Source organism: Emydura macquarii, unplaced genomic scaffold (assembly GCF_026122565.2).
Source record: "Emydura macquarii macquarii isolate MOO-44397 ecotype Brisbane River unplaced genomic scaffold, CSIRO-AGI_Emac_v2 contig_2680, whole genome shotgun sequence".
Lineage (NCBI taxonomy): Eukaryota > Metazoa > Chordata > Testudines > Chelidae > Emydura > Emydura macquarii.
The window spans coordinates 324582-385413 of NW_027132817.1; the positions used below are offsets into that span (position 1 = coordinate 324582).

General features: G+C 41.0%; 1 protein-coding gene across 1 annotated transcript; it reads right to left on the reverse strand.

The window, feature by feature from the left end:
- Positions 1-1439: 1439 nt before the first annotated feature.
- On the reverse strand, positions 1440-60144 carry GCLC (glutamate-cysteine ligase catalytic subunit). The gene is made up of 16 exons (XM_067565466.1): positions 59559-60144; positions 39788-39900; positions 35400-35582; positions 32504-32617; positions 31680-31738; positions 31460-31596; positions 20848-20922; positions 19667-19783; positions 18429-18567; positions 17783-17895; positions 16622-16714; positions 15767-15871; positions 12182-12263; positions 11984-12087; positions 11769-11889; positions 1440-3184 (listed from the first exon to the last, which is right to left on the reverse strand). The coding sequence occupies exons 1-16, from the start codon at positions 59706-59708 to the stop codon at positions 2979-2981; spliced, it is 1911 nt and encodes a 636-aa protein (XP_067421567.1). The 5' UTR covers positions 59709-60144; the 3' UTR covers positions 1440-2978.
- Positions 60145-60832: the final 688 nt, after the last annotated feature.

Consider the following 60832-nt stretch of genomic DNA (forward strand, 5'->3'; position numbering starts at 1 on the left):
TAAAGCAGGCAGGGGATATTAGCCAAAAAGTAAGTGGTAGACCAAGAGGCCACTACTGCCTGCTTGGATCCTCCATATCGGTGCTGCGCTCCTTCTTATTCCTCCAGTGCTGGCTGCATGGGGAAAGAGCAAGAAAGCACTGGACTAGAGCATAATCAACTTGTGACGTGAGCAGGGCCCCATGAGCCCAACAGACTGGACGCAGCTGACCCATGGCACCAGCAAGGTCCCGTTAGTCTAGCAACCTTTCTATTTCTGTGGTTGCCTGTGAGGCTTTCTGCCAGAGGCCAGCCCAGGCATGCTGCAACAGAAGTTGTGATAGCTAGCTATCTCAGTATTAAAAGGTTTCCAGCAATGGTGCTCCAGCGACCCACCCAAGGCTAAATTACAGCCCAGTAACACTTTGAATCCAATAATCCAAATAGTAAGAATAAAAAGGGTTGTGGTTTTTTGTTGTTGCTTTAGCAGGCAGTCTAGTAAAGCCTCCTAGTAGCTGTTAAAGGCAGTTCAAAATTGGCTGGCTTGGTCTGCAGACACTCCCAGCCTAGAACAGGTCCGGTTTCTGCCTCCAAGGAGCCACAAGCCCCAGTAAGACCAATTGTGATGAATCTGCAGACATCCCCTGCAAAGAGATGGCATGCTGGATAGCTCTTTGAGGTGGGATCTGGCAGCATCAATGGACAGGGATGGAAAGGTTCTCTTGGCTTATTATACAGCCTCTACATAGACTTGGAGGAATTAGTTAGGTATCTATCAGCCTCCCTCAATCTACAGTGTTGTATATAGTTCTTGATAAAGAATCAAAGTCGCATTTCCTTAATATGTCCAGAAATATTTGTTTTCAACACACTCCATCTCTCCCAAGGCAGTCTCAGCTGAAAAAAGCTTTCACGTAAGTTAACATTCTAGCAGTGACAGCCTTGCTCTTCCCTAAGGCAACCGTTCACGTGACTTATGTAGGCATCCTTGTCTGGTGCAGGTTAGACACAGTCAGTACATACCATAGTCTGTCATATCTTGACTGTAAGGTGTCGATACCAGGATGACAAATGCCTTGGGTTGTACGCCAGTAACAGCTTTGGGATTTCTTGCTTTAATATACATTAAGCATGTACCATGGAATCTTTAACACAGGTTTGGTCTTAAACCTTGAAAGATTATTTCCAACAGCACTGTGGCCTAGAATCAGGATGGAGTATTTCTTCAGTGTCAACTCAAGAGAGAAGTGCCACCTAACAAACCAACACGCTTCTTTCTACCGTATTCTGGCTTTCCTTAGAAGTCTTCCATCCAAGTACTCATGACTCCCACTGTTTAATTTGCTAGAAACAACAATCACAGTGAAGGGGAATTTTCTAGAACAAAGTTATTTGTTGCACTGGTGGCAAGAAAATGTTTCCACTAAGATATGGATAGTCTTTATATACAAACAACCACTGTATTTGGCAAATTTCATTTTTTTATTTTCTTATTTCACAAACCAATGAGCATATAGCTGCCATCTACATCCTGATTAATATAATTCACCGAAAGCAGAAACAGGCCCTTTTTAATTCTCTAAAGCACACCTATGAACACAGCACAAGTTCTAATATTCATAAAGCTTTTATGTTTCTGGTGCAGCTTCATTACAATTTCTCCATTAGTTCTTTTTTAAAATTATTACACCTTACATATTTATAAATGCTTGTATTAAACTTTGCATAATCTACCATACAGTAAATCACTTTTAGAAGCCATTTAGTAAACTAAATTAAAAAGTCCCCATAAATTTAGGTTATATACAGCTGTAATGGTCAAGTTCTAATTTATTTACATTCTCTCAACTTCAGATTCCTAATTCACAGAAGGATTAGTGCATTCCATGATTTCTCTTTAGACTGATTTTATGCAGGGATTAAGCTGAATTTATAATACTCAGTAACAGTTTATAGAAAATTAGCATGTTAACATGGGAAACATTTAGGATAATCAGGGGTGGAGGAGAGCCTTATCCTAAAAGAGGAATGACTATATATTCTCACCTTGATTTTGTGTGGCACTCTAATTTGACTTTATTTTTTCCAATTGCTGCTGTTCCTAACGTTAGAGCAGCACAAAATACAGCAGTCTTCTGAGCCATTTCACCTCGCTTTCACATAAGCATTCCTTTTACATTTCAGTTCTCACTCCCTCTCCTCTTCCCCATGTTTAAATTGTAAGACTTTCACCCAGGGTAAAATCTTTGTCCAGTAAAAGATGCATTTATTTCTGAATCTTTTGTGCAAGTGGTGTGTGGTTGTCCAAAACAGTCTTGTGGTATGCAAGTCAGGCCATTCCTTAGGGCTCTGGCCATCAGGAAACGCGTAGATTTTGCATATTTGAGTGAAGAATTTGAGCAGATTCTACTGGTCTGTGGTTGATGAGTACATGCAGGTGTTGTGGTTGGCAAGGGACTGGTGCAAAGATGAACAAATAGGGAACATGCCAATTTATTCTTTTATATAGTCATCACAGGATGGAAAGGGAAGTTCTGTGAAACAGGTCCCAAGATTTTCTTTAAAATTAGGTAGACTTAGTACATTCCAGGTAACAAAAAAATTACAGTAAACATTCAATATCTGGAATGCATATAATATACAAGTTCTATTATATTACATTTACAAAGTTGTTTAGGACAGTAAATTTTTTTTCCCCAGAATAAGCATAAAAAAGTTACAAGCTGGTTCACAATAACCTTAGGTACATTGTTATTAAAATACACTGACGTTGTTAGTCATAAAAATATTTTACTATTTACATGTACACTGTATAAACCTTAACAATAAGAATATGCCCATTTTAGGAAGTCTTAAAGGAGTATTTAGGCAGATTAGCCCATTTTATGGTCCAGTACTATCTGTTTTGGTCTTCACACCATGAAACTACTGGATACACAGTACTGTAACTCATTCTTCACTAGAATGTTTACACTTTATACTATATATTAAAGCATTTCATTAAGAACTAGTTTTATTTCCACTGTATTTTATTTTGTTAAATCCACCTCCAAGTAATTCAGGACACTCTGCTTGTTCTTGTGCAATTTGGTTGCATTTCCAAATAAGGCTGTAATTCATTTCATCAGTGATCACACTATCTTGCTTGTAGTCCGGATGGTTTGCAATAAACTCCCTCATCCATCGAGCAACTGTCATTAATTCTCCTGAAAGGGGAAAAAAGTAAATAAAATCACACTTTAGACATTAACACACCACATTTAGCATCTACTTTATTTGGTATATTACGTGCTTGCAAGTATTTCTAGTTACATACACTTCATATTCATGAGCACCTCATACGCTTCACAGTAAAGTCTAGCCACATAAAAAAATTATGACCTCACTATAAATGCATCTTGAATGACATACACCAGCACCACCCTCAAACACAGACACTAGAAGCCCCACTGGATCTGGAACAATCTGTAGCCTTGAAGTTTTACTTTCAAAGTTCCAGAAGTAAAATGCCAGGATGCAATTATGAGCCTGCATAATAGAAACCATACCAGAACCTAAAAAATCAGAACACATTAATGGGAAAGGCAGACAATTTACAGCAGCAATTCTCAAACTTTTTACATACAGTACACTTTCACAGAGAAATTGTCTCCGAACAAGTGCAATGCTATCTGCAATTATGTATATTAAAAAAAATCAAGATGACTAATATTTTTAATCTGTCTTAATACAATTTACCTGCTAGAAATGAAGAGACCCCTCCAGTATGGTTCTATTTATATTTCCTTACCTTTTCCATCTGTACAGTCCCATTAGTGGGAGTTCTACAGTAGACAAGCTGTTAGCACTACAAATATTGTTGTTTAACTATACTAGAGCAGGGCTAGATGACAGTGGTGCCAATTTTTAATCTATACTAGTGCTCGTGATGTTGCTACCTCTGGTGGAACTGCACCAGTAGCAGCAACAGTAGGCGATTTAAGGAAGACTGTTGGGGTAGACGACATTAGTGACCAGACAGCTGTCCATGGACCACAGCTCAAGAACTTCTAACCCAAAAGACCCTATGGAGATACTGGGAACAACTAGGAAATTACAGAGTTTGTGGCCTAAAATACTGACAAAACATATTAAAATACGTCTAATGCTTTTTCTGCTATAAATTCTAATTTTTGGACATGGTGTAATATTAAACATTCAGTGTCATTTCAGTATCAAAAATACCCAAACTGAAAGTCACAGAAGAGAATCTTACTCACCTTGTGCAGTAACTGATGTTCTCCAAGAGGTGTGTCCCTGTGGGTGCTCCACTCTAGGTGTTGGCGTGTCCTCGGAGATTTTTTGTTTACATTAGTGGGTCACACGTGTGGGTCCCTGTCTTGCGGCATCATTGGCACCCTTGTGACCCAACAGCCTCTGGTCTTTCTCTACCGTTGAGTCCCTTGCTTTGAACTCTGAAGTAGAGGGGAGGAGGGTAGATTGTGGAGCACCCACACGGACACACATTTTGAAGAACCTCACTTACTGCACAAGGCAAGTAACCTTCTCCTTCTTCGAATGGTGTTCCTGTGCATGCTCCACTCTAGGTGACTCTAGAGCAGTGTCCCTCATTTGATGGAAGGGACTTCGGAGTCAATCCGTTGAAGGGAGGAGAGTACTGTTAGGCCTATTGATGCATCCAATCTGGATGCCTGATCAATGGCATAATGTTTTGTATGCATTGAGGCCCAAGTAGTTGTTCTACATATATCTATGATTGGTACATTATTGAGGAATGCTGTAGATGTGGACATTGCTCTTGTGGAGTGTGTTCTGATTCCATGGGGGACTTGTATATTTTTCTGTTTGTAGCATGAATGGATGCAACCTGATATCCACTTTGACAATCTCCAAGTAGAGATGGTGGTATCTTTAGCTTGTTCTGCAACACATATGAAGAGTTTAGAGGATTTCCTAAAAGGTTTTGTCGTATCTAGGTAGAAAGCTATTGCACGTCTGACAACCAGTGTGTATAGTATGGCATCTTGTGTGTTATCATGGGGTTTTGGGCAGAACATAGGTAAGTGAATTGGTTGATTTATATGAAAAGCTTTTAGTAGAAACTTTGGATGGGGTCAGAGTGACTTTGTCCTTGTGGAAAACTGCATAGGGTGGATCAGCCAGGAGTGCCCCAATTTCTCCCACATGACGAGCCGATTTGATGACCACTAGGAATGCCACCTTCATAGACATGTGCATAAGGGAGCATGCTGCTAAGGGCTCGAATTGAGGCTTGGTAATGGTCCACCAGACTGGTTTAGGTCCCATGGTATTGTGGGATTGCGTGTCTCTGGGTATACACTTTGGATGACCATGATGAAGTGTTTCACTGTTGGATATGCGAACAGTGTCTTATCGTCTATCTTATGGTGGAAGGTAGTAATGGCTGCTAGATAGAGTTTGATCGAGCTAATCAACAAACTTGATTTTTTTAAATTCTAGGATGTTGTCCAGGACGATTGGGACGGTTGCAGATATGGCAGCGATGTGTTTATCTTTGAACCACGAACTGAATCTACACCATTTCTGAAGGTTAAGTTTTTTGTGTTGTGGGTTGCCTGCTATTTAATAATAGGTGTTTAACTTGTTCCGAGCAGTCTAACTCTTCTTGACGGAACTAGTTAGGAACCAGTTGTTAGGTGAAGTTTCTGCAGATCTGGATGGAGAATCCGACTGTTGTTCTGGAATAGAAAGTCATTGCAGTGGGAGAGTGATTAGTGTGCATACCGACATCTGAAGTAGGTAAGGATACCAGGTCTGTCTGGACCACGTGGGCGCTATCATTACCCATTATTACTACTCTGGTTATCATTGGGATGGGTAGGAACGCATAAAGGAGTTCTATGCTCCAATCGAGGAGAAAAGCATTCCTCGATGATCCTGCTTCCAGCCCTGCTCTCAAGCAGAAGTGGGGGCATTTGTGATTCTATGATGTGACAAAGAGGTCGATGATTGGGTGACCCCAATGTCGGAAAATGTTTTGCAGGGTTGCATCATCCAACTCCCACTCATGATTTCTACTGAACTGTCTGCTAGTGTCTGTCAGGTTTTCTAGCTGCTGATACATTGAAATTGGGTTGTATGCACCAATTCCAGAGTTTCATAGCTTCAGTGCGTAGGGGATGGGACCTTGCTCCTCCCTGCTGTTTTATATAAAACATGCATGTGATATTGTCTGTCGTTATCTTTATTGTCTTGTTTTGTATAAGTGGGAGGAAGTGGGAACACGTATGGCGGACTGCTCGGACCCCTAATGGGTTTATATGTAACTCCGTTTTGGTTTGTGACCACAGGCCCTGGATGGTGTGGTTCTGTAGGTGTGTTCCCCCCACCCCAGAAGTGATGCATCTGTGGTAACCATAACTGAGGGTGATTCCTATGAGAATGGGATCCCTGTCATCACATTGGTGGGTTGATTCCACCATAGTAGGGATTCTTTGACCCTGTTTTACATCACGGGTATTTTGTTTAGTTCTTGCTTGTGTGGCTTGTAGATGGTTGATAGCCACCCCTGTAGGCAGCACATGCGTAGATGTGACTGCCATGTGTCCTAGCAATTGTAGGCATGTGCGTGCAGTTAGGATTGGGTTGTTTCTTATGAATGTTAGGTTTATTATGGTACATAACCTGATTTCCAGTAATGATACCCTGACTGTTATTGAGTCCAGGTGTGCTCCAATGAATTCCAATTGTTGTACGGGAATCAAAATGGACTTCTGTCTGTTTATCATGAGTCCTAAGTTTTGAAACAATGATCTTGTTTGTGGGGTAACTTGCATGGTTAGCGCTTGGCTGTGTGCCTTTATTAGGCAGTTGTCTAGGTAGGAGAATATTATAATCCATTTCCTGTGCAAATGTGCTGCCACTGAGATGAGCATCTTGGGAAAAAACTCTTGGTGCTGTAGAAAGGCCAAAGGGTAATATCTTGTATTGGTAATGGTTGTCTTCCAGTGTGAATCTGAGAAACCGTCTGTGTGCTGAGTTGATAGTCACATGAAAATAAGCATTTTGGAGGTTGAGGGCTGAAAACCAGTCCCCCTGTTCCAGTGCCGGTATTATAGTGGACAGCATAATCATTCTGAATCTTTGTAGTTTTACAAACTTGTTTAGTCTTCTGAGATCCAAGATGGGGCTTCATCCTCCATGTTTCTTTTGGGTCAAAAAGTAGTGGGAGAGAAACCCTTCCCTCTGTGTTGTTGGGGACTGTGTTCTTTTGCCCCTAAAAGTAGCAGATGGTTTACTTCTTGTTGTAATAAGTGCACATGAGATGGGTACCTGAAGAGGGATGGGGAAGAGGGTTAGGTAGAAAGGATAGAAATAAAGGGGATGGTATATCCTGACTGTATGATCTTGAAAACCTTTTTGTCTGTTGTAATATCTGCCAATTGTGATGGAAGGGCCATAGTCGATGTTCAAAATATATGGTCACTGTTATTGGCACTGGGTGGTGAGGCAGGTTGTTCAGACCCTCAACCAAGACTTCAAAATTGCTGTTTGGAAGACAAAGCTTCAGATATCGATGGTTGTTGATGTATGTGTCATCATCTTTGCGATCTCTACTTGTTTCTATGTGAGCTGTAGCATATTTGGTGTAAATATTGTTGGTATCTATGTGGGTCTGGTTGGTACCTGTACTGTTTTCTCTTCATTGCAAGTGCATAGTTGCTGAGGGCGTGCAGAGTGGCTCATGAGCACTTCATAGTATAAAGTACCTCATCTGTTTTTTCTGCAAAGAGTTTGACCTTGTTGAAGGGAAGATCCTCCATTTTGGAGTGTAACTCTTTGGGTAGACCTGAGGAGTGAAGCCACAATGCCCTACACATGACCACCACCATAGCTGTTGTCTTTGTGGCTGTATCAGCGACAGAGAGGGAAGCCTGTAGAATGGTTCTCATGACTAGCTGGCCTTCATTAATGAGCAATCTAAATTGCTCTCTTTTGCAGTCCAAAATGTCATTAATAAATTCCAGAATTTTGGTGTAATTGTTGTAATCATAATTTGATAACGCTGCATAGTTGGCTACCCTTAGTTGTAACGTGGCAGATGAGTATACTTTTCTGCCGAATAAATCTTAAGTGTTTCCATTCCTTGTCCTCGGGCATAGACTTCTATGCTGCCTCTATAACAAGAGTTGGGAGGAGGATGTGTAAAAAGAAATTCCATCCCTTTGGCGGGAATGTAATATTTCTTATCCGCCTTCTTGCAATTTGGTGGGAAGGTAGCTGATGTTGTTAACCAGCTCCATTAACGATTTGTTGACTGGTAGTGCAATTTTTTACAAGGATGCATAACAATTTGTGATGGTTCTCCGTAACTTCCTTGAGTGGGATTTCTAAATTATCAGCCACTCTCTTGAACAGTTGCTGAAACTGCATGATATCAATGGCAATAGTGGGCAGAGGAGGTATTATCGCCTCATCAGGTGAGGAAGATGAATCATGTGCTGGAGAGAACGTATCTTGTTGGATGCTCTCTTCACTTTCTTCAAGGGTTTCTGGTGTTGGTTCAGAAACTGTTGGAACAGATCGTGTGGAAGATCTGTGTCTGTTGTTGTAGGGGCTAGAGGGTCTACTGTGACCCCTAGTATAATTTGACCATGTATCCTAATTGGGCCATTCCATAGGATAAGGTATGGGTGGTCCGAACCATGGCTGTGTGTGGCGTCTGGTGTGTGATCTCTGTTTTGACACGTCAGGGATTGGTCTAGTAGGAGAGGAATGCTGTGAGGAGAATATACCTTCCTCTTCCTCGTTGGTGCTTGAGAATTGAATTGGTGACAAGGTCTTGTCATATGCAAAGTACACTGGAAAGTTATCTGTGCCAAGAATCGGGTACTGAGGTGAGGATGTTATGGTCATGTCTCTATTGGTAGTGGTTTCATTTTTTGGTGTGTTTGTGAATTGGTGCCGATGGTGCTGTAAGCAGGATTGGTGCCGAGGTCAAGGCAAGTTCCGCCATCAGCATTGGTGCTGCAGCCACCTTTGGTGCCACAACTCGGGTCAGTGACGTAATTGGTGCTGTAACCACCATTGGTGCCATAACTGGGGTTGGTGCTGTAGTTGTTAAGTCAGTTGATAACAGTTTGACCTGGGAGATAGGTCTCTGCACTGTTTCTTTTTGCAGTGCCATAGCGGAGGACGTTGTTTTGGTTTTACCCCTCAACACCGCACCAGGACGTTGGGAGTCCATCGGTGCCTTGGCACAAACGTTACCAGAGGAACCTGGTGCCTCATAGGCTTTTGTCAGTGTGCTCTTCGCCAGATCTCTCATAGGCAATGTTGAGGCTCTTTTACATGAGATTTTTTCAGTAGTTTTATCTGAAGAATTGTCTAGCCCGGGGTCAGAGGAGGGTCTCAACGACTTTTCCATCAGAATGAGTTTAAGTCGGAGATCCCTGTCTCTGGCTTTGAGGTTTTTTCAGTGGGCATATTTTTGGGCTGCGCGCCCCTCACCCAGACATCGGACACATTGGGAGTGTTAGTCTGATGCTGGGATGGCATCTCTACAAGACATGCATCTTTTGAATCCTGGCAAGCCAGGCATAATGCGAGGTTCCCTGAAGAGAACAGAAACCTATTCTACTCTATGAGGGAAGGAAGGATTTTTTTAATAGCAGGGAAGGTAAGTGATACTAGCTACTGACTAAAACAACTATTATGTTTACAGACTATTAGGACAAGCTAAAATAAGCACTCCGTCTCAGACTGTAGATGGTTGAGAAGGAACTAAGGGAGTCTGGTCATGCACATGTGCCAAAAGAGGTGCCAACAGCGCCACGAGATGGGGATCACGCATGCATGACCTAGATGAACATTGCTGTAAAAAAAAAAAAAAAAAAAAATCTCTGATTGAGGATGCACCAACATCTAGAGTGGTGCACCCACAGGGACACCACTTGAAGAATCACAGAAAAGTAGGACTGGAAGGGGATCAGTCATTTACTCCAGTCCCCTGCATTGAGGCAGAACTAAGTATTCTCTAGATCATGCCTGACGTGTATTTCTTAAAAACCTCCAATGATGGAGATTCCACAACCTCCCTAGCTAATTTGTTTCATAGCTTAACTATACTGACAGTTCGGAAGTTTTTCCTACTGTCTAACCTAAATCTCCTTTAGCAATTTAAGCCCATTGCTTCCTGTCCCATTCTTAGAGGATAAGGAGAACAATTTATTACCTCCTCTTTATAACAAACTTTTACGTACTTGACGACAGTCTTAAGAGTTTACTCACAAGCTGATGTTAGTAGCACTTGGGACTTAGAGACCAGAAGAGTGAAATGAAAGGAGATCAGTCTAATAAGAAATTGACCACAGTAGAAGTCAGATGCTGAATGACCGATGGACGAGCAACAGCGCTACAGCCAAAAAAATTTATCTGAGCAAGTTATTCTTCCAAGTTTACCAAAGCAAGTATAACAACCATCCACACACAATGTTAAATTTATAGTGCAGCATTTCCAGCTCCACTAAGCCCTTATTTTCACCTTGTTAATTTTTAAAATGCCATTTAGCTGCAAGTGTTTCTATAGTGTTTTCAGAAATGTGACATTGAGGTCACGAGTCAAGAGATCCATCTTTTATAAGACAGAAAACTAGTCCCTAATTTCACTACTTAGGGTGGTTTAGACAGTCAGGCACACACATCATGGTATTGGCACAGACTCTTGTAGGTAAATGTGTGTGTGGGTACTTTAAACATTTTATTCAGTTAACTTCTACCTTTTCTCAATGTACATGATGCACTGTAACAAACAATCAATGGGCATAAAAACACATTAGACTGCATGTAGGCCTGGCTTGATATGAGCGAGGCCTCATTTCTTGGGAGACAGGATTAGGGAGGTGAATGGATCAGCAGGTTGGAAACAATGTCTGTCCTAGCCAAAAAAGGGGGGAACACCCAAGGCACCATTAACGATGGACAAGATAACTATGGTTAAGATAAATAGGGAAAGTAAAGATGAGGTAAAGAGTACACTGCACATGCACACTGCGTGGATAGAGCATGCTGTATAGCGATTAGGTCACACAAAGTAACCAACCCAAGCCCAAAACAAGTGAAGTAAAGTAAATGCAATGTAATGTGTAAATGTATATGAAAGAAGAGGTTTGCTGCATAACTTTGGATGTGGGGTACATCTTATAGCCACCCTCTACAATTGAGTGTGATCAACTCAGTGTAGCTTTGCTGTATGCCAAATAAAGGAACCTGAGTGATGAGACTGGAGTTGAACTGATTTCTTGGAGGAACCAAGTTGAAGAAGTGTTGGGGGAACACCAACACTGCATATCTGAAAAAATATTTTTAGAGCTATTTTGAGGTAAAAACAGGAGCCGAATGGACTTCTTTAAATAATGTCCCATAAGTAGCTTACAAGACCAAAGGACACAGGACCCCTTGGTTGTTTTATAAAACAGCCAAATACAAGGTCCCATGCTCTGCTGTGCCATATTAATGCTAAATTATGCTGCCAGCATGATGAGCAAAATTGGCATGATGCTAAAACTATGCAGCATTACCCCCACAGACCCAAGTGTTGGTAAGGATTTTCAACAGCTACAGAAAGATAACAGATTAACAATATTCAGAGTAGCTACAACAGATTAAGTGCCTCCTTTACATTAAAAAAAACATCTAGAAGATTTGTTTAAATGTCATATAGTGGGGAGGGGGCGGGGGGGGAGGGGAAGAAGTCAGGAATTTCACAACCTAGTTTCTCTGCACCCAACATATAAACATTAGTCATACCAGATGCTCTCTTTTTTATTAACTTCAGGTAATTTAGAATGGTGCATCTTGTGTCCACATCCACTTCCATGTTTTCAAGGTACGAGTTTAGAATTGGGATTAAACCAGGAAAAACCCCATCCTGCAAGAAACACATGGCTAGTATAAACTCACTTGATTTAATTTGTGAATAAGGAAAACTTGTTCAATGTTCCAAATATAAACTAGCACCACACCTTCCCATTGATGATTGTATCTATGCTCATCAAGGTGTACTCTTCTGCATCTGTCTCTTTCCCATTCTGCGCTGGGCCACATCCATCTACAACAGCACTTCCACCTTAACAAAAGAAGGTGAAAAAACAAAACAATTAATTCTGTGCATCTCTTCAACTGGTCCTTAGTAAATAGTCTGAAAGCAGCAAGTGCAGTACCTTTACAAATATCTTTTCTGAAATAAAACATTCCCTGTCGGACAGCATCTCGTTTCTGGGCTACCTTCATGTTTTCATCAACCTAGTAAGGGAAAAATCCCAAAAGGTTATTTAATTAGATGCTAGAAAATGGGGACTTTACCTACCACAGTGTTCTGGTCTTGGAAGTTAGGATTTCTAGATATATTTCTTGTTAATTTCACTGCACTAGAATCAGCTAAGTTCCACCCAGACAGCAAGTTTTGTTTTATTTCATTTCTCAAAGGTTAGCATTCTGCATAGACCCACAGAGCTCCTCACCCATGAAAGTATAGTTAACTGGTCATTAAGTGGCACCAGTAGAATACCAGTTCATGCCAGTGCCAATTTTAGACTCAAGGTTTGCTAATCTGCTCACTATAAACTGGACCATGTGTATTGTCAGGCAAGCGTCTTTTGATATTTAGGTGTAATTAAATCAGTACAGTTGGAATAAGAGGTTATGAATTCTTTCTACGAAAATTGACAGTTGCTGTTTCATACTCTTCAGAAAGAAATGTAATACTTCTTTGCACATGCGATTTAACTGGAAGAAGTCAATCACTAGAGCCAAAGCCATTAACAGAGTCATTCAAGCTGATAGAAAAATCACTGTCTCACCAACATCTCCCCTCAAAAAAGGGAATTTAAAAATCTAATCCTATCTAGTCAACCCAAGGATCAAAATGTATGTTATACGTGTAAGTAAGGACACGATTTTGTCACAGAGGTCATGGATTCTATGACTTTAAGGGACCTCTGTTACTACTTTGGCTTCAGTCCCCACCAGAGCAGCATCGCTGGAGCAGTTGTCTGCACCTGCTGCAGCAGCAGTAGCAGGAGGGCTGGAGCAGTGGCTGAGGCTGGAACAGCAACAGTCAGTGCTTCGACTGTTAATTTCCCCCGCTCTCCCCAGTTATTTTTAGTACAAGTCAGGGACAGATCACGGGCTTTTGTGAATTTTTGTTTATTGCCTGTGACCTATCATCCATGCATGACTTTTAATAAAAATAACGGTGACAAAATCTTAATCTTATGTATAAGACAATTAAAATTTTGGGTGAAATATTTTAAATCTGAGCCTCTGAATAGCTTCTGGGCAAATTATGTCTAAATTCTTCAATCAGTATGTTTATTGGGGAGTTAGCAGTAGTTCAGTTTCAAGCAGTTATATTATTGTAGCCTCTGAAAAAAGGAAGAGGATTTGCTCCATTTTTCTCTCTCCTCTCTCATTCAATGTGGTGCAAAAAGCTTTCAGCAAAACTAAAAGTGATATTTTTTAAAAAATAGTTTGGACATTAAGGGAAAAATCTTGTGTCCTCTTACTCATTTTAGAATACATTTTATTAATTCATTTGCATATGTTCTGATATGTGTCTCAAGGCTGTTTTGAAAGATTAAAAGCATTCTAGGTGGCTGAAGCACAATCCCACATGACCCAATAGTAGAGATCAGTGCAAGATTAGCCCCATAAAGTCTTGTTCTTATAAGTGACAAAGACAAATGACTAAGGTCCTATAATTCTCTATTGCCATGTCTGCCAAACTGCTTGACAGATTTGTTTGACTAGGCCTAGGTTCACTCGGTGTATGATCTGTTTTGTAGTCATAACTGGCTTTCATTAACTAATGTTCTTGCCCAGGATTTATTAGGCACTTCATGTGTTGGGTGCTTTATACGTTGCTGGCTTGCATAGTATTTGTTCATTCGTGTTTATCCAACAAAACACCTGAAAAACACTGGAAATAGTTACTTGTATCTGAGGGCTTGTCTACACGCAACAGTAGTGCAGACTATGGAGGTGTGATTTCTAAAGTGCATTAATCTGTTGCTCATTAATTGGTAGACTCTGCTGTTGCACTAAAGGTTCCCTCGTGTTCTTTAATGAAACAGTACTATGTGAAAGCGTTCTAGGGAACTCTACAAAGAGATTACTCGTTACAGTATAGTTAAGGTTATGATTCTGTCACGGGTGTTTTTAGCAAACGTCAGGGACAGGTCGTAAGCAATGAACAAAAATTAACGGAAACCACAAGCTGTCACTGATTGTTACTAAAAACACCCTGGAGAAGGGGGAAAACTTGCAGCTGCTGCAGCCCTGCTGCTTCACAGCAGGCTGTTTGGGCAGCAGCCCCGGGGCTGGTGGCCAATCAGCTGTTTGGGCAGCAGCCCGGCCCCAGAAGTCATGGAGGTCCCAGAAAGTCACGGAATCCATGCCTTCCGTGACCCAATCATATTCTTAAGTATAGCATATACAAAGAGATAGCCCCGCCCCCAATTTTTGACATCTGCATAAAACTCAAAAAATGCTAAAAAATAAACCCTGAAAACGATATTCATCAACTCGCCAAAACAGAAGCCTTGTATATACCATAATAAGGGATCAAGGATAAATTATCTATATTACACACACAAATCCTTAAAAACAGTAAAATTCAGGGTCAAGCAGTCAAAAGTGCTGAATCAAAAAAAAAAAAATCATCTGGAGGCAGACACCAGCATGGAAAATTTCAGCTCAAACAGTTTGCTAAAATTATAAGCAACTAAAAATAGTGGGTCTTATAATAGAAAGTGTTGGGCAACTTTAACAATAGGCAGAGCTACCAGCCGTGCCTAATATATATTAGCATATTATTGCTTGTATATTAGTATTTTACCACTTCAATTTTTTTAAATGCTAAGTGTTAGGTTTTTTTAGAAGTCTTCACTCCAGACTTGAAAGGAGAAACTCTCTCTATGGAGTCAGGGGGCTTCAGTTTTCACAAATAAGGAGCAGATAGAAATCTTGCATCAAATATTGGAATTTAAAATTGCCCAACAGCATGAGTATGCAGTTTTCTGCAGATAAAAATTTCTTTTACAATTGGAGATGTTTTACCAATGTTTATTGGTTAAAGATGAAAAGAAGCATCCCTAGTTATACATAAATGAACCAGAGGGGCTAGCAGAAGGGAGTTTTCCCGTGAGGGGCTTCAGCTCTCGGACATGCTTTTTCTTTAGTCCTAATTAGTTCAAAGTCTATTGACTGTTGGAGCACACTGCAAGATGCAAGTATATATTTGGGCTGCTGCAGAGTTTGGCCTTTGAGAGAAATCAGCTCTGCAGGGGAGTCTGGCACCCTGTGGACAATCTAATTTTGTTTTTGTAATTTACAGCAGGGGTTCCTAACGCCTTGGATAGGCCTTATTTTTTGTATAATATGAAGAGTAATATTAAAATGATGCATATCCATGTTAATATTGTACAGGGTATTAATGGTGCATGTAATCTTAGGAAAGATCACCACATTTTCATAGGAAAAATAATTTGTATTTATATATGCAAACAACTCACTTGAACATATTTTTGTTTGGATTGGATTGTTCACCTAATCCATCTATAGCATGTGGAGTTAAACTCTATTAATCTATATTTCATCGTCAGTCCTCACCTCCATACACACAGAGATAGATTTGGGCTAGATGAAGAGGGATTTAGTGATGTAAAAATATTATCCTTACAGTTAGCTAGTTAGAAAGCCTATCAGTGTAACAGAAGTAAAAATTAAATGTACAGTGTCACTCTTACCTTGGACAAAGGAATGAGAAAATCCAGTTTATATGACAGAATCACTCTGGTTAGCAATACCACAAACACAACATATGCAGAGTTTTCAAAATCTGTTAACTGAACCTAGACATTAAAAAGGATCAAAGTTAAAGTGACTTTAGTGGAATAGGATTGACAAACAAATAGCTGCATAGCAAGTTTACGCAGTTGGGGTCAATTTTTCGAACAGGTGCTTGCAAAAGGGCATGCACACTTCTGCATGCCCAGAGTTGGGATTTACATGCTCAAATTCTTAATTGAGAGTCCAAGTCGGGTGTACGCCAAAATATAGATGCACATCTGCAAATTCAGCCATATAATGCAAAACCAAAATCACAATCTTGCACTTAAAAGGATGGCTAATCATGCAAAGAGTCTGAACCCCCAAATTATTAAAAACTTTAAGATGTTTTATTGTAAAGTGTTATTCTAGAGAACTAAGTGACAGACACCTATAAAATACAAGCACACGTGAAACAGAAGTGAAGTGAATGTATCAAGACTTGTTTAGTACTGACAAAAGCACAAGAGAAGCAAGGCCACCAGAAAAACAATATGACATTAAAGCCTTCTTTAGAATTGCTTTAATATATAGGTCTGACTTTTTCTATCCCGCTTACTCTCATTAGTGTTCTTTACTTTGCTAATGCAAATTCCCCTGCTAGTTTCAGTCCAATAGCTTAAATGCTGTTCAGAAGCATTTCAATTCAGAAAACTAGCAATTCACAGGGGACAAATCACACCATAAATAATAAAGTTTTGATGCTAGATAACAGAATACCTAGAACTTTCCATTTGTAATGGGATATACTATTGAGCATGTTTACTCCTTACCTCCATAGGCCTGAATTCTACTCTCCATCCAATGTCTGAATTCGGAGGAGGTGGTTTAAATCTCATTGTCTGCCAGTTTGTGGACTGAATATTCTGCAAGTTACAAGTAATATATTCTGTTACAGACAAGACAAGCACATTTCCCTAATGCACATACGTAAAAACAAAACCGGATTCTCTTCTGTCCTTCCACAAACAGAGGTGCAAATTACAGAGAAACACTTAAAGTGGCTTGACCTATCACTCTAATGACACTATACCGCACTGCCCATTAAATTCAGTTTTGGACTACATTTGAGACCCTGTCCACACTTACCTCTGAGATTCAGTGGCAGTCGACAGGAGTTATGCAAGCTACGCAAAAATCTTGTGTAACTCCCGTCAACTTCTCTGCTCCTCTTCTGCACGCCGTCTTCACTGCACTGCGCCACTTGTGAAGGTGGTCTTAGTACGTCGATTTCTGGATCGACTGAGTGGGTCTTCACTGACCGCTCAGTCGATCCAGAGAAATTGATCTGACGGCAGCAACTTTGCCGCCATCAGTGTAGCCGTAGCCTGAGACTTTGTGTGTACAGATTTAGGAGGCCTTTTATAACCAGTTAATACATGAACTAAAGATCTACACTGACATCATTAAAGTACATTACGACTCTAATGCTTAACTATTTATAAAAGGATTCAATATAATGTTATTGAATGTACTATACAACATATAGATGCTTTAAATAGCATAATTAAATGAGAGAACACTTGATATAAAGCTATTTTATGAAAGGGAGCATATGGCTTTGACAATTTTCCTTATCTAGTTAACTACTGTTTGTACCTTTATATTCTCTAATTTTTTCCCTTGCTTATTTTCACTACAGTTTCTACAGCTGTCTGTGTTTTGTTTAAAATTTGTCTTGAATGAGGAAAGAAACATTTTATCAGATCACAGAAATAGGTGTGATTATCAATGCAATATCACAAATTGCAAGCTGTAAAGAACTATTTGGAACATTTGAAACTAGCTGCTTTTGTTTCTAGCTCCTGTCTATGCCACTGAATTTTGCCAATATTCTTAGCTACCTAGTACTCAGTACTACATGATTAAGCAGTAAAAGTGAGAAAGCAGTTATAACTGTACATTCATTAAATTGGTAGGAAACAAGATACAACCTCAAAATGGTCAGATTCATTAGCATCATCTAGATGTATTTTCTCTTCAAACAAAGTCAACGGGTCTCGAATAAATAAGTGTGCAATATGTTGTGCCAAAAGATGATCAATGCCTATAAACAAAGAAGTTCAAAGATCAAATTCACCAACAGACACCAGAGATAGTAAAGTAGGCCTTATCAAATGCCAAGATGACTCAAGAGCCAGGAAACGCCATACTGCTCGAGGTTATCTCAACCAAGCACATCCTAAGGTGAAGTAAAAGTGATAACCGCAAAAATACATAAGATGATTACAAAGAATAGGAAGTACTATCTTCTGGTTGGAGGCATCAGCTGATGATCAGTATAGCTGCCATCCTTCTTTCTCTCTTCCACCTCTGTCTCCTGTTGACTTCGAGAGTTTTGCTCTATCCAGAAGGATAAAGGTATTAATGCCTCTTAAGAAGTCAGCTGCTCAACTTGGAAGTAGAGCTACACTTCCCACTGCAGACCAATGGCATTACTTGCAGGCCAGACTACCGCAAGCTTAATGAGTTGGCATCTCCACTAAGAATGCTGGTCAATACAAAAATATGTTATTAAAAAAAGCTGAAGAAAACTACAAGCATAAGACTAAACTGACTCACAATGAGTCAAACACTTACCTTCCTTTACTAGGTGCTCGTAGATTTCTTTATCTATTGTCAAATCAATGTCATTGTATTTTTCACCACATTCAGATAGATAACTGTCTATGGAATCATATCTGGATTTACTGATTCTATATTGGTTGTTCTTCAGTGGCTATATAATTTAAAAATAGAATATTTTAAGAGCTTGTAAACAATGTTGCCTTACTAATTATACTATTCTTGGAGAACCGTTATTCCATGTAAAAAATAAACAGAAGTTGCTTTTAAACAATCTATATTCAAATTATTAAAATAAATTCATAGGTCTTCAAAAATAAGGAAAGGCATAGTAGGCACGTACATCGAGAGGTTCCATTAAACAAGAATCTTATGGCGTTTAAGTACATTTAACATTTTAAAGGGTATATAACAAACTTAATGGAAAGTGACTGTCAGTAAAAACCCAACTTTGTTTCTGCAGTTATGATACTTCTATTAAAGTAAGTCCTTCACTATATATTGACTACCCTATTCTAACAGCATAAAAGGATAACATGGGACATTTCAAAATGGGTAGTTTACTAAAAAAGTCTACTGTGACATCATGGTTATAACAGCATTGATATCAACAAATATATTTGTTAGAATACAGAAGAGAATTTTGTACTGGAATATTTTTATAGGTTTAGATTTTATTTTATTTTATTTTTTTACAGTTTCGTAATTCTCTAGATGGTCTCTGCTGTCCATTCTCTGTAAAAGAAGTTCAGATTGGTCCTGCCTCAGTGCAAGGGGCTGGACTTGACCTCTGGAGGTCCCTTCCAGTCCTACATTTCTATGATTCTAAGTTCTGGTGACCAGATGCTTTAGCATTGCTGTCATGGTTTACAGTATTATCAGAGACCATCTACAGAAGTAAACTTGATGTAATACAGGGTTACAATATATACTCTGTTTTTTAAATAAATATCTTTTGGGTTGAGGCAGAGAAAGGGAAGTTGCAGCACCAAATGAAGATTTTCTCAGGAAATTGTGAATAAGTGGAAGTGGAGTTTAAGTGGAATCCTATACTCAACAATAACATTTGCTAGCGTGGATGCTGTAACAATAATTTAGAGTGAAAGTTATACCTCTAGAATCATTTACCATAAAGACTACAATCTCTCTCCTCTGTGTACTCAGGCTGTGGTATTCAAAGAATATTTGAACTTGTATAACTAAAATAACCAGAAAATTGTTTAACTTTTAATTTTAAATTAATATTCACTTGCCTCCAATCCTCTCTCCTCTCGCGTTCGGTCATCTACTGATGCAGATATAACTCCCCAGCGACAATCAATATCCGACACGTAGCCTCTGTAGAATGGAGCTGCAGCACTTAATGCCATCTAAAATAAAACCAAGTCACATATGAGAATACAGGACAAAAGAAATGAACAACATCTCAACACAATGTTAACTCCACAGAAAGTTTTCTTTTGGACCAACAAGACTCCTGTGTACACACTCCTATAAAAAGTTTATTATATACTCAGAATCCAAACAGTTATTGGGTCAGAAATTATTTTTTGGTTTACCCAAAGCTGCTGCTACATAACCATTTCACTGAGAAGGTCTAGTGCTTCCTTGCTTTGAAGTGGGGACTTGAAATTTGGCAGGTGGGTTACCCTAATGTCAGAAATGTGCTTTTTGCCAACCTGAGAAAAATGGTTTAAATTTGTCCGAGTTAAGACTTTGGGGGAAAAAAACCCAAAAATCATTTTGCCTAACTAAGGCTTTGAAAACAGGTTGCCTGATTTGCTTTTGAAAATGGAACTAAAGCACCTAACATTTTGAAAATGTTACTCACAAACTTCGCTCTTCCTCACTCCCCCATTTGCCTTTACTGTTATTTTCTCACCATGTCATGACTAAATTGAGACTATGCTTTTTGAGAAGGAGCCTTGCCTTTTGTTTGTTCCGGAAAGCCCCAGAACACATTTTTGATGCTATAAAATACAGGTGGATTATTTTATTTTACTTTTTAAAAAAGTATATCTTATGCACATTACAAGATTATATGAGAGCACAGACATTTATAGTTTGCTGAAAGTTACTAAAATTATTCCAACAAAAAATTTCACTGATGTGACTACTGCAGTCAAACTGTTTTGTTAATTTCTGCCTACTAGCAGATTAGTAAGGCACACATGTAATATGGCAAACAGCACATTAGCTATAGTATATTTTTTCCCCCAGATATACTACTGTTACTGGACAACCACCTACTGTAGTACCTTCCTTCTTTGCTGAAGACCACGTCTTCAAAACACTAGTAGAAAAGATAATTTGACATGATGCACTGATTTATTTAGGTTTATAACTAGAAGATTGAAAGGTCTTTTTACAGGACACTTTAAGCTACATTTTTTATATGTAAATAGCATTTTGATGATAAAGTTCCATTACTCACCACAATAGGACAGATTGTGGCTAGCTGATCATAAAGGTATCTTGCTTCAGAAATGCTGCAAGCCTGGAATGTTACCTGTTAGAAGATGTAAATTATTACACAAAAACAAGTCCGCAGGTTCTCTGTTCCTAGCATTAGACAACTTACTGGAACCAACAGTATTCTTAAAGTCACTTCCACTATGTGTTTTAGTTTGTCCATGGCCTGAGGAAAACTGATCTTTGCTATCAGTGTATCCAGAAGCAACCATGTCACAAACTTCAGCATGTCAATGTTCATTGAAGATTTTAGGTTGCATTACAAGGGCACTCAGATGCTAGGGCTATACCTCAAACATTAACCAGGACCAAGAGAAACTGAGGACTAACATCTCTAACGAACAAGAATTGATAATGTACCCTTCAAGCAGCATTCCAAGAGCCAATTCCCTCATAAAAAATGCACTCAGAAAGGATTACAAGCATTTATTTGACATTAGAGTTAAATCTGTTTTTAAAGAAACCTTTAATCCAAGATCCTTTTGTGATCTCCAGCCTCCCTATAGGCTATTTTAAAACCAAAGGCAAATATAAATGTTTTGATGCACTCTAAAATTTTTGTAAAAATATAGGTTTGCTTGTATTAGAGAATGGCCAAAACACAATGGTAAGATGAAAAGTGCACTACAGAACTGTTAGTGCATGGTAGCAGGGTCGACACGCCAGTTAGTGCACAGCAGGCTAGTGTGCTACAGATTCCCAGCCCTGCTTGCCGTACACTACATCTCTGTGTAGATAAGCCCTGAGTTAATTAACAGGCTTTTCCCCTCCCGTTTCTCCATTTTAAACTTTGTGACGTTATGAAACAGGAACCAGCCCCACATTAACTGTACTCTCCTTGTCAGCACTTGAACTCCAGGAGCAGAGACTGCTGCGCTGGGGAAAAGAGGATAAAACGGGATCCAGCTGAGGTGACCACTCCCCCAGCACTTCACTAGACCCAGAACTATGCAGAGGAGACCACTCCCACTCTCGGGACACTAGGACCTTAGGTTGTGCTTCCCCATGTGGGTTTGGGAGAAAACTGCAGAGAGGCAGGCATCAGAAATTCCAGCAGGCAGGGGCAGAAGCAGCCAAAGCCCTTTGAGCACTGGGAGAACTTTGTACTGAACTGCTTCTGCCCTGCATTGATTGGCTGTTTGCTTCAACTCTCCCGCTCCCCCTTCTTCATAGTCTCTTAGAATCATAGAAGATTAGGGTTGGAAGGGACCTCAGGAGGTCATCAAGTCCAACCCCCTGCCCAAAGCAGGGCCAACCCCAACTAAGTCATCCCAGCCAGGGCTTTGTCAAGCTGCACCTTAAAAACCTCTACGGATAGAGATTCCACACCGCCCTAGGTAACCCATTCCAGTGTTTCCCCACCCTCTTCATGTCAGCTTCACTCTACTGCCCCCTTTCTCCTCTTCTCTTCTGCACTGTTCCCCATCCCCCTCTAACCTTCCCATTTAGCTTATCCCCTTCCCTAAATAATTCCAATGCTTCAAAATAAATTGTGAAACCAACTTGACATTTGCTGCCATCACATTGTTCACTCTGCTTGTGTGTTATGCCCTTTCCCCTACCCCAATGGTTCCCAATCTGGGGGGACAGGACCCCTTTGGGGGGCACCAAAGATTCCAGGGGGTCCATGAGACTTCAGTAATATTGAGGTCATTTAGCCCCCCGAGCTCCGCGCCAGGCACAGCAGCCTTGAGCTCCACACCAGCCAGAGCGTTGGAGCAGCCCCGCCCAGCACTGCACCAGCCAGACGCCCGGACAGAGCAGCCCCGTGCTGGTGGGGACCAGGAGAAGACCTGACCAACCTGCCAGCACCCGCTGCCTGCATTACACTCCGTCCAGGAGGGATGGGAAGAGGTGGGGCCACACGGGCTGTGCAGTGGCAGCTGCGCCAGGGAAGGCTCAGCTTCTTACTCAGGTAAGAGTAATTTATTATTATGTAATTGAGTGTTATCGTCATGTGTGTTTGTAGAAGTTATGTGTTTATGGCCGTGAGGGGGCAGGGCAGGGCGGGGGGAGGGTATTTTACCTAGTGTTAACTAGTGAGGCTTTCACTCAAAAAGGTTGGGAACCACTGAAAACCCTATGTCTACCTTGTCTATTTAGATTGTAGACTCTCCAGAGCAGTCTACTACTCTGTTTGTACAATGCCTAACACAACTGGGCCCCACTCTTCGCTGGTCCTCAGGCACTACCATAACATTATTAACAGCAGCATTATTTGAGAGTACAAGGTTGCCAGTTTTCCTCCTGAAGAAATTACAATTGCAACTGCGTAAAACATAGATACCACCCTCTTCAGTCCCCTGATCTGTACTACTGAATCCCACACATTTCCATTCATGGAACTATAAAATAAACTTTGAAAGATTTGATAATCTCTTTCAAAAAGATTGTTTTGCATTGGAACAAGACATTGCAATTAGTTTTACTCCTGCCTCTTAAACTTTAACTGGACTCTTCCCTAGTTTAGTTTTGCTTGCAATGAGTTTAACATACATGGAAGTAGGGTGAATTGAATTAAAGTGATTTAAATAATCAATTTAAAATCAGTTTTAATCATGATTTAAATCAGGAAGCAGGCAATCTTGATTTATATGATGTTTTAATCTTGTTTTGCATTTGTACTTTTTAGTTACTTTCCTAAAGCGAAGTTGATTCTCATTGATTAACGGCCCTTAAAACACGTTGATTTGGAGCTACATGTAAATCAGTTACACTAAATGGGTGCTTCTTTTTACTAACCAGGAAGATCCATTATAACAGTATACATTTAACTAATTTTATAGTTAACATACATTTATTCCGATTTTTACATTTATTATTTACTAGATGATTAATGTTTTACTTGTGATTTGGTGTCTAGCTCTATCTGGATGGAAATTCCAATTAAATTAAAAATGCACAAAAACAGCATTTTAAAATTTAATTAAATAAAGATATCTTGAATGTGCTGGATAAACAAGAAAGTATCAAAAAGTTTATCAAAGCGTATTTTGAATTTAAAACTAACTCATTTATTAAACAAAGAAGTATCATCTATAGTTAGTGAATAGAACAGATTATTTCTGGTTACGTTCTTCACGATATTAGAATTAGTAGATCTCATCCTCTCACACCTAGTTTTTATTCATAGATGGAAAGAGAAAAACAACTTTCCTGCATTTTCAACTCCCAGTTGGTTTCTTAACTTTAAACGAACTCATCACTGACCTAACCTAGTGTCATCATACCCTTCAACATCAAAGAAAAACCCATGGCTGGCCCATGCCAGCCAGCTTGAGCTGCGAGGATGTTTTGTTGCTGTGTAGACTTCCAGAAGTCTACAGAGCAATGAAGCATCCCTGCAGCCCGAGCCCTGTGAGCCCAAGTCAGCTGTCCCGGGCCAGCCACAGGTTTTTCTTTGCTGTACCAGATTTTTCTTTCCTTAGCCAGTGACTTCAGTGGGTTCAGTGATCTGACTTTCTTTAAAACTTCAGCAGCAGATATATACTGCTTGATTTTATTTATTTTAATAGATTATAGTAAATTCAGGATTTAACAGATTGTCAATTTCAAATTTACTTTTAAATAAATTTATTTAAAAAAAATAAACGCATACTTAAATTAAGAAATCCGATTTAAATTATAAATAGCCCCATTTTTTTCCTAATCACTGATTTTTATCCACCCTCAATGGAAGAGGAATTTTACATTTAGAGAAAGTGTTTACATGTTTCTTCTGTGTAGTCTGATGATTAAGTGAATGAGGGCAAGAGACCCACTTTCAGTAAGCCTAAGTGACAGACATGGTTTCAATCACTAAGTCTGTTGCAGAGGTATTTATTCCGGACTTCCAAACCTGAAGATATGAATAAGTTATTTTGGTTTATAACTTCACCCCTCTCTCTGGTCTAGAGCAAATCAAATTCAATTTGGGATTTGACTCAGCCCTGGATTACCCTGGTTTCTGGAAGAAGATTGCAGTAGTAGTGCAAGACTGCTTGCAAGTTCTGTAGACAATTAACAGCCCTATAGTGGATGGAGATGACCAGGGGTGCCCAAGGAATGTATTGATAAGGAGACAGCAAATAAGACTCAGTGAAGGGTGGGATGCAAAGACTACCTTTTATTCCATGTGGAGTGGACTCTCATCCTACTCACAATTTGCATCTCCTGAGCCCAAGGTGAGATCCAAGTACCAGTCTTCAAGCATGGAGATAAACGCATACCCTAGTTCCCATACACCAGTATATACCTCGTCTCTTTCTCTTTCTCTTTAACCATCAATATTAAGATGTTAATTCTTGATGAGTTGCTTACATCACCCACAGTAATTTTATCTTCATTTACTCTGTTTGAGTGTTGCAGTACATAGTATTTGCTAATTAGGATTATAATCTGGGAGCATGTGTAATTCCATAGGCAAATTTATGAGAGAAAGTTATGATAAAAAGGTAAAAATTGATTTGTAAAAAGCTACAGAATCGTAATTTCCAAGCTATCACCCTCTGCAGCACTGTAGGCAGGGACTCATTCCCGCCAGCTCCCAACTGCAGGTCCTCTGGTTGGTGGATATTTTGATAATATGTCACTGGAAATGGGTCAAATTGGATATCATTCAAAAGCTTTTTCTCCTACAAATATAATACGATACCCAACATGATAAAACTAGAACAATTATGTAGCTATATATTTGAGAAAATATTTTTAAAAAAATGTATTACACTTTAACACAGGCATATCAAACGTGCAGCCCTCACGAAGTTAAATTGTGGCTCCTGACTTTGTTATCTGTAATCTATAATGCTCAGAACAGGATACCTGATTAATTTCATGTTACAGATTACTATAAATGGAACAAGTGCTTCAAATTGATTTGGAATCAGCAGCACCAAAAAAGAAGCAGCTCAGTGATTCCGATTATCATCTTTATTTACTAGGCCAAGAACTGTATTGGAGGCACTTGTTAAGAGGTCAGCATTAAGCCAGAAATCACAGGAATTCACTCACAAATGATATACACATAGTTTCATTACATTTTATGACAATTACAACCCTAAAGTAATTTATTACAAAATCCTTTGGTCTTGATCATTTTTAGGCATAAACAGGGAGATGAAGAGGACCGATTGGTTGCTGAATCTTTAAGTAATACCACTGCAGAGGACCTAGTTAACACCATGTTCGGTGGCACCTTATATGCTGTAAGAAGTGCACCCATAAACAGAATTTGGCAAGGCTGGAGAGAAAGTACATCAAGCATCAGGAAAGTGTTGAAGATGTTGGGACAAATGCCAGCTTTGGGAAACATTCACCTTATTATAGGTCCCATTATGCTGATCAAGAAAGCACTTGCTTCCTCTGCAGTAATCTATAAATTTGAAGGCATCCGTTAACCACAGTTTCAATACGTGAGACGTGAGAAACTGAACGAAGCACTCACTCAGTGAAAATGGTGCATGCAAACGTAATGTTAAGTGGGCACATTGACCCAAATGAAACCCACACATATGACATTGCATATCACATTGAGTGCTACAACAAGGATGTAGGTCATGTGTTGCATCAAAAGGTAAAAGCAACGGAATCAAATACTGTGCAAACTCTGACTCAGCTGGAATTCATAAATTGCCTTGCAGAGGCTCTAATGGATGGGAAAGTAGTGGAGATGGCCAATGAAGAGGCTAAGTACAGAGAAATATGTGCTTTGAATGAGACTGAGGAGGAACACACGCTTAGCAGAAAGGCTCTTAAAGCACTTACTAAAGAAACTGTGGGATATGGATGTAGTTTATATGGACTTCCCAGAAGTAACTAAGTACCTTCTAGACTTAATAGGTGCTGTTAAATGTCATGAGGGGGTAATTTTAAAGCTACACGATAAGTTATTCACACTGGCAACACATTTGCATGACAAACCAGAGCTCATTAATATCATGACAAAAATCAGTCTTCAGTGATGAAATAGCCAAAAGTGTCAGCTGAAGGGATACTCTGGACCATGACTTGTACAAAGCCTCTAAAGAATTATCCAGGGCTCCATCAATCTATGAGCTCTAAACAAGAAATACAGATTAAGGCTGTGCTCTAATGCAAAGAAGAAAGTCAGATGAAGGTGGTAGGGAGGGAGTATTACAGAACTAACAGTAGATGGGTCGTTTGCTTGCCTCCTGGTGGTGTCCAGATCTCAGCGTGTTGATCTATATGAGACTGGGAAAGTATGAATTCTTTGTGGTACCAGGAGTGATGTTTGAATGTGACAGAACAATGCATGTGTGTTAGGCAAAAAGCAAACTAATGTACATCTTTGTATGGTCTTCCTAAGCTAGCACATGCTGACGTGATCGGTACCATACACCTGCAGAAGCCTTTCAGCAGTGCAATCACAGATATGATCAAGGTACAGCTCTTTACAAACCAGAAACTTAACACCCGGCAAGGTTTGGCTGAAGACTTCATTATGAATCTACAAAGAAAACACTGGACCTTTGATGAAGTCCATCTCTGTCTGACATATACGCAGAGGAATCAATGAAACACATTATCAAAAAGAAGAGACTCCATGGTATCACTCCTATTCAATTCAAATCACTGACTCCCACAAACACCTTCACTGTCACACTGAAGAAGCTACTGTCTTATACTCGCACAAAGGATGAGTTAACCGCATGCCTTATGGGAAAAACACTCCAGCATGCAAAGAATTGCTCAAAAATTTCAATGTCACTGGCATAATAAAGCTGCTGCCTCACACTACTCAGTGGAATTTCTTTGTAGTTAGAAGCTAACACTAAAATTATCTTGAATGTCATTAATGCCACAGAGAGAAGTGCTACTAAAGTCTAGATTTGCACAAGACACAAGGTTCTAGTACTCATTATGAAACGCTACCCAAGACTTCTGCAAGATTTTGTTTTTGTGCCTCTTGCTAGAAAACAGAATTGCTGCATAACCCTCAGACGTGTGTTCCTATTACTTAGACCATTAAAAGTCACCACACTGCCAGGTTTCCACTCTCTTTCAGTGTGTGACATTACTGGAAGATTGGCTGGAGAAATCAAATTATCTTACTAGGAGGCATTTGATTCATCTTCCAAAGACTCTCTCCTCACTCTGAAGGTGCTTGGAATGGCTGAGAGAGTCACTGAGGAGGTCATAAATGCACTGGAGGTGCTCATATACTGAGGCCTGGTCTATACTTACCTTAAAATTCAGGAGCTCTGCATAGCTTGCATAACTCCCATTGACTTCTTAACTTCCGTTGTGTGCAGCATCTTCACTGCGCTGTGCCACTTGGTTTTAACAGGTCAACTTCCGATCTATCGAGCGGGTCTTAACTGACCGCTCAATCGATCCGAATAGATCAATCTGACGGTGGTGAATTTGCCACCGTCAGTGAAGACGTAGCCTATATTTACCATTTGGGGACCAATATAGTGCCCATCTTTAAGAAAGGGAGGAAAGAGGAGCCGGGGAACTACAGACCGGTCAGCCTTAACTCAATCCCTGGAAAAATCATGGAGCAGGTCCTCAAGAAATCCTTTTTAAGGCATTTGGAAGAGAGGAAGGTGATCAGGAACAGTCAACATGGATTCACAAAGGGAAAGTCATGCCTGACCAACCTGATTGCTTTCTATGAAGAGGTGACTGGCTCTGTGGATGTGGGGAAAGCGGTGGACGTGATATACCTTGACTTTAGCAAAGCTTTTGATACGGTCTCTCACAGTATTCTTATCAGCAAGTTAAAGAAGTATGGGTTGGATGAATGGACTATAAAATGGATAGAGAACTGGCTAGAGCATAGGGCTCAACGAGTAGTGATCAATGGCTCCATGTCTAGCTGGCAGCCGGTCACAAGTGGAGTGCCCCAGGGGTCGGTCCTGGGGCCAGTTTTGTTCAACATCTTCATTAATGATCTGGAAGATGGGGTAGATTGCACCCTCAGCAAGTTTGCAGATGACACTAAGATGGGGAGAGTGGTAGATACCCTGGAAGGTAGGGATATGATACAGAAGGACCTAAACAAACTGGAGGATTGGGCCAAAAGAAATCTGATGAAGTTCAACAAGGACAAGTGCAGAGTCCTGCACTTAGGACGGAAGAATCCCATGCACAGCTACAGACTGGGGACCGACGAGCTAGGCAGCAGTTCTGCAGAAAAGGACCTGGGGGTAACAGTGGATAAAAAGCTGGATATGAGCCAGCAGTGCGCCCTGGTTGCCAAGAAGGCTAATAGCATATTGGGCTGCATTAGGAGGGGCATTGCCAGCAGGTCACGGGAAGTGATTATTCCCCTCTATTCGGCATTGGTGAGGCCGCATTTGGAGTACTGTGTCCCGTTTTGGGCCCCCCACTACAAAAAGGATGTAGACAAGTTGGAGAGAGTCCAGCAGAGGGCAACAAAAATGATTAGGGGGCTGGAGAACAAGACATATGAGGAGAGGCTGAGGGAACTAGGCTTGGTTAGCCTGCAGAAGAGAAGAATGACGGGGGGGATTTGATAGCAGCCTTTAACTACCTGAAAGGGGGTTCCAGGGAGCATGGAGCTAGGCTGTTCTCAGTGGTGGCAGACGACAGAACAAGGAGCAACGGTCTCAAGTTGCAGGGGGGGAGGTCTAGGTTGGACATTAGGAAAAAGTTTTTCACTAGGAGGGTGGTGAAGCACTGGAATGGGTTACCTAGGGAGGTGGTGGAATCTCCATCTTTAGGGGTTTTTAAGCTGCGGCTTGACAAAACCCTCGCTGGGATTATTTAGCTGAGGTTAGTCCTGCTTTGAGCAGGGGGTTGGACTAGATGACCTCCTGAGGTCCCTTCCAACTCTATGATTCTATATTATGACAATTGCAGAGCTACACTGATGGATGTTTTTCTAAGAAGCAGACAAATGGAAAAACATCACCATTGATAAAAAGTACTTTATACCTGCTACCAAGAGGGCAAATTATCAAGCAATGGAATGGCTCCGGGATGGTCAAGCGCATCAAATGACATCTCCTTTACCTTTTGATCGTTAACTTGCCCACAGAATGAAATTTTACTATATTCTGTTCCCAAACTATTATAGAGACACTAAATTCTACACAACTCTCCATAACTAGGATTTTATATAATTTTATATCTTCATATGTGACTACAAGAAGTTAATGTTATTGCATGTTTGATAATTACAAAACATACATAAAGATGGTAGAAAATATGAACAAATTTAAAGAACTAATGCTGAATATAAATGTTTAATTCCAGCAAAAGGAGTCTGGATGTACTATTGCATGTATCCCTCCATAGCTGCGTTTGTAGTGAGCTTTCATCCCTCACTGACATGTATCTTGCTGTCAGTGAGGTTTTATTGGTTTGTTCGTTCTTTGTTCGTTCGTTAATCTGGAACAAAGGTGTTTTGAAATTGATTATTATTACAAGTGCAGCATACAGAATGCTGGGAAACAAGCAGCATTTAGAAGATTCTACTTAATTCCCTGGAGGCATAACATGATGATCTCTTCTTCCTGGTTACCAAGAAAGCAGCAACAACAAAGAAAGAAGCTATCATCACAAAAGTCAAATGCACATGAACTACCCCAGCCATCAGCACTTTGTGCAAAATTGCTACAGTAGAGTAACACTCAGAATAACCAATTTTAAAATGTACTGAAGCATTCCAGAATGCCCAACTGTTACTGTACTTTAAGTAAAATCAAATTAGTAACTAGGGTGGAGAGATGGAAAGGTACAGAGGGGCAGATTTGCTTGTGCAAGGATTGTGTGCCTGTTAGTAAATAATGGCAGAAAAATACCTGTGTGGATTAATTAGGAGTTTCATAGCATGGTTAAAAAGAAGAACACACCTAAAAATATCTGAGAGGAAAGTAGTTTATACACTGGTCAGAGTTGGTGTAAAATTTAAAAAGATGGTAATGACAGTGATTTATTTATTTATTTATTTAAAGGTGATCTGCAATTTAACATGTTCCAGAGAGCTTTCCCTAGCCCTATAACTTCAGTTCTCAGTTTTTTGGCACCTTTCTCAAAAGTCCACCCACATGCTAGGGAAAGTGACCTGCACCTATTTCCACAAAACGTGGCCAGATACTGACTGAAATGAGATTCTGCTTAAGATTTTTCCAAATCTAAAAACATACTTCAGTGCTGATCTGCACATCTTCCATATCTTAACATGGTGGAGCTCCAAGACAAGGTGCTTGGCCAAATAAAGAGGCCTATTTAGCACAATTCTCAAGACATGCAAACCCAGTTCTCCAAGACTTGCTCTCTCTCTCAATGAAGACCAAAAGTGCGCCATACCAACAATATAAATTTAATATAGCTTATTGTAAAGAAGTTAAATATTGGAAAATTATCAAGTTACAATATAAAATTAGACAACGGTGAACTGTGGACAAGCTTCAACTGGATTTTGAGAAAGCATCACACTGTGTATAATACAATTTGCAAGTTTCTGAAAAGACCCAGCATTGAGAGAGTACTAGTGAAGTAGATTACTTGAAGGATTGGTGTTAGTGTCTGAAGAAGGGAGCAGTTTAAGGCAGAGAATGTCATTGCATCATTTTACAACATTTTGAGACTCAGATGCATTTTACCTGAAGACAGCAGTTGCCCATTCCAAAACCCATCGCATCCATATATATGTGGTCTGGTTTAGCTGCTTTTGCTGCTTCTCCATCATCGTTAGGAAATGTTTCTATAAATGGCGATGGAGTATTCTTATCCTTAAATACTGTGAAGAAAATACAAGAACTGAATAAGTAGAGTGTCAGACATTGATCAATTACTTGAAGAAAATTACTGGCATTTACTCACTTGGTACGTTTATCACTACTTTCTCTCCTCTTCGGTGTCGAATGTTTCTTGTCAGAGTACTAAAATTTAAAGAGTTTAAATTAAATGCTTTTTTCAAGAGAAACTTCCAAATATCCATCCGCTCAGAATCTTGCTCATTTTTCAAAACTTGGTTATGTTTGATCTTTCATTTATTTTTAAGCATTTTCCTTTATGGCCCTTCTCTTCCCACTTTATTATGTACTGTGGCAGATTTCGTCCTTCACTGAAGTCCATTCTATTTGTGACAGTGTGCTACATTAATATCACATGCAGAATCAAGAGGCCTATGATCTATCGTCGAATGTGGCAAGGGAAATTGTGTGTACTTGGTTTTCAGTACTGTATGGTTTTGCAAAGGGTATTCTTATGCTGTAATAAAAGCCACTGCAAAACTATACAATATTGTCCACCTCAAGTAGATTGGCTCCATGCTCCAGTTAGGATGGTTGTGATGTTTCCAGAATAATGAACATTGGGACATCGCATCTAAACACTGAGTCATCAGGAGTAGGATGACTCCGGCAGGTCTTAAGGGAAACAGTCAGTTTTAAGGTAACGTACTGAATACTGTTAACCATGTGGTGGATTCTGCCAGTATCAGGCTAAAGTTGCTGAAATTGTATGGTTTACCTTTATAGGTCACCTTGATAGTAAATATGCACCACCACATCTTAGTGTATGTCACTTGGACTTGTACAGCAAATATTCATATAGCTTTGCATTCCACTCGCACAATTTGATCATAGTGTATTAAATATATACATAAAGAGGTGTTTCCCTTCTTCCTCCACATTCACTCTTACCTAAATCTAGGATGTTTGTTGATGGCTTCATCTGGAAAGAAAATAGACTTTGAAGCACCTCCTTCTACTGGTGTTGGCTCACATTCTGGTAGCGTAAATCCTGGACATCCTAATCTATAGATGACAATTTGAGTAAATCATAAATCAAATGGATTATAATTTTATGTTATTAATGCCCTATGGTTAGGTGAGAAGGATCTTAATAGACAAAAGTATAAAAAGTGTTTACCTTAGGTATTTGTAAGGCATTTTTCGGTATTACCTAATCACCAGTAGTCATTGACACAGAGAGAGGCTTTATGACAATCCCTATTAAAAGGTCAGTATTTGCCAACTACCATAGTTTTATATTGTCATCGCAATAAGTGGAATTTCACACCACTTTGTGTCAATGGATGGTAAATGCTCACATTTTAATGTCAAACACTAAAAGAAGCTTTAGAAAATTAGTCCTCATCTATGTCTTAGAAGGCATTAGCATTCATGCTTATTGAAAGTGAAATGCAACGACATTCTCTGCCCTCAATTGCTCCTTTTTACAGTACTGTTTAATTAAAATCCCTAAAGTAATCTGTTTCAGCAATGCTCACAAGAGTTTACTTGTCATTGTTAAAGGGACAAAGTCAACGTGAAATCTAGTCAAGTTCAGAAGTAGTAGTTTCAGGTACAACACGTGCTAGGACACTCTGCCCATTTGTAATTTTACAAATTAAAAATGCTTTTCTCCTATTGCTGCATGAAAGAGACACGCAAATAAGGAAAACTGACTGCACAGGCAACAGTGAAACAGAAAAGACAAAGTGCTGTGAAATACACAAAGTATACCAAAATAATCCTCCCTCCATCTTCTTTATGGTAAGTTTAGGAGTCCCCTACGGCCACATCCCCAGACAGACTGTCGTTTGAGACCCTTTTCCAGTTCCCCAACTGCTCCTCTTTCAAGTATGCCTCCACTTCTCTTTGGGATGGGATCCCACAACCCAGCCACTCTCGACTGGGTCTCCAGGTTATACCTTCCTGGCTGCCAACCATGTTTCCTAGCAGGTCCAACTGGACTTGGACACTGCCAGAGCTCTCCTTCTTGGGCCTGTGGTCAGTAATAGCCAGGCAGTGACTCAGAAGCAGTTTCTCTAGAACAAAGTATGATTTATTTGCCCAAACTGTACAGAGAGCTCAGATAAGTAGATTTAAAAAATAGAGACCTATATGCATATTGTTTTAACTACATTCCCTCCAAGCCCCTAGTAGACATGACTTCACCTTGGTGTCCCCTGTCTTTTCTGGGCACCAAGTTACAGCGAGGTGGCCGCAGACCCTGGCTCTCAAATCAATCTGTCTGTGTGTCAGCCTTGCTGCACGCTGACTCTGATTCCCTATCTGCTTCCAGATGAGCTGTCTACAACCCTCTCCCCTGCCATGAACACCTTTTTATCCGCACAGGGTCTTTTGATCTTGGTCCTAGCCTTGGGAAGAGAACATCATCTTAATCCAGAAGGGGGCCAAGCAGGCACGTTTTTCCCCCCGATGGCCCAGCCACTGTTGTCTTAACTCCTTTGAAGCAGGTACCTGAAAGGCTGTCTTACTTCTGTCACTGTTTTACCTTTCTTGGGTACCTTAACTCCCCTTTATAACCTCCTTTGATTTGACAACATGCATTCAGTTGCCAGCAATGTAAAACTGAACAGGGATTGGTTTCATTTTCTAAATTCAACAACTGCACAGTCCTAAAGGGATACCTCTATTTCACTTTTACTATTCTTACAACCACTCTTAGATGCCAATTGTATATGACGACATCTATGTACTCTGATCATTCTCTTTGAAACTAATCCGAAATTGTTAAAGTAGAAGATATATATCTAGTTTGTAATAAGGAATTCAAACAGTAGCAAAGATGGAGGTATGTAAGTGTGTGAATGATTGACTTACTCCAAACCACATGCTATGTATGAGCAAGGCTATCGCTCTTTAGAGCAACCCCCAGTGCTGTAAAAGAAAATCTGGCTGCACACAGATATAAGCAAGCAATTCAGCATACCTGAAGATGCTCAAAAGTTAAAGAATTTTTGAAAATATGATGCAATATTTCATGTAGTGTAGCATGTTATAGTTTACTTGGAGACATTACAGGCTGCCTGCCCTATCAGATAGAAATGTAACATTTAACTCTAACTGGCATTAGCCATAAAAAGCCTGCATGACTGGACAAACCATATCATTCTGACACTTAAGAAAGAAGCCTACTGATCTGACAAAATTCAGAATCAGATGATTTTGGTTCTATTTCCAGCTTGGCCAATGAAACCATGGTGTGAAACCTGAGGCAAATCCCAACTTTTTTATGCTTCAGTGTCTGTAATATGGGCATAGTAATGCATACTTACCTTTCCAAAGTGTTTTGAGACCTACAAATGGACAATACTACAAGCACTATTAATTAATTTCAATAAGCACATTTCTATACTCCCTCTTTACTGCTCCTGTTAGGCAGAGCTCCAGCAGGTTTTATTGTTTTCCATAAATTTTCTAGATACCTGCAATTTTTAAGTGCTACATCCTCTCTACAAAATCTCATCAAAGAAAGTTAGCAAAGCTCTGCTCCAATAAATAAGACTTTAAAGACAAGGTGGCTGAGAGGCAGAAGCAAAATAACAAAGCAGTAGCTTTCCTTTTCCCCACCCTCCCTTCAATCGCTCACCAGGAGGGCAAGCCCAGGCTCTGGTTCACCTCAACTCTGCCCCAATCCCTCACCTGGAGGTGGTGGCAGAGCTCTGGCTGTCAGCTCTGGGGTTGCAGCGGCAGTGCAGAAGTAAGGGTGGCAATGGGGTGCTAAGTCTGCTCTGAAAAGTGATACTGACAAATATCACTTTTCACACTGTCACCCTTACTTCTTTACCTTGGAAATGATGTCACAGTACAAAGAGCCTCATTTTCCTTCAGTACAGAAGCAGCCTCCTGACGTCGTTTTCTCATGTTGTCTTGTACAGTATTAAATTCAGACATGGTTCCTCCATATGGCTGCCCAGGTGTTCCTTCAATCATATAGCTTCCATATTCTGGACGCCAAAGTGTTGGGTGGCTGTAATGAAAGAATGTCATATTTTAAATATTTTTATACAACTGCAAAAACAACGACTATTAAATATGAATTATAGGAAAGAATATAACCTTTGAGAATGATCACATACTTGAAAAACCTACTGACACACTGCCTCAATGCAACACCCAAGAGCCCCCATATTCCCCACTGTCATATTATGATGTTTTGTACAAAGTATGCCTTGTGAGGTATCATTTTAAAAGTCTTGATCTGTTGACATATAGTCAATTAATATCATATTGGATTGTATGTGCTCTCATTGTATGTGAAGTTATAAAGTTCTACCATGTGTGTGTGAGGTAAGAAAGAAAAGTGTGTGAAGAGATGTTGAGAGGTAAGAAACACCCACAGCCAGCTTTTCAGGTACAACAATGGAGTAGCCTGATATGCGATCGCCCATTAAGGGGAATCCACTCTCCCAAAGGCCATCCCAAAAGACTTCACAGAGGAAGCAGTACAAAATGGAGATTGCTTGACCAGTGGGGACAGCCTCCCCACATCACATGCATAGATCTTTCCTAAACTGGACGAAGCTATGAAAGCGGGGGAATGACATCACTTGTCTTCACTGCCCCACAACTCAAGATGTCAGACTCCTAGACTTTAAGGTCAGAAAGTACTAATATGATCATCTAGTATGACCTCCTGCACAATGCAGGCCACTGAACTTTGCCCACCCACTCCTGTAATAGACCCCCAAGCTATGACTGAGTTGAAGTCACCTGAAGGAACATCTGGAAGACAAAGGACTTTGAATGGGGTTGGGGGCCCCAGGCTGCAAAGCAGATGCAGCCTGTGTATCAAAAGTCTTAAATCATCTGACAGGGTGAGATATTGTTTGATTTAAATCCTGTTTAGTGTATAAGAAATTAGACTGTAAAGTTATTTTTATTTCTTTGGTAACTCTCTCTGATCTTTTATGCCTATCACTTATAATCACTTAAAATCTATCTTTCTGTAGTTAATAAATCTGTTTTATAATTTTATCTAAAACAGTGTGTGTCTCGGTTAGAGTGTTTGGGAAATCTCAGCTCGGTGGACAAGGGCTTGTGCATAACTTCTCCACATTTAGGGAGGGGCGGACTAAATAATGAGCTTACTCTGGCCTGATTTTTGACCAGGGCAAGATGGTATAATTCTGAGGTGCAGTGCATAAAAAGCTGGGGGGGGAGAGAGGGGAGTTGGCTGATGCTCTACCTATTGTTGGTTCATGAGTGGCTAGGGAAAGCATTCATGTACCTTAGTTGGGTGTGTACCTGCCTGTGAAAGCCTATGTGAGTACTATACCTGCTACAAGTTTGTAGCTTGCTGACAGAGTCACAGTGCTAGAGGCAGCCTAGGTAAACATTCCTGCTGTCTAGCTGGGTGTGGAGCTCCACCTGCTGTTGCATTAAGTGATAACAGTGCCTGGAGGGATCTGCTGTTTGTCACCAGTGAGGCATTGTTGAGAGTCAGCCCATGCAGCCCAGCGGTTCCAGTTTCCAGACTGCATCCCGGGGGGACCCATCATATCTACCAATTCTCTAAAATTCTATGGAATTAGAAACTCATTAGCACCTACCTTGCAATATGTGCGAAGAGAGTAATAGTAGTTTTTACCATTCAACTGCTGTATGACTGATTTCTATTTCAGACAGCACAAGTAATACCACTTGCAGTTAAGATTGCCTAACACTTTCCATTATAAAGACCCTGTTTTCAGTTGCTTATAACTCTGGCAAACTTCAACCATTTGGGCTGAAATTTTGCATGCTGGGTGTTTGTTGGAGGCAGATTTTTTTTCCTGTTGAAGTTTCAGCTAAACTGCTCCATTGTTTCCATGGAAACATTTTCCAGTGAAAAATACACTGTTTTACCCATGTTAAAAAATTCTTGCATCTGTTTTGTTGAGATGCTCTAGTGACTCCATGCTTTGGAGCAGGGACTTATCGTGGTGTCACAGATATATCTTTTGCCTTCCTTGTGAAAATGTACCCCAATGTGGCCAAGTTCTAAGCCTTTGAAAAAATTCTCTTGAACATACACAAAGATTTGTTAAAAGTTTGGCACCTACATTCTCCAAACACCTATCAGCACTGAGAATGCTCCATTCCAGGGATGAAGAGGCCGAATAGAACTTTCCCTGCAATTGCTTCTTCTGGATCACATGATGCTAGGCATAGAACTAAGATCAGAGAGACTCTCCCCTGTACTAGTATTCCCCTGCTGCAGGGGTGTGGACGGGAGGAGGGGGGGGTGAGGGAAACAGCACTTGCCCCCCAGTAATCGACAGGGGGACACAGAGCTCATCTGGTCCCCAGAGGGGAAGACACCTGCTCCTCCAGGCCCGTGGGGCCCTGGCAGGGACACACAACGTGCCCTTCTAAAAGCACTGGAATTTAAATTCCTGCACAAACCTCTGCCCTGCTGGCACTAATACAGGTAGGAAGACACCTGACTAGAATGCAGAAGGGTAGCAAACTGGGGGGGAGGGAGAAACAGGCTGGCGTACGAGGGTCTGTAACTACTAGAGAACATTTCCCTCCAGAACCTAGAGAAAGTGATAGAGGTCTGGGTTGTGGATCTAAAAGGTCCAAACCCTGTGAAGAACCATACAGAGAGCAGGTGACTGGGGCTAACATGATTCCAGGATAGAATTTGTTTCTGCTTTTTTGTAAATTAGAAAATTACATTAAAAAAGAACAATAAGATTGTAAAGTCAAGCACTCAAAGTCAGAAAATGTCAGAATTAAGGTTGCCTGTTTAGCCCTAATTCAGCCCTGCTTGTACGTACGCATTATGATGCGGTCTTTAATTACAAAGATTATTCTCCCTCCGGCCTGACCTTCAAGGCCTCTGCCTCATTCAGTGAGTAGTGATCCAATATTCCTTTTTATCCTTATTCAGCATGAGGTCCTAGGCCTAGTTTAAACCTACACCATCCATACACTGCTCTGAATACAAAATCATTAATTTCCTCATGGGCATTTGTCTTATGCTCTCACAGTATTGGAGTGCTTCAAACATTTGTCTTCACAATACCGCTGAGAGATTGGTGTTAACCTCATATTACAGAGGAGAACAGAGGCACAGAGACTGCCAAAACACTATATTTATCAAGTGTCCACTAATTTTGGATGCTCAACTTGAAACTCCTAAGGCTGGATTTTTCAGAGCAGTTAGCATTTTTATAGCACTTTTTATGTTCGAAACAACTCCCAGTGACTACAGTTGCAGAGTTGTCAGCCATAGGATCTCAAGTTGGGCACTAAGAAAACAAGGCACACGCATTTAAGGGTGTATTTACATGGCAACAAACCAACCAACCAACCTGTGGCAGAGTCTAGAGCCTGGGTCTAACAGACTTGGGCTTATGCTATAGGACTAGAAAAACTGGGCTCTGAAACCCATCCTGCCCCCAAACTTCAGAGTCCAAGCTTGAATGTCTACATGGCTTTTTTAGTGCTATAGCATAAGCCCAAGTCTGTAGACCCAGGCTCTGAGACTAACTGCCACAGGGTTGGTTTGGTTTTTTTGTGCCGTTTTACACATACACCAAGATGTTCAGTTGGTCATATAGAGTAAGTGACTTGCTGAGCATCACATATGAACTCTGTGGCAGAGACAGGGATAGAATCCAAATCTCCAGCATAACATTCAAATGCCCTAACTGTGAGACCATCCTTTTTTAATTCCTGTCATTCCCTCTTTCATTCACTAAACAGCCTCCAACTTCGGCAACCACCACCAAGGCAGGAGTCCTACAGACAACAACCTCCATCACACAAACCTGATTCCTCCCCCAGAGCACCATCCATCCTGCATACTGAATGAGACAGAGGTCCTGTGGGGGAAAATCCTCATATGATCATGTAATTAAAGATTGTAGATTAGTGCGTTTGCATAAGGAGTCTGAATTAAGTTTGTACAAGAACCCTTAATTCTGGCATTTCCTAACTTTCAGGTGCTTGAGTAAACCCACTTCATTTTTTTAACATAAGATAGGGGAAACAGCACGGTTTTCACTGAGTTTGGCTTACAATAGTGTTATTGATCTTTCTCCTTCATGAGTTCTCAAATTTTTATCTGAAGATATTCAAATATAGCTGTGTTGCCTAATTTGACTAAATGTAAATTTGATAATTAACCCAGTTTCAGGACATTTCGTACCATGCAACAGTGGGATAAAAGAAACTACTACTTACTTGGGATTTACTCTTTCCCCCTTCTCTTGCAGTGTATGAAGAACTTCTTCTCCAGTTAGTGACAATCGTACTTTCTTATGTTCATGATCAAAAGCTACCAACATATATTCCACCTATTGTAAATAATGAATGAAAAATACACAAAATGTTAGCATGTAGGAACATTTTAGAAGTGTTAAAACAGTAGGGAAAGTTATACACAAATTGATATGGGGCCCTGGAATTCTACAGGTTACTGATCTTTAATAGATATTTAGAAATGATTAGCAACTATGAATGTTATGAAAGGTGCTGCAGAAAAGAAAGTGAATGTTTAGCAGTTATTTGCCATGAATAAATAATACATTTCTTGGAGTCTGATCCTGAGGAATTTTGTCACCCATATATCCCAAATAAATCACCCATACATCCCAAGCACTTGAATAAGCAATTTCTTTAGACTAATGTGAGAGCATTATTTACACGCCAGAAAACCTAGTTATGACATAGTGACAGTCCAGCTATAAAGGCCAGAGTCACCCTTGTAGCAGTATAATACTGAAAGAAAATTTGCTTCTAAGTAATCTGTGCTGGAAACATCCCATTTTAAAGTGACTAATTTTTACTAGTATCTTGAAACATGCTCTTGCTATCAAAATTCCTTGGGGGCTCTCTGAATATAGTAATGCTAACAGTACAAAAATGACCACCACCTGGATATTTTAACACTTCAAATTAAGTTGATAAGTGAAAGTCATTTGGAAAAAGGTTCATTATGCACTCTTCTGAGTCTTGGAAGAATAACTTTCTATCCCACCGATAAGGTAACAGCATAAGAGCACCTGAAGACCATTTTTCAGAAGTTATATTTCCCTAAATGTGCTTCCTCACAAGACTTAGGAAATTCAAAGTTGACAGACAACACTATGTTTCTATAATGCTTTATATTATTTTGGATGTTTTTCTTCATTTTCAAATGTATTGATTTCAATTACAACACAGAATACGAAGTGTATCGTGCTCACTTTATATTATTTTTTTATTACAAATATTTGAACTGTGAAAGAGAAAAAAATAGCATTTTTCAATTCACCTCATACAAGTACTGTAGTGCAATCTTTTTATCATGAAAGCACAACTTAAACGTTACATAACTGCACTCAAGAACAAAACAATGTAAAACTCTGGAGCCTACAAACACGTCCACTCAGTCCTACTTCTTGTTCAGCCAATTGCTAAGACAAACAAGTCTGTTTACATTTACAGGAAATAATGCTGCCTGGTTCTTATTTACAGTCACCTGAAAGTGAAAAAATGCATTTGCATGGCAGTGCTGTAGCTGGCATTACAAGATAGTTACTTCACAGATATGCTAAACATTTGTATGCCCCTTCATGCTTCGGCCACCATTCCAGAGGACATGCTTCCACAGTAAATTGCACTTTCACATTAAAGAAATTGTACTACAGTACTTGCATGAGGTGAATTGAAAAATATTATTTCTTTTGTTCATCTTTTTCACAGTGCAAATATTTGTAATAAAATATAATCCAAAGTGAGCACTGTACACTTTGTATTCTGTGTTGTAATTGAAATCAATATATTTGAAAATGTAGAAAACATAAAATATTTTAAATAAATGGTATTCTATTATTGTTTAACAATGCAACTAAAACTGCAATTAATCATGATTTGTTTTAATCTCACAATTAATCACAATTATTTTTTTAATTAACAGCCCTAAAAACCAACAGCTGGCCATAATTAAAATTCAAGGAAGTATTATCACAGTAAGTCTTCCACCTGGGATGTTTCACAATCTTCGTATTGTGTTGTTTAGTATATTATACATTCTAGACACCAGCAGCCCATAATTATCCAACACTATTTATTAGGATCCGTATTTCACTAAACATTTGTTCAGTGTCTTATATGTTTACTATCTGCAGAAGATGAAAATATTTAAGTTTTTATGTACTAACTCATGAGGTTCTTAATATGCTTTTGTACTGATGTAATGGTCATATTTGAAGATCACTTCCTTAAAGAAAAACTGTTGCTATAACTTATGCACTGTTTTCTAGGAGGTTATAATTAGAACCACACAGACTTTTTCTCTGATTAATGTATATGGCTGAGTTACTGCTGCTACAGTGACAACGAATGTAATCTGCTGTTGGAATTTGCGATTAAATCTAAAACAGCATTACCCAGGAATGTTTGAAATTCTATGGAATCTGATTAGACAAGAGCTCTGAGGGGCTCTTTACTGAGCAAATATACAAAAAATTGAGTTTAAGAGGTTTCATAAGCTTCAACCTCAAATGAGAAATAGAACTCATTCCAGTCTCCATGCAACATAGACCATTTCTTTGTATAGTATGTATCATGAAATTGTAAGTCTACTATTTAAATATTCAAATTAAAAAAATGTTAAATGCATTAAATTTTCCCTTTTTATAATTAACATATAAATTGCTAACTGTCAAGTACTACTAACCTGGTTTCCATTTAATATTCTGTTTGATTTATTGAAAGTTCAGTTATATAGTTCTGGATATCAACCTTGATGAGTTATCGGTAAAAGTAGTTGCACTATGGATTTATCTTCCTGAGTATGTCAACTATATTAGCAAGTAGGTCTGGGATAATGAATTATACTTTGATTTTTTTATTTCAAAACAGGACATGCAAACCCTTGAAGACTGCTCAAAACAAAACAATTGATTAAAAACAAAGGATAAAAATGAGTTTCAACAGATCCCAACTAACATCAAAAAGACACCAGCTCATAGGTTTACGTAAATAGCTAACAAAAATTCTAACCAGCATCTAGAAACAGAGCAAAGATTTAATTAGTTTTCAATACATCTATAATTTTTCATCATTCACTGCCACTTCAACTGACTTACAACCATGCAGGTGCATCTTCAATTTTGTCTTTTTGCTTTGTTCTGTAATGAAAATATGCTGGTGGATACAGAAGAAAAGGTAATTTCCTTCTCCCCCTTATTGCCTATCTCAGAAACCTGGATGTCAGAGCATCCCCAAACTAAAAGCAATTCTTAGGAAAGCTACCTGATTTGGACTTTGTATGCCAAGCCATTTGGAGATAAGAGCTAGCTTTGAGTGCCCTTTTTCCCCCCTTCACAAAACCTAATCACTATTCACAACACAGCACTGTCACAATTCAACAGTTTCGTGGTCCTAGTTGCAAGGACAGTGCAACTTGTCAGTCTCATTTAACTAAGCTGTCTGCTGCCAGTTCCTTTAAAATATGTCCTAATGATCCTCCACGCCCCCCAGTTTGGGACCTCTGTTCTAGATTGGAATTATCTGTATCTGGGGTAGAGGCAGAACCAATCCAGAGGCTCCAGCTTGTGTAGAATGCACCAGCTCATCTCAGTGGGACAGCAGCTGGGAGAACATGATCTCGGTTTTCCAATCTCACCACTGGCTATTAGTTTTCTGTGATAAAAACCTTGAAAAATGGCTTTAAGGCCATCAACCAGCTGCCCCGCCCCCCCTCCACTTTTGAACCAATAGGACAGCTGCACTCCAAGACAATGCAGCTAACAAGAGTCAGGATGAAAAGCATGAGAGCCAGAGAAAGCATTCTTAGAAGAGAGGGGCTGACTGTTGAGTAAGTTGCCAGAGATTTCTTTAAATTTAACATTAAACAAGGAAAAAAAGATAGTATTCCTATAAAAAGCTTGGTTAATGTAAGTCCCATTGTCAGGGCACGATGTAATCAGCATTAATACTAATAATCAGCACACAGTGAAAAGAAAAAAAACCCCAAAATCCTCATCCTTCTTACTCAAATCCCTATCAAACAAAGAGCTTTGTGCATGCCTGGAATGTCATCAAATTCAGGCTATTTTGGATCAAGGAAGGGGAGCAGGTTCCAAAGTCCCATGGTCCTAATGGAGCACATCCTGTTAGCAGCCCCCCTTTTACAATACAGGGGATCCAGTTCAAGAACTGCTGTGGACCTCACGGCAGTGATGGTATGGAACAGGGGACAGGTGATCTTAGCTAGGCAACACCCAGGCCACTTCAGCCGTCATAGGTCATGAAAATCATCTTAAACTAGACCCAGCGAACAGCGGGTAGCCATGTGGAATCTGGAACACTGGTCATGGGCTCCCAGCAAGATGCCCTGCTCATAAGTGAGCTGCGAGCATTCTTCACCAGTTTCATTCTCCAAATAATTTTAAGGTGCAGTTTCACATGCAGTGCATTGCAAATCTATTCTTGAGGTGACAAAGTATCAGTGGCAGGGTCTGCATCCTAAAGCTGACCTGGTTGTTGTTGCAATAATAATCCAACAGAAGGAAGTCTAACATACATGCAAGATGCAATCTCTGGTGGCTAATGGGGGAACATACTCCTTCAAAAGGGACTCTGCCATCTCCTCTGGCTATTTTCCACAGCCCGCCATCACTACCTCCTTTTTGTTCAGTGTGAGCATCAGACAGCCATCTCACCCATGCCCCAATCTAAACTACACAGTGGCTGAGGCACTGGGCTGCAAAGTTGTTTGAGTTGCACAAGACAGATATACAATTGGGCATCAGCATACTGAAACCATCACATCCCAGACCTCCTTACTAACACGCCTAACAACCCCAGATACATGTCGAGCAGGTGGAATGACAGAACAGCACCCCATACTCAAGAGCCCTTTGAGAAGAGGGGCAACTGCCCTCAATTACATAATTCTGTTCAGACTGGTCCAGAGTTTAAGAGCTTTTGAAACATGCTGTAACCACCTTCTTTTTGACACAGTTTTCCCACTGTACTAGGAAGGGTTTGGATTTTGTTTTTGTTTTTTTAATATTAAACAAAACCCAACAAATATAGTCAGGGTTGCCTCAAACTTGGAAGGATGAAGAGCAAATTCCTCTGTAAAGTCAATTATAGACTTCACAATGCAAGATAAGAGGAGAGCTACAAAAAATATCTGAAATTGTAAGGATGCAAACATGACCCAATCAAAATGATTCATAACGTGAACACATTAATGAGCAGTCTCCCCTCATTCACTCAGCTGTAGATGTCATATCTCATCTTGTATCCAAAGGATCTGAAAGACATCTCCACAGCCTTCCTAACAGAAGGATCTGGTGTTAATTACTGAGAGGAAAAAAACAACAAGCAGCTGCCAAAAATTCCAGGCAATCCACAGAAGTTGCTTGCCAATGCAGGCTACATTGAATGAACAGCCTCAAACAATTTTAATTAAATCTGTCAAGCCTTCTCCTGTAGATGGGGGGAGGAAGATATTCAGAATTCACATTTGCATGATGGAGCCAGAGTTTACTGTAAATAGGTTCCTCACATGCTTTCCATCTCTGGCAAAATTCAGAGGAAAGTAGTTACTGGTAAGTTTCAGAGGGCATTCATTGCCTACAATACCTTGCACTCCAAATATGTGGAATTTCACCTGGCATTGTTACTATTATGTAACTTTATTAGGTCCTCCTGTTGTTCACTATTCTCTGTAGTTTTAACTAGCCTGTATAACATCCTTCAGAATTCTGATGTATTAGAACAAGTTACCGGTGTACATGTTCAACAAAATGCATTGCTAGCAATGCCCAATGGGGCAACATGCGTTGCCATTTTAAATTGTTCAGTGACAGACTGGAGATTACACGCCCAAGAAACATTCCAAATCTGAAATGAACGTAGCAAATCCCTCGTTTCTCTGACTGGCACAGGTTGGGGTAATGCTGACAGAGGGGTAGCTGAGTGTATGACTTCCCTTCCTAGAGAGAAGGGCACTACATTTTGCTGGAGTGGCCAGTTTGGTTTGTTCATCAGCTATTGAAAGAGTCATAGTAAACTTGCCTTGGTGGAGAGGAGGAAGGATCCTGCATGGATGGTGGTAAATGGAAAATGCACTTCCACAGAAAAATAAACCTAGAGAGTATGGAAGTTAAGTATATTTTAAAAGGTAAATCAACCCTGCATGCAGTCTAAGAAACTGAATAACACAAAACCGAACCTCGTGGCAACACATACTAAAATAACTGCTGAGGGAAGAAACAGTGGTCTTTTCTTGTGCTGCTGACCTGCCACCACCTGTGATCTACTGTTACTGCATTCCAGATCATCGTTACTTCACCGCTGCATCTGATAGGTAAAGGGCACAGAGCAATAGCCTGCTTCAAGAAGGGGACATGAAATGGTATTGTTTTAACCGATAGGAGCACTTCTCACGAGTTAAGAATTTTCTGATTCTTCAACTTTCTACAGCCCAGGCTCCAAACCAACTCCAAGACAAAATGTGAATCAACTCCAAGCAAACTTGCTTGGATAGAAGCCAATCACTAGCTACAAAGAAAACTGAACAGTTGCATTCAGCTAGTCCTGCAGTGGAGAGGTAACCCCTGCCATGGGGAAGAGGTAGCACACTTTAAGATGCATTCAAGTTCTGAACATTTTCATTTCCGCACATTACATGTAATCTCATTTGGAAGCCAGCCTTAGATTTATTCCCACACAAAAAAACCCTTTAAAGTTACAGTTGCTCAAGCAACATATCGCCACAATGCAAACGCTAAAAAGCAAAGAAACCATAAATTAAGGTAGTAGTTGCACCTAGCACAAGCATTAGTTCACTATCATCATAACACTCCATTCCACTACACCAAATCCATAACATGCCCAATTTCAATATCACACTAAGGCTACGGCTACACTGACGGCAGCGAAGTCACCGCTGTCAGATCGATTGCTCTGGATCGACTGTGCAGTCAGTGAAGACCCGCTCAGTCGATCCAGAAATCAACGTACTAAGTCCACCTTCACAAGTGGCGTAACGCTGCATCAACAGGAACGCGGTTCCCATCGGCGCAGTGCAGTGAAGACGGCGCGCAGAAGAGGAGCAGAGAAGTTGATGGGAGTTAACGCAAGTTTTTTGCATAGCTTGTGTAACTCCCGTCGACTGCCGCTGAATCCCGGAGGTAAGTGTAGACAGGAGCTAAGTGTGCAGAGAACTAAAAGCAGTCACTACAGTCCAGAATCTCAACTCTGATCTGTTAATTTCACCAAATATTATGAATCTGTGAAACATGTTTGTGTATTTGTTTAGTAGTATATACTGGAGAGTAATTCAAAGTAAATATACGAACTTCTGCTTTTAGTAAGGTGAAACATGTTGAGTAGGCAGCCAATTGTTTATTTTTTTCTTCTTACCCATGTGGTAATAACCAATTTTAAGATAAAACATTATTTAATAACCTATTTAATGTTTTAATAATAGTGTTAGAAGTGGAGAACACATGACCATGTTCATCTCCTCCCCTCATTCGTGCCCTCAGACTTCCATTCACCGGTCCCAGAAACCAGATCATAGATGGGTCGCGGGCAAGGGCTGCTTCTGGAAGGATGGCCCTCGCTGCTGTACTGAACACTTTTGTATCTACCAGTGTTTTCATTCTGCAAATACAGTAAAAAATAAATGGAATGTTTGCTTGCAAGTCACCTTGAAGCTACCTTGTTAACGCTCTTTTCTTATGTATTTTGTCTCCCTTCCAAAGATATGAAACCTTAAAAATCAGAAGTTTCCCAAAAGGTCAAATGATATAATTTGTTTGCAAACAGCAAAAGCCAAGAAAGATAGTGGATACAAGTCACTTTATTAAGTTTTAACATTTTTATATAATTTCGTATTATATCAACGGAAAAGTAAATATCTCCTTCAGTGGTCTAAAAATTGATTGTACTAATGACAGACATTTTGAACTAGCAAGTGAATAAAGAAACCAGGTGTACTTTGTTTCTTCATCAGTTAACGTACTATTTAAGCGTTTTGCTGTACATTTTGTAAAATAATGCAGTCTTAGTAATATGGCAGCTCACTATGGAGCATCTGCTACAATCTTCGCTCAGAAATGGGGAGAAGGGGGGAATATCAATTTCTTTGTACATAGAAAGTATGATGATCAGCAAGTTCTACTTCAACTGTTTTGTCATCATTCCTACGCTGAACGTAAACAAGCCAGGGAAGCTGTCATGGGACATAGTAATGCTCAGTGTGTAATGTGCCTTTAAGGTAGATTTTCCAGCAGCCTCTAGTGGTAAGTGGCCTAGGACAGGGTAGTCAATAGGCAGACCGTGGGCCAAATCCAGACCTCCAGACGTTTTTGAACATACCCCACAATCTTTTTATTTATTTATCCTTCTTGTTATTTTTTATTATTTTCTCTGGAGTCAGACCTTGACCAAGGAGGCTGGACTTTCACAAAAGATAATTTACTAACTCTGGTCTAGGAGATCTAGTCCTTAGGGGTATGTCTGCACTGCAATAAAACAGCCGTGCCTGGCCCACCTCAGCTGACTCAGGCTCACGGTGTAAGTCTACACTGCAATTTTATAGCCCATCAGGCTCAGACTGGAGCCCAGGATCTGGGACCCTCCCCATTTACAGGATCCCAGAGCCCAGGCACCAGCCCTAGCATTTACACAGCAATTTTATAGCCCACAGCGTGAGCCCAAGCCAGCTGACACAGGCCAGCCACGGGTGTAGTATAGACATACCTTATGGAATTAAGCGAAGGAGGAACAAAATTATACCAGAAACAGAATAGGAGTAGCCTTTCCACCGTCAGTTATTCAAATTCTATGGAGTAGAAACAAATTTTATTGGCACCAGACAAATGGTATCTATGCTTACTGGAGTCCGGAAGAGCACTTTTTTTTTTTTGGTAGATCAAACTATAAAATTGCTTGGGTCTATTGGCGCTTAGCAATACTGGGACTCAATTTTTTAAAAAATGTTCTCCTGCATACCCAAAGATAGATAGTTTTGGTCTAATGGAGTAAAAATTTGTAGTTCAGAAAAACCAACTGCTTATATGAATTCTCTGGTTTTATTCAGTTAAATTAATATGAACTTCTATAAGTCAAGTACAGAACCCAAAGAAAAAGAAAAAGAAAAAGAAAAAGAAAAAAAGTGTTAAAGGTTTTAGACAGACCCCACTTTAGGTTCACAAATAAAAGATGACAGAAAATATGCTGGCATTTTAGTTCTTTGAGTTTATGCTATTGCAGACAGAATTGAAACGACAACATGGGTGAAGATGGGGCAGCTCATGTTTTAGCTAACAAAAACAGACTGAGCTGTGTTTGCTTGTCCCCATTCCCCTAGTCACATCAGGACAGGGTATTTTGATCTTTTGAACATGGTATTGTTACATGACTAGAGGATGTCCTACTAAGCATGTACTACAACCAGGAAGCAGGGTTATTGAGATCTAAACTTAGAGATTATAGTCATTTGTATACAGCTAAAGAAAATATGTGGCATATTAAAGAACAAAGAACTCCTTTCTTTGACCATTGTACCACGTAGCAGAGTGTAATACTGTAAAAACAGAATACAAATCACTTTACTGTATAAATCTAACATCAAAAGCCTTACTTTATGAATTGTACTGGGTTTAAACAGAAAGTCTGTTTTTTGTGCGACTGTAGACATTAATTTGTACAACTGTGTTTTCCACTCCACATAGGTTTAGATTGTTCATGGACCAATAAAGGAACATTTATTGTATTGTAATAAAAGAATTGGCCAACTTTCAAATAGCCCCTTGCATCAGATTGGGGGAGAAGGAGGCGTCTCCGTGCTCATCCTCCATGCTCAACTTTTTCCTAAATACCATTTATTAAGAAATCACTTCATCTACTAAAGAATTACATAGCTGAATGTTGAAAAGCAGAGGAAGCAAGAGTCCTGGAGACAAATGAAGCAAAAGCATTCTACTTTGTTATAAAGGCTCTTTACAGCACAGACATGGGTAGTGTTGTTATAGGGATATTCAAAGGCAGAATCAAACTCTGCTTCCTTTTTAAATAAAGTCTTGTTTTTGATTGATGTTGAATTTGACTTTTACAAAAAGAAGGGATTTCAGAGCAGTGATCAAAGGGTCCTCTACCACAGGAGCCCCAAATATTCCATGACCAAAGCTACTATTAAAGTCTCTGAGCAGCCTTGAAAAATCCACTCACCTATGGATGAGGGAATCTACATCAATTTACGACAAATTTTAGCTCTCATTTAAAACTAGTTCTAGTCTTTATGGGTTGCAAAAATAACCTTCCAGAAGTGAACCAATATAAACCAAACACCTACTGAAGCTCTTCTCTCTGACAAGCAGCAGCACTAAAACATTAATAAAACTCTCACCAATTTCATTGATGTCATTCAGAACCATGTAGACAGAAGTGAAAACCTCAGGAATAGTTTTTTTTAAAGCAGCAACATAAAATCATGAGCAAAAAAAAGGGGAGAACCCAAAATAGGAAGGATGAGGAAAGGGTAGAGTAATGGAACCCCTATAGCAGCTAAAAGGCTTTAGAGGGAGAAGAGATAGAAAGCCCTTTCTCTATTTCATCTCTTGGGTAGATTGGAGGGAGGAGTGCGGGAGGGGGAGCAGAGTATCAAATGTATCATGTCTCCTAACCAGAGACTGATATGAGAAACCGAGGGCTTGTCTTCACTTACCTCTGAGATTCGGCGGCACTCAACTGGAGTTACACAAGCTACGCAAAAAACTTGCATAACTCCTGTTGACTTCTCTGCTTCTGTTCTGCGCGCCGTCTTCACTGCACTGCGCCACTTGAGGTGGTCATCTTAATACATTGATTCCTGGATCAACTGAGTGGGTTCTTCACTGACCACTCAGTCGATCCAGAGAAGTCGATCTGACAGCAGAGAATTTGCCGCCGTCTGTGAAGACAGCCTGAGCCTCCTACCATCCCCCCCAGGAAAATTTAAGAACAGCACCTTCCTCTCATCTGGTAACGGGGGGCTGGGCTTCACACCAGGGGGTTGCCATGAACTTAACCAGTGTCCTCAGCCCAATTCTTGTCTTTCATATGTTCCTCAACCAAATCGGTCAAGTCTTCTTTAAATTAGGTGTCTAGTAAATGTTTCAAATCTGGTAATCTGTATCAGCCTGAAACACTGCAGTAGTACTGGCTATGCAGAAACAGAGCAGTGGTTAGCAATCCAAAGTTTCCATGTTTACAGTGGTTAAATTGGTTATTTCCATTTGAAGTATTAATTCTGTAGCACCACAGATATGTAATTTTTGTAAGACACAATGCACATCTATGAAGACAGAGTATCACCCCCAAGCAGCTCACACTCTAAAATAAGACCCACAGAGGAAATGAAGGGAAAGGTGGAGGCAGAAGTGAAGTGATCATAGGGTCATTTGAGAGGTCAGTGTGTACTATGTACACAACTTGAAGGTTGAGGCTTTTTAAAAAAAATATGTAAAATATTTAGCTTAAGCTCTCCCGTGAAGTGGGTTTTGACAAAGATACTAAAAAAGACAGAAAGGGGGTGGTAAGCCTGAAGGCCACATTAAGGCAGAGAAAATAGCTGAAAGGCAAGCAGGATAGTAGCCTTGTCTAGATTAAGATTTAAGGTGTAATACTAGCATGTTAGCTAACACATTTTAAAATTCCAGTGTAGACCCTACACTTTTCAAAGCATCAGGTAACGCACATTAACATCTTTAAATCCTGGCCTAGAAAAGGCCAACAGGATCAATACAGCAGATGCAGTTATACACAAATGTTAGGGACATGCTAAATCTTCTGTTTATATCCAAATAATGCCATTGTCCTACTTTTTGTATTCAGTCAAATGGTGCTCTGAGAAAAAGCATGAACAAGCAGTCATGTGGCAATTAACCTAATCATTCATGAGTGCTGTTTTTCTCATGTGGCATGCAGGCAAGTAGCAATTAAGACAGCCACCATTCAACACCATTCACATACCACCACCATTCAAATGCAGCCAGTCATGCTGTATTTGGTGGGGGGCCAGTACTGTGAAATTTTGCAGGAAGGATAAGAGTTTGAAAAAATACAGCCTGTTTTCAGACTTTTACTGTCTGGAAGGATAATTTGCAGGGGCTTAAAAAGTGACATAGAAGTTACATGAATCACCATTTAAATGTTGTAAAAACAAGCAACAGTATTCTTCCACAGCATCTGAAACAAATGCACTGCAGCAATAAGTAGAACCTGAGAATGAAAGTCCAAAGTAAACAAAGAGCATAAACAGTGATGAACACACAGATTTTTAAAATCTTAAATGCTCACTCCTAAACGTATTAGTAACAGAGGTAAAAAAGGTGTATTTTAGGTGACAGTGTCAATTTGTATCTTCACCTAGCTGAAGTTTTAAAGATTTACATATAGTTAACTAGCAACACAGGCAATGCTATAATTACAGAACTGCTGTCTGATCTGGTTTTGAACTATTTGTTTTTGGACAATGGCTACTACCAGATGCTTCAGAAGAAGGTTCAAGACACCCTCCTCTACAGGGGACCATCATGGGACCACCTACTCATATGATTAGTGTCCTGAAGCATGAGGGTTTAACACTTTTTTTTTTTTTTTTTTTAAATCTTATTATTGTAACTGGCTGTTCTTTTCATTCATGCAAGCGTCCAAGACTTTTTTCAATTCTGTTAAGCTCTTGGCCTCAAAGATATGCAGCAATGGGTTCCACAGGACAATTGCTTTTTTACAAAAAAAAAAATACATAAAAAATAAGTTTGCTGCCTTTCAATTTCGTTGACCATGCCCTTATTCTTGATGAGAGGGTTAAGTATCCAATTTACGTTCTCCGACTATCATGTCCTTTTTTTTTGGTCTCCTCTCTAAATTAAATTATCCCGACTCCTTTCAACTTCTCTTCTTATGGAAGTTTTTCCTTTATTCATTCAGCTGTCAAGTATCCAAATGCCTTCTTCACTTTTTCTGAGAAAGAGTAACCAAAACAGAACTCAGCATTCCAGGTGAGGGTGTAGCACAGATTTATATAATAGCATTATAATTTTTCGACCATATTCTTCATCCATTTCTTGTGGTCTAACACTGTTCACTTTTGCAAGGGGAGGACCACCACTGCACAAGAAGCACAAGTCTCCATTGAGCTGTAAGCAATGACACCCAGATCTTTTTCCCTTCAGCTGCCTCAGTTAATTTACAACTATTCAAAAGTCCTGTGGGCAATAACACAACTGTCAAGGCCCACATCAGTTTCACTCTGCAGTGGCTGCTGCTGAGAACAGTTTTAAACAGCATCTGAAGGCAGGCATAGGAGATAGCAGCTAGCAAACACCCCAAGAGTTGCAGAGAGGGTTAAATTAGTAAAGTCTTCTCACCATACATGCAATGAATATGCCTCTTTTCTATCAGGGAGAGGGATCTGGGGAGGCTCCATATTTGTCTGACAACTACCAGCCAGAGACTAGTCTGAGTAAGTTCCAGGTTACCACATTTTGGTAAAGAAACCAGCTCACCCTTCCCTTTCACAGCACACAGGAAAGAGTGCTTGGCTTCTTGCCTGGGTGTTGCTCTTGGCAATGGGGCCCCTCATTTTTGTTCTCTGGTTTAGTCAGTTTATTAGGTGTCTGATTAATTTTCCATTATGAGATGGTGGGAGGAAGTGGGATAGACAAGATACACAGATGAAGAGGACAATGCAGAAAAAAAGGAAAGATTAAGAAGATGAAAGACAATGTAGGAAAACATACACCATGAGAGAGAGAGAGAGAGAGAGAGAGAGAGAATGGAGTCAGGAAGAAAGAATGTGTACAACAAAACTAGTGTGCTCTCTCTCCTGCTTTATTTACAGGTAAAATAGAGTTGACTGGTAATATTAAAATGGAATACAATGCACAAAGAGTACACAATTGTTTTATTATTCATTTAAATTGTAAGGAATGTGGTGGCACAGATTCTTCACTACAGCTAACAGACTTAGTTGCCAAGCAAGTTTTCAATTTGTCCAAATTCATACATCTTGTCTTTAATAGGAAAATGACCCTGTGAAAATTGAATCCACTCATTGTATTCTATGCCTAAAAAGGGATAGTGGCATGATTTGTATCCAATGGAAGGGTCATGTCTAATTTCACCAAGCAAGGACAGAATAGAAATTACAAGCCTGATTGCCATGTCATTCACATTCTTGCACATAAAATCAACATAATTTCTTTTGTAGCTTTCCTTTTGACCAAAAATATTACACTATTTGCAACTTTTACACACGCGTGCGCCGCATCTCTTTTCTGTTCTGATTGTGCTTTAGTCCCTTTCCCAGTCACTCTTTTCCTCACATCATTCACTCCAGGTCTGGTGTGGCATAACGTCTGAAGAACATCAGTCATCTTGTTCTGTCTTGCAGTAAAGTGGACTGCAGAGACAAACAAATAAAATAATTTAATATGTGCAATAGGGTTTCATTTTGTAGACCCACATGCATGCACAGCACAAAGCAATGGAACTGAGCCTAGCGGCTAAGAGCCCAGCCTGTTCACTCTTCAGAATCCACCACAGGCTGCAAAGTTACACTTCATACATCTGCTTTGCACTGCAGAGAGAAAGATGGAGTGGAACAGAATAGGAGATAGGTAAAGCACTACAGTATACAGAGAGGCTTTTCAGGAGTGCAATGGTGGAGAGGCCAGAACACAATCTACCTTACCTCCCTGCAGTGTAGTACTTTATACCACAGTACCTGCGAAGCTGCACTACAGTGAATCATTAATTTGACAGTAAATAAGGAAAGGAACTAAAGGAAAGATGAACAATATCCCCTTCTTTTTCTAGCAATTTAAAGATTACAAAAGAAAAAGACTTAAGATTTTCTAAACAATAAGTTGTATTTTTCGTTATTCCTGTGTCTTTCATCTTTGCTGCTGTGGGGAGCTTAGTTGATGGAGCAGTGGTTTTTTTTTTGGGAGAGTCTGATCAAGAAAAGAGAGAAGTAGCTTGGCAAAGACATGACTCTCCCAAGCCCGTATGCAAGATGGTAGGTTGGTAGCTCAATAGGTCGCAGAGTCAATGCTTTGATCTTTCAAACTTGCTACTGGAAGATAGGCAGAAGCATTGTGGGATTACACTGGAAGAGCTAATAGCACTACCTTACCTATGCTTAGCTTTGTTCAGAACAAATGGATCACACTGGTGGTGTGAATGCTGTTTGAATGTCCAGATACCTTTCACCTGATGTTCAGAAGTGGAAAACACTTGAGGTTCCAACTGACATCAAGCGGAGCCAGAGGTGCTCAACACCTTTGAAAGTCAGGGGCATAGAATACGTCTAACTTAGAATACCACTAAGTTAGAGGGTTACAATGAAAGTGTTCTAGAATAGACAAGGCATTGGACAGCCCTACAATGCCACGCTAAAGGTTCTTTCTGCATTCACAAGCAAATACAGTGAACTCAGCTTTGTGAACAGGAATTTGGGAGGTGAAGGGGGAAGGAATCTTCTAAATACTTCTGTCTGCCTGTGGACAAGAACAGAGAGGATCAACAGATAGGGACCTCAATGTTTATCTACCTCATTGTTTCAGGCACATAGCTATGCAGGCAAGTATATCTTTGATAGTATTCCTTTAAAAAAGTAGAAATAAAGCTATTATCCAATTATATCCCAAATGTATTTTATAACAGTTTATTACAGCTGCCATGACTGTATCACTACAGTTAAGTGAGAGCTGTCATCTCATTATTTATTCCTATCTTCAAAGGTTTATAGCCAAGTCAATAAAAATGTCTTCAAACTATAATTTGGTATATAAGGTCCAAGTCTATAGCAGATTTTTTTGTTAAGTTTAAAACAGGTTTAATTCAGATGAATTAATCACAGATGCCAAATGCTTTCCACAATCCTTCTGGCTATTTCATCAGAGAAATCTAGAAGTCAAATTTATTTTTCAAGTAGTCAGTCTATAATACAAATGAACTGTTTTGCAAGCTGATGAAAATATGGAAGTAACAAGATACTGCAGTGGTGTATGGGAGGGGGGCGGCGGCGGCTACCAGGCCCTTGGGCGCCAGCTTGCAGGGGTACGCCGGGCCGGCCCTTCACAATGTGCAAAAGCGGGGGGGGGGGGGGGGGGGGGGGGGGCGCGGCAGCGGAGGGGCCACAGGAGGCTCCGAGGAGCACAGAATCTCCTGTGCCCCACACCCATCGTGAAGTACTGGCCTGAGGCGCACTTACCCACCGCTCGAGCCCCGCAGTCTGGCACCGGCTCAGATGGGGCAGCTTCACCCCCCAGCCTGGAGGGGGGGGGGGGCCGGCAGGCTCTTCAGGACGCACAAGGGGGCACAGGAGTGGAAGCGGGAGCAGCCGCCTCTCAGCCTCCCGGGCCCCCCCACCCTCCGTGAAGGGCTGACCCAGCACCCCCCCACACCCCACCAGACCCACGGCACTGGGCTGCAGTGGAAGAAGCGGGCACCACACACTGGGTAAGTGCGTGGGTGGGCGGTGGAGCCAAGCCTGCATTTGTGCCCCTCCCCCGTGCCTCACACCTCCTCCTCCCCCCCATAGGTACAGATCCTGCCTTCCCAGGGCAGCTGGGGATGGCACAAATGTAGGCTTGAACCCCGGGTGCCAGAGACCCTCTGTACGCCACTGAGTTACTGTTGTGTGTGCAACAAGAAGTTCAAATCACAAGTTTCACCAAACATTTGAGATTCCAATACTTTGTTGAGCCCATAAGACCCACCACTGAAATAGCAGTTTGCAGTATGTCAAGGAATAGCTATCTTAGCATACATTGATAGCTACTCTGACAAGTGAAACAGTAGGTGTCAACCCAATGCATTATGTAGCAACATTAAACAAACAATAGCAATGAAATAATACATCATCTTTCCTGACTGAGTTGACAACTCCTGTTTGCTCTATGAAAACATTTTTAAAAGGAGTCACAGATATTAATCTGCTCTCTGAAAGGCACAGCAGTATACAGTACACAAATCTATATTACTACATCTGCGGCAACAGATGTAGTAATTACTCAGTACAAGAAAAAGGAAAAGTTAGTTGCTTATAATTCTGCTTCCCTGAAGGCTTACAGGCTTCTTGTTCCTGCATTTTAGCTCTTCAGCATGAGGTTAGCAGAACACCCCTAGATCTTAAGATTCTGACCCTTGAGAACATCAGTAGCCAAGAAAAGAGTAACCATTCCCGCTACCGAATATCATGCACTGCCCCCTGTCAAGTATAAATGTTGCCATCAGATAGTTTCAGTCAGTTCCTCTGCCTGGAAAAGGAAACTGCCAGAAAGAAAAACCAATTTAAGATTAAAAAAAGAGAAAAGGAAAAATTAAGAAAAGTTGTAAGAAAAAACCTAAAAAAAAGTTAACTTTCACATGAAGAAGAAAGGAGCTCTGCTCTGCCACTCCCTGATCCTGAGACTGCTCATAAGGGTATATATCATGGTCAGTCTGTCCGCAGTAGTGCTCTTTTTCCCAGGCCAGACTGGTAGCTTGTGTCTGGTCATCAGAGTAAGCAAATTAAAGGGCTAAGCCAAGAGTGGAGAAAAGAAGAGCCCTACATTCTTTCAGCAGAGAGGGAAGTCTCTTTGCCCAGGTGCTTGCAGAGATTCCCAAACAGGAGGTACAACCCAATGCCTTCCTGGATTGTTTATGTAAAATATGGTGGCCCAACAGTGCATTTGCACCATGACCACCATTTAGGATATCAGGTCTTGGACAACCCCCCAGTCTGTGCAGGGCTGCCCTCATCTCCAGAGCATATATGAGTTGCTAAAGACTAAGTTTTTTCATTGTGGAGCCCCTCCCAGGCTGTGGATCACTGTGCTATGGAAGGTAAGTGTTTGAAAATCTATCCTTAATTGCAGACTGGATCTCTCTGGTCTGATAATGATCAAGGAACAGAGCCTGAAGTAAAATGCAAGAGTCCCTTCTGAATCTTACTTCCTACTGGGATCTCCTGTGGTTACCTCACATGGAGATGTACAACAAGAACTATAGATAAGAAGACTCAATAATTGTATAATAACTGTTTCAAGCTATGACCTGCTAGCTCTTCCTTATCCTTTTTGACAGAATGGTGATGTCCTAGATCCCATTGTGAGGCAGGGAAGCTTTGAATTAAATAATGAAGATTAAGTTAGTCTGTGCAGGAGATAGAAATTTCTCAGGGGTTGGTCCAAGACTGTGGAATTAACTCCTCCAGGAACTGATAACTGTCACAACCTCCCCACGTTCCACTCCAAGCACTTATTTGCAAAAAGAGCACGTCTTTTACTTTATAAATGTATTTTTTTTTAAATACTAGCAAAACACTCCATGGCACATAGGAGGGCATGACAGAATGAACATCAATTATTTAATGCACAACTGGAAGGTGCTCAGATACTACAAGCATGAGAGTGGTGAAAGTAACTGAGTAGAAAACAGAGAAGAGAATCTATACAGAATAGCATCTAGCAACTGAGAATATCACACTTTACTCTTGCCACTAGTGTACTCAGTAGTTTAAAAGAAAGCTTGATGAGTGAGGGAGTTCCAAAAATCTCATGCTCAGGAGCAAAGACCCAAAAGGAGAATCCTGAAAAGCTGGTCTCTAGACACAACACTGAACACAGAACACTCAACACCTACTCCAACCCCTACTTCCAATTTTCAACTCCTGAAAATTAAGTCCAAGACTTAGTCCTTGTCTACACTAGAAAAATAAGTCGACCTAACATAGGTCAACTTACACAGTCACCACAGTAATTACTGCGGTGGCTAATGTCCACACTACCCTCCTTAGGTTGGTGGACTGTGTCCTCACTTCCACCGACCTAAGAGGGCAGTGTGGGGGAGCTGAGAACCCCACAGGCTCCTGGGCTCCGGATGGGCTGCCCCCCCCCCAGGCTTCCCCATTCCCAGGAGGAAGCAGCCTGGGGCTTCTGGCTCCTGAGGAGTGGTGTCCAGCTGCCCCTGCTTCTCACACACTCCCTCCCACCCAGGCCCTGGAAGCTGGGCAGCCTTATCAATTTCAGGGCTGCTGTGAAATTGCCAAAGCTGCCCCAGCTCCCAGCCAGGAGCAGAGTCTAGGTGTCCAGGCTGGGAGCAGGGAGCAGCTGCTCAGCTCTCTGGGGAGCTTCCTTATCAATTTCACCACTCCAGTGGAGTCCCCACAGGTGATGTAAGAGATGCAGTGTCTACATTGACATTGTGTCCCCTAGGTATAAGTCCTACAGCTCTGGTTGAGATGGTTTTATTATGTTGGCATAGCAGGGGAATGCATCAGTGGGAGGAGCATTTTAATCTGTACACCTCCACTGTCTTGTCGACAAGAGGGGACTTTTGTTGACAAAACTCTCTAGCCTAGACCAGCCCTTAATACAGAATCATCTCTCTCTGTAGTTTAGTTTCTAGATTGGTTTTTTAAAGCAAGTCCTGAGCAGAAAGGGCTTTGGGCTTCACAAGCACAATTTTTTTTTAAGCAAGCAGGTATCACAAGTCTAGAGATGCCTTCGGAGTCGGCCAGCATTTAACCATCAGGCTGTGTCCGCAGCACACTCTGCAAAGGGAGCAGGCTGGTGAAAACACCGACAGAGTTCCCGCTCCCACCCCGCCAATCCCCTGGACAGCAAACAATGCACTAGCCCTGCCTGAGCTGCTCCACACCCCACCTCCCACTGCCCAGCCAGCAGCTCCGGGGCCCGCACCCCGTGAGGAGCGAAGCGCCCCGCACACGAAGCCGACAAAGAGGCCAGGCGTGAGGCGACCGCTGCCTGCCGGCGGGGTGGGCCATCCCCCCCCCCCCACGGGGCAGCCTCGTCCCCCCCGCCCGCCGGCTCCCAACGCGCCCTGTCCCGGGGGCCAGCCGCTCCCGGCAGGTGCCCTGCCCGCCGCGGGACGGGGGAAGTGGAGGCAGCGAGGGAGAACCGCGCCCGCCCGCCGGCACCTGCCGCGGGAAGCCGCCCGCTCCGCTCACCTCGTCCCCCCACTTGAGCACATCCTTGTGGCGCTCGCCCACGGCGCGGTAGATGTGCAGGAACTGGAGGATGCCGTGCCCGCGCACGTGCTCCGCGTGCCGCCGCGTCTCCTCCCAGCTCAGCGGGGAGCCCTGCGACAGCAGCCCCATGCCGAGACCGGCGCGGCGCGGCAGGGCGGGCGCGGCCGGTACACCGGCCCCGGGTTCTGGGAGCAGCGGCGGAGGCCCCCCGAGGAGGCGGCCGGGGCTCAGCGGCGGACGTACTGCGCGGAAGCGGCGGCAGGAGGAGCCGGAGCCGATGTCCCGGCGCAGCACGTGATGGGGGCGGGCGGCGGCGGCGGAGCGTCAGGCCGTGACTCAGCACTTTCCGCCGGCCGGGCCGGCTCGCGCCCCGCCCCCGCGCCCGCCGTTGTCAGCGGACACACACACACACCCCCACACCCACCCCGCTGGGCCGAGGGCGGAGCCGGGCCGCTGGTCTCCGGCCGGAACACGGGGCGAGTCAAGTGCCTGTGCGGAGCGCACGCTCCCCCCCGTCTCCCATTTGCTGTGCCGGGCTGGAGGGAGCCAGCTCGGGAGCCTCCTGGGCTGGGGTCTGGGAGTGGGGAAGGGGCAGGAGCAGGGCCGGAGCTTGGCGCCCGCGGTTCACCCATTGTACCAGCCGCACACCCTGGCTCTCCTCGTCCCCCCACTGATGTTAGTCACTTGACACTGATCTCGGCTGGTGCAGGCCACCCACAAGCCCTCTAGGAAGGGCTGTTTAAAATATTATTAAACAAAGAGGCTTGCACCTGCTAAAGGTTCACATGTGAAATGGTTTTACAGCAGTGGGACTCAGTGGTGTGGGAGCCAAATTAGCAAGCCACATTACCCACAAGAGTCAAGGTAGTGTGAATTCATTGTTTCATTTACTACAGCACTAGTCATATTTAAACAGTGGGATGGGAAATATTTAGTTTTTATATATATATATTATTCTCACAGGAAATAAGTTACTAACAGTGTAAATTGATAACTTAATTGGTTAATAACAGATAGTATAAAATATCCTGATTGGTTAATAACTTATCTTAGTTAATAATTAAATCAGTTTTAATATGTGCTGCAAAAAGCAGAGGAGACACATTAAAGAGCTGCTCGTGGCTCTCTAGCATCTGCGTATCATAGGATACACTGCATATGCAGAAGGAGTAGTGAAGTAGGTTTCCAGGTTGCTTTCACGTGTCCTGGGTGGTACAAAGGGACATGTTGTGCCATCAAACCTCAGGTACAGC

Excerpts from the sequence above, each read along its gene's own strand:
- GCLC (XM_067565466.1), bottom strand. The coding sequence starts at position 59,708 with ATGGGGCTGCTGTCGCAGGGCTCCCCGCTGAGCTGGGAGGAGACGCGG. Across the intron at positions 19,784-20,847 it reads CCACAATCTGTCCTATTGTG|ATGGCATTAAGTGCTGCAGC; the intron begins GTGAGTAATGGA and ends GTTTTATTTTAG. Across the intron at positions 11,890-11,983 it reads ATACAATCATCAATGGGAAG|GATGGGGTTTTTCCTGGTTT; the intron begins GTGTGGTGCTAG and ends TGTTTCTTGCAG.